At 44.3% G+C, this 70,773-nt stretch overlaps 6 protein-coding genes across 7 annotated transcripts; 2 read left to right on the top strand and 4 right to left on the bottom strand.

Annotated features, from left to right (window-relative positions):
- The first annotated feature begins 26,425 nt into the window (after positions 1-26,425).
- Positions 26,426-30,118, top strand: LOC124649028 (pentatricopeptide repeat-containing protein At4g21705, mitochondrial-like). The gene is made up of 2 exons (XM_047188710.1): positions 26,426-26,758; positions 28,754-30,118. Exons 1-2 carry the CDS (start codon positions 26,426-26,428, stop codon positions 29,945-29,947), a joined length of 1,527 nt encoding a protein of 508 aa, XP_047044666.1. The 3' UTR covers positions 29,948-30,118.
- A 308-nt stretch (positions 30,119-30,426) lies between these two features.
- On the bottom strand, positions 30,427-34,420 carry LOC124705820 (monothiol glutaredoxin-S11). Its single transcript, XM_047237510.1, has 3 exons — positions 34,226-34,420; positions 33,336-33,410; positions 30,427-31,877 (listed from the first exon to the last, which is right to left on the bottom strand). Exons 1-3 carry the CDS (start codon positions 34,403-34,405, stop codon positions 30,657-30,659), a joined length of 1,476 nt encoding a protein of 491 aa, XP_047093466.1. The 5' UTR covers positions 34,406-34,420; the 3' UTR covers positions 30,427-30,656.
- Positions 34,421-35,873: 1,453 nt separating this feature from the next.
- On the bottom strand, positions 35,874-38,698 carry LOC124705819. Its single transcript, XM_047237509.1, has 4 exons — positions 37,032-38,698; positions 36,523-36,747; positions 36,294-36,413; positions 35,874-36,204 (listed from the first exon to the last, which is right to left on the bottom strand). Exons 1-4 carry the CDS (start codon positions 38,160-38,162, stop codon positions 36,154-36,156), a joined length of 1,527 nt encoding a protein of 508 aa, XP_047093465.1. The 5' UTR covers positions 38,163-38,698; the 3' UTR covers positions 35,874-36,153.
- A 2,510-nt stretch (positions 38,699-41,208) lies between these two features.
- On the bottom strand, positions 41,209-44,977 carry LOC124708473. Of its 2 annotated transcripts, none has more exons than XM_047240162.1 (5): positions 44,839-44,977; positions 44,226-44,581; positions 43,776-43,871; positions 42,020-42,079; positions 41,209-41,779 (listed from the first exon to the last, which is right to left on the bottom strand). In XM_047240162.1, the coding sequence occupies exons 1-5, from the start codon at positions 44,960-44,962 to the stop codon at positions 41,552-41,554; spliced, it is 864 nt and encodes a 287-aa protein (XP_047096118.1). In that variant the 5' UTR covers positions 44,963-44,977; the 3' UTR covers positions 41,209-41,551. The 2 variants fall into 2 exon arrangements, with proteins under 2 accessions (XP_047096118.1, XP_047096119.1); XM_047240163.1 differs by having other exon boundaries at positions 44,226-44,578.
- Positions 44,978-45,167: 190 nt separating this feature from the next.
- Positions 45,168-45,789, top strand: LOC124647566 (uncharacterized N-acetyltransferase YvbK-like; the record flags this gene model as incomplete). The annotated part of the gene is made up of 2 exons (XM_047187488.1): positions 45,168-45,441; positions 45,522-45,789. Coding segments are annotated over 2 exons (495 nt in total), but the record flags the coding sequence as incomplete, so codon positions are not given.
- Positions 45,790-46,191: 402 nt separating this feature from the next.
- LOC124708510 (E3 ubiquitin-protein ligase AIRP2-like) lies at positions 46,192-49,628 on the bottom strand. The gene is made up of 5 exons (XM_047240195.1): positions 49,516-49,628; positions 48,879-49,029; positions 48,712-48,778; positions 48,365-48,599; positions 46,192-46,678 (listed from the first exon to the last, which is right to left on the bottom strand). Exons 1-5 carry the CDS (start codon positions 49,578-49,580, stop codon positions 46,468-46,470), a joined length of 729 nt encoding a protein of 242 aa, XP_047096151.1. The 5' UTR covers positions 49,581-49,628; the 3' UTR covers positions 46,192-46,467.
- Between the last annotated feature and the right edge of the window lie 21,145 nt (positions 49,629-70,773).

Raw genomic sequence — 70,773 nt, 5'->3', positions numbered from 1 at the left:
TATGCACTTTGCTTGGAGCGTCGGTTTGTTTTTGTTTTTGTTTTGTTTGAATAATATGGATCCTAGCATTCACTTTGTGGGAGAGAGACACGCTCCGCTGTAGCATATGGACAAGTATGTCCTTAGGCTCTACTCATAGTATTCATGGCGAAGTTTCTTCTTCGTTAAATTGTTATATGGTTGGAATTGGAAAATGCTACATGTAGTAATTCTAAAATGTCTTGGATAATTTGATACTTGGCAATTGTTGTGCTCATGTTTAAGCTCTTGCATCATATACTTTGCACCCATTAATGAAGAAACACTTAGAGCTTGCTAATTTGGTTTGCATATTTGGTTTCTCTAGAGTCTAGATAATATCTAGTATTGAGTTTTGAACAACAAGGAAGACGGTGTAGAGTCTTATAATGTTTACAATATGTCTTTTATGTGAGTTTTGCTGCACCGTTCATCCTTGTGTTTGTTTCAAATAACCTTGCTAGCCTAAACCTTGTATCGAGAGGGAATACTTCTCATGCATCCAAAATCCTTGAGCCAACCACTATGCCATTTGTGTCCACCATACCTACCTACTACATGGTATTTATCCGCCATTCCAAAGTAAATTGCTTGAGTGCTACCTTTAAAATTCCATCATTCACCTTTGCAATATATAGCTCATGGGACAAATAGCTTAAAAACTATTGTGGTATTGAATATGTACTTATGCACTTTATCTCTTATTAAGTTGCTTGTTGTGCAATAACCATGCTTCGGGGACGCCATCAACTATTCTTTGTTGAATATCATGTGAGTTGCTATGCATGTCCGTCTTGTCCGAAGTAAGAGAGATCTACCACCTTAATGGTTGGAGCATGCATATTGTTAGAGAAGAACATTGGGCCGCTAACTAAAGCCATGATTCATGGTGGAAGTTTCAGTTTTGGACACATATCCTCAATCTCATATGAGAATAATAATTGTTGCCACATGCTTATGCATTAAAGAGGAGTCCATTATCTGTTGTCCATGTTGTCCCGGTATGGATGTCTAAGTTGAGAATAATCAAAAGTGAGAAATCCAAAATGCGAGCTTTCTCCTTAGACCTTTGTACAGAGCGGCATGGAGGTACCCCATTGTGACACTTGGTTAAAACATGTGTATTGCGATGATCCGGTAGTCCAAGCTAATTAGGACAAGGTGCGGGCACTATTAGTATACTATGCATGAGACTTGCAACTTGTAAGATATAATTTTCATAACTCATATGCTTTATTACTACCGTTGACAAAATTGTTTCATGTTTTCAAAATAAAAGCTCTAGCACAAATATAGCAATCGATGCTTTCCTCTTTGAAGGACCATTCTTTTTACCTTTATGTTGAGTCGGTTCACCTATCTCTCTCCACCTCAAGAAGCAAACACTTGTGTGAACTATGCATTGATTCCTACATACTTGCATATTGCACTTGTTATATTACTCTATGTTGACAATTATCCATGAGATATACATGTTATAAGTTGAAAGCAACCGCTGAAACTTAATCTTCCTTTGTGTTGCTTCAATACCTTTACTTTGATTTATTGCTTTATGAGTTAACTCTTATGCAAGACTTATTGATGCTTGTCTTGAAGTACTATTCATGAAAAGTCTTTGCTTTATGATTCACTATTTTACTCATGTCATTACCATTGTTTTGATCGCTGCATTCATTACATATGTTTACAAATAGTTTGATCAAGGTTATGATGGCATGTCACTTCAGAAATTATCTTTGTTATCGTTTTACCTGCTCGGGACGAGCGAGAACTAAGCTTGGCGATGCTTGATACGCCTCCGACGTATCGATAATTTCTTATGTTCCATGCCACATTATTGATGATATCTACATGTTTTATGCACACTTTATGTCATATTCGTGCATTTTCTGGAACTAACCTATTAACAAGATGCCGAAGAGCCGATTCTTGTTTTCTGCTGTTTTTGGTTTCAGAAATCCTAGTAACGAAATATTCTCGGAATTGGACGAAATCAACGCCCAGGGTCCTATTTTGCCACGCAGCTTCCAGAAGACCGAAAGGGATACGAAGTGGGGCGACAAGGCGCCGCCACCATAGGGCCGCGCGGCCAGAGGGGGGCCCGCGCCGCCCTATGGTGTGGGCCCCTCGTCAGCCCTCCGACTCTGCCCTTCCGCCTACTTATAGCCTCCGTCGCGAAACCCCTGATGCGAAGAACCACGATACGGAAAACCTTCCAGAGACGCCGCCGCCGCCAATCCCATCTCGGGGATTCTGGAGATCTCCTCCGGCACCCTGCCGGAGAGGGGATTCATCTCCCGGAGGACTCTTCACCGCCATGGTCGCCTCCGGAGTGATGAGTGAGTAGTTCACCCCTGGACTATGGGTCCATAGCAGTAGCTAGATGGTTGTCTTCTCCTCATTGTGCTTCATTGTTGGATCTTGTGAGCTGCCTAACATGATCAAGATCATCTATCCGTAATGCTATATGTTGTGTTTGTCGGGATCCGATGGATAGAGAATACCATGTTATGTTAATTATCAAGTTATTACCTATGTGTTGTTTATGATCTTGCATGCTCTCCGTTATTAGTAGAGGCTCTGGCCAAGTTGATGCTAGTAACTCCAAGAGAGAGTATTTATGCTCGATAGTGGGTTCATGCCTGCATTGATATCTGGGGGAGTGACAGAAACCCCTAAGGTTGTGTTGTGCTCGTTGCCACTAGGGATAAAACATTGATGCTATGTCTAAGGATGTAGTTGTTGATTACATTACGCACCATACTTAATGCAATTGTCTGTTGCTTTGCAACTTAATACTGGAAGGGGTTCGGATGATAACCTCGAAGGTGGACTTTTTAGGCATAGATGCGGTTGGATGGCGGTCTATGTACTTTGTCGTAATGCCCAATTAAATCTCACTGTACTTATCATGACATGTATGTGCATTGTTATGCCCTCTCTATTTGTCAATTGCCCGACTGTAATTTGTTCACCCAACATGCTTTTATCTTATGGGAGAGACACCTAGTGAACTGTGGACCCCGGTCCATTCTTTTATACTGAAATACAAATCTGCTGCAATACTTGTTCTTTACTGTTTTCTTGCAAACAATCATCTTCCACACAATACGGTTAATCCTTTGTTACAGACAAGCCGGTGAGATTGACAACCTCACTGTTTCGTTGGGGCAAAGTACTTTGGTTGTGTTGTGCAGGTTCCACGTTGGCGCCGGAATCTCCGGTGTTGCGCCGCACTACATCCCGCCGCCATCAACCTTCAACGTGCTTCTTGGCTCCTCTTGGTTCGATAAACCTTGGTTTCTTTCTGAGGGAAAACTTGCTGCTGTGCGCATCATACCTTCCTCTTGGGGTTCCCAACGAACGTGTGAGTTACACGCCATCACCGCCCTAGTGTGAGGTGGCCCCGTGGCCCCTCCGACTCCGACTCTTCGCCTATTTAAGCCCTGGAGACCTAAAAACGCGATACCAATTGACGAAACTCCAGAAAGACTCCAGGGGCGCCGCCACCATCGCGAAACTCCGTTTCGGGGGACGAAGTCTCTGTTCCGGCACCTGCCGGACGGGGAAGTGCCCCGGAAGCCATCTCCATCAACGCCATCGCCTCCATCATGCTCCGTGAGTAGTTCCCCCATGGACTACGGGTTCTAGCTGTAGCTAGTTGGTATTCTCTCCCCATGTACTTCAATACAATGATCTCATGAGCTGCCTTACATGATTGAGATTCATCTGATGTAATCGGTGTTGTGTTTGTTGGGATCCGATGGATTGTTACATTATGATTAGTCTATCTATAAAGTTTGTGAAGTTATTGTTGCTGCAATCTTGTTATGCTTAATGCTTGTCACTAGGGCCCGAGTGGCATGATCTTAGATTTAAGCTCTATAATTATTGCTTAGATTGTATCTACAAGTTGTATGCACATGTCTATGTCCGGAACCCGAGGCCCCAAAGTGACAAAAATTGGGAACCGAAGGGGAAGGCTTAGATATGAGGATCACATGTTTTCACGGAGTGTTAATGCTTCGCTCTGGTGCTCTATTAAAAGGAGTACCTTAATTTCCAGTAGATTCCCTAGAGGCCCGGCTGCCACCGGCTGGTAGGACAAAAGATGTTGTACAAGTTTCTCATTGCGAGCACGTATGACTAAATATGGAAAACATGCCTACATGATTAATGATCTTGATGTTCTGTCTTAATGCTATTTCAATCCTATCAATTGCCCAACTGTAATTTGTTCACCCAACACTTGTTATTGGAGAGTTACAACTAGTGTAGATAGCTGGGAACCCAGGTCTATCTCTCATCATCATATACTCGTTCTACATGTCATTGGAAGTAGTATCAACTATTTTCTGGTGCCATTGCTCTCATATTATCGCTACTCGCTGCCGTGTTACTCGTTACTATTGCTCTCATATTATCGGTACTTTCACATCACCCCCGTTACTAGTGCTTTTCCAGGTGCAGTTGAATTGACAACTCAGTTGTTAAGGCTTATAAGTATTCTTTACCTCCCCTTGTGTCGAATCAATAAATTTGGGTTTTACTTCCCTCGAAGACTGTTGCGATCCCCTATACTTGTGGGTTATCACATGTCCACATAGTTCGCGAACCGTAGGGTGACACACTTAAGGTTTGATGTTGTAATAGTAGAACTTGAATATGGAATGGAGTTCGAAGTATTGTTCGAAGTCTCGGATGGGATCCCGAACATCACGAGGAGTTCCGAATGGTCCGAGAATAAGATTCATATATAGGAAGTCATATTCCAAGTTTGGAAATGATCCGGTGCATTTATGGAAGGTTCTAGAAGGTTCTAGAAAAGTCCGGAAGAAATCACTTTGGAAGGCGGAGTCCCGGAGGGACTCCACCACCTATGGCCGGCCAACCCTAGAGGGGGGAGTCCAAGGTGGACTCCACCAAGGGGGCCGGCCACCCCCTCACATGGAAGGGTGGGAATCCCACTTGAGGTGGGAGTCCCACCTTGGGTAGGTTTCCCTACAACATGGAAGGTTTTGGTTGGGGTCTTATTCGAAGACTTGTAGTCCAACACTTGGGGGTTCCACCTATATAATGAGGGGCCAAGGGGAGGGGGCCGGCCACGACAAGCCCATAGCTTGGCCGCACCCCTAAGTGGCCGGCCACCCCCTCTCCCCAAACCCTAGCCGCCCCACTCCTCCACCTCTCCCGCAACGCTTAGCGAAGCTCCGCCGGAGTTCTCCATCGCCACCGCCACCACGCCGTCGTGCTGCCGGATTCAAGGAGGAGCTACTACTTCCGCTGCCCGCTGGAACGGGAGAAGGACGTCGTCTTCATCAACACCGAACGTGTGACCGAGTACGGAGGTGCTGCCCGATTGTGGCACCGTCAAGATCTTCTACGCGCTTTTGAAAGCGGCAAGTGAACGTCTACCGCAGCAACGAGAGCCTCCTCTTGTAGGCTTTGGAAATCTTCAAGGGTTAGTCTCGTTCATCCCCTCGTTGCTACCGTCTTCTAGATTGCATCTTGGCTTGGATTGCGTTCTCGCGGTAGGAAATTTTTGTTTTCTATGCTACGAATCCCTACAGTGGTATCAGAGCCGTGTCTATGCATAGATGGTTGCACGAGTAGAACACAATGGTTTTGTGGGCGTTGATGCTTATGTTGTCTTTAGTTGAGTACTTTGCATCTTTGTGGCATAGTGGGATGAAGCGGCTCGGGCTAACTTTACATGACCGCGTTCATGAGATTTGCTCCACGCTCGACATGCAACTTGTATTGCATAAGTGGCTTTGCGGGTGTCTGTCTCTCCTACTATAGTGAAGATTCAATTTACTCTTCTATTGACAACACTAGTATCACCGTTGTGGTTCATGTTCGTAGGTAGATTAGATCTTACTCGAAAACCCTAAACCACGTAAAATATGCAAACCAAATTAGAGAACGTCTAACTTGTTTTTGCAGGGTTTGGTGATGTGATATGGCCATAATGTGATGATGAATATGTATGAGATGATCATTATTGTATTGTGGCAACCTGGCGGGAGCCTTATGGTTGTCTTTAAATTTCATGTTGAGTAGTATTTCAAAGAAGTTGTAATAGTTGCTACATGGGAGAACAATCATGAAGACGGCGCCATTGACCTTGACGCTTACGCCGACGATGATGGAGATCATGCCCGTTGATGATGGAGATCATGTTCGTGCTTTGGATATGAAGATCAAAGGCGCAAAGACAAAAGGGCCATATCATATCACATATGAACTGCATGTGATGTTAATCCTTTTATGCATCTTATTTTGCTTAGATCGCGACGGTAGCATTATAAGATGATCCCTCTCACTAAAATATCAAGATAATAAAGTGTTCATCCTTAGTAGCACCGTTGCCAAGACTTGTCGTTTCGAAGCATCTCGTGATGATCGGGTGTGATAGAATCAACAAGTGCATACAACGGGTGCAAGCCAGTTTTTGCACATGCGGATACTAAGGTGGCCTTGACGAGCCTAGCATGTACAAGACATGGTCTCGGAACACGTGATACCGAAAGGTAGAGCATGAATCATATGATTGATATGATGAACACTTTGAGTGTTCGCCATTGAAATTACATCTTGTCTCGTGATGATCGGACTTGATATAGTGGATTTGGTTCGTGTGATCACTAAGACAATGCGAGGGATATTGTTTTGAGTGGGAGTTCACCTAGATTTTTTATTTTGTTGAATTAAAATTTGAACTCAATTTGTCATAAACATTAGTCTAAACTATTGCAAATATATGTTGTAGATATGGCATCCCCAATCAATTTTAACCAGCTTCCTAGAGAAAGAAAAGCTTAAGAGCAACGGTAGCAACTTCACCGACCGGTTCCGTCATGTGAGGATCTTCCTCGTCGGCGGAAATCTGCAATATGTGCTTGATGCACCGCTAGGTGACCCTCCCGCGAAACTGAAACCGATGAAGTAAAGAATGTTTACGAGACTCGGAAAACTCGGTACTCTCAAGTTCGAATGTGCCATCCTATGCGATCCGGAAGCCGATCTTCAAAAACGTTTTGAGCACCACGATCCTCATGAGTTGGTCAATGAGCTGAAAGCTATCTTTGAAACTCACGCGGACGTGGAATGCTATGAAGCATCGAAACACTTCTTCAGCTGCATGAGCTCCGTTAGTGAGAACATGCTTGCCATGACCGGGCATGCGAAGAAACTCAGTGATCTGGGAATAGTGATTCCTAACAGACTGGGGATTAATCGTGTCCTTCAATCACTGCCACCTAGTTACAAGAACTTTGTGATGAACTACAATATGCAGAACATGAACAAAGAGTTACTTGAACTCTTCGCCATGCTGAAATCTGCTGAGATTGAGATCAAGAAAGAGCACCAAGTGTTGATGGTCAACAAGACCACCGGTTTCAAGAAACAGGCAAGTCTAAGGGAAAATTCAAGAAGGGTGGCAAGAAAGCTGCCACGCCTCCCGTGAAACCTAAGACCGGCCCTAAGCCTGATGCTGAGTGCTATTCACGCAAGGAGAAGGGACACCGGAAGCATAATTGCTCCAAGTATTTGGCGGATCCGAAGAGCGGCCTTGTCAAGAAGAAGAAAGAAGGTATATCCGATATACATGTTATAGATGTTTATCTTACTCGGTTCTCGTACTAGTACCTGGGTATTTGATACTGGTTCGGTTGCTCATATTTGTAACTCGAAACAGGAACTAAAGAATAAACGAAGACTATTGAAGGATGAAGTGACGATGCGCATTGGAAATGGATCCAAAGTCGATGTGATCGCTGTCGGCACACTTCCTCTACATCTACCTTCGGGATTAGTTTTAAACCTCAATAATTGTTATTTTGTACCCGCGTTGAGCATGAACATTATATCTGGATCTTGTTTAATGCAAGACGGTTATTCATTCAAGTCTGAGAATAATGGTTGTTCTATTTTTATGAATAATATCTTTTATGGTCGAGCACCGAAAAGAATGGTTTATTTACGTTAGATCTCGATAGTAGTGATACACATATTCATAACATTGATGCTAAGCGAATTAAATTGAATGATAATTCTACTTATATGTGGCACTGTCGTCTTGGTCATATTGGAGTGAAACGCATGAAGAAACTCCATACCGATGGATTACTTGAATCACTTGACTTTGAGTCACTTGATAGATGCGAAGCATGTCTAATGGGAAAAATGACTAAGACTCCATTCTCTCGGTATTATGGAGCGAGCTACCGACTTATTGGAAATCATACATACCGATGTGTGCGGACCAATGAGTGTAGCATCGCGCGGTGGTTATCGTTATGTTCTAACCTTCACAGATGATCTGAGTAGATATGGGTATATCTATTTCATGAAACATAAATCCGAAACTTTCGAGAAGTTTTAGGAATTCCAAAGTGAAGTAGAAAATCAACGTAATAAGAAGATTAAATTTCTACGATCTGATCGCGGAGGTGAATATCTGAGTTATGAGTTTGGCATGCATTTAAAGAAAGGGATTTCTATTTTCGTGCCCTCGGTTCCTTAGTTGTGCTCAGTTTTCCCCAGCTCCTTAGTTTTTCCTCAGTTTTCCCCAAGTGCTTGTCTGAAACCATCACAGGTGCTATAACGGCCGGTTGCCCGACGGTTGACCGTTATCTTCCGACTAGTGGGGCCACGTAGAGCTCCGCAAAGACACGTCGGACCATCCATCTTTGTTTGACCGTAAGCATCGCTGTATCCACGACCAAAACACGCACGAGTGGGGCTTCGGTATATCGAATGACAAGTGGGCCATGGCGCTGATACAAGGGGCAATACACGGGTAGGAATAGATTTTTAAACGGAGCTCTACAGCGATGGCACGGAGGAGGTGGCCTGCGGGGTGCCGAGATGAGATCGACGTCCACAAAGAGCTGCATGAGGCGAGACCAGACGCATTAGATAGATATGAACTAGACGCGTTTAACCATGCAAAGAAGAGAAGAAATGGTCGACGACATCGACGACTACCTCAAAACTTTGACTGACCGTGTCCAGACACGAACGCGAGCAATGTAGAGAAAACTAGTGTCTCTCCTTTACGGCGTGTATAGATGGGTGCTAGAAGAGTGTGGTGGCGAAGGGAAAGACCTCGCGGTGGTCCGTGGCGTCCCAGCATAGCGGGGCGGCGTGGCCGTGCCCACGTCGGCGTGGATGCATGTTCGGCATTGGCATCGGCATGTACGTTCGGCATTGACCTCGGCGGTATCTCCGGTGTGTCGGTGATCGAATGAGGGGACGGAATTGAGGGTGCATCCCGACGGTGACCTAGCGATGGCGTCGAGCATAGCCGTTCGACCATGCCGATATCGGCATCGGCAAAGTTTGGAGGCTGTGGTGCTCGAATCAAAGAGGGATTTGTTTCTTGTACGCCAAAAGTGATTTGAAACAAGTTTCGTGTTGAAGGTTAGGTAACGAAAGTTTGTAACTAAGCCCAAAATTATACTAGCGCCATGGTGAGGTTCTTTTTGATAGAGCTATACGGTTGGGCAAACTTTTTTGACACTTTTTAGATAGGGTTCCTTGTTGTTACACGTATGGCATCATGTATGGCAAATTTGGGATCATTTGGAGATGTTCGAAAAAATCACTTTGCTTAAACGCATGCCGTTTCGTCTCACTTGAAACCAGCTTTTCTAACAAGGTGATTTATTCTACCTCCTCTAAATGACCTCAAATTTCATACAGCTGATCTTCTATACATAGATAGATAGATTGTTTCGTTTTTATATTTTTCGAACTTTTTATTTCCCTTTATAATATCCAATTGATTTTCAGGTCAAAACCTCGAAAAACGAGCATCATGTATGGCATCATTTTCGCCATAAATTTCAAATTTTGTGAAACTTTCCCTTTTAGATATTCCTTGTTGTTATAGATATGGCATAATGTATGCCAAATTTGGTTAGGTCTCACTGAAACTAGCTTTTGTAACAAGTTAGGTTTTTTCGACCTTCTCAAAAGGGATTTTTTCTACCTTCTCTAAATGACCTCAAAAATCATACAGACGATCTTCTATACAAAGATAGGTAGATTGTTTCGTTTTTACATTTTTTGAACTTTTATTTCCCTTTATAATACCCATTTGTTTTCGGGTCAAAACCTCAAATACGAGAGATAGATAGATTGGTTCGTTTATCATTTTTACCGTGAATAGTAATGGCTACAAGAAATCGGTAATGGTCTATCAATTTTTGCGTGAAAAGTAATGGATACAACAAATCGGTGATGGTTTATCATTTTTTGCTTGAAAATTAATGGCTACAACAAATCGGTGATGGTTTATCATTTGGGATTTTCGTGAAAATTAATGGCTACAACAAATCGGTGACGGTTTATCATTTTTTGCGTGAAAATTTATGGCTACAACAAATCGGTGATGGTTTATCATTTTTTGCGTGAAAAGTAATGCCTAAAAGAGTTTATAATTTTTAGCGCGTGAAAATAAATACGAGAAAACCGCCCTTTAGCATACTTAGAGAGTGGAAGGTAACCGCAGACAGAGAGAGAGAGGGGTTATCCTGCCGGTTAGATCATACGATCAACGGTCGGCGGGCACGATCCGCGTGACATGGGCTAGACCAATCGGGGCAATGTTGCACGTGTGAGAGAATTTGTGGAGGGAGAGGGCAAAGCCGAGTAGTATCAAGAAACCAAGGGCACCTATGTAAAAAACAGGACTAACGGATTCAAATATGAGATTTAAAAAATGGAAAATGCGTGTTTTGTACAATAAAACCCATCTTGGCCTATCTCAAACTATTTGCAATACAAATATACATGAGTGTGAGAATTGTGGCCTCATTTAGACAAAGTATGTTTTGGGGAAAGCTGTTTTGGGAAGGGTTTATTGTGGAAAACCATGCACCTTCATAGCTAGTAGGTGATTTGAGAAGGCCTTTGAGAAGTGGCAATTTGTGGACAAACTTGATTTATCTATGACTTATCTATGTTTTGAGAACTGGCAATTTGTGGTAAAGACTCCATGAGTATGTGCCACTATTTTTCGGAATTTTTTGCACATTAAATGACTCATTTAACTAGTTAATCCCATTTGTTGACTGTCCGTTGACCAACTACTTGAGGGTAAAACTGAGCATATTGCACTAGCCAGTATTAACACTCAAGGGGAAAACTGAGCACACAAAAAATGCTAGTATAATGCTCGAGGTTATACCTGAGTATATCTAAATTTCCAGGGTTAGACTCGAGGACGCGTGTTGCGGTGCGGAAATGAAAGACGTGCAATTGTTGATGCGTAGACGCCGGTCGCGGTGCAGAAGTCGAAGACGTGCAATCGTGGACGCGTGGCGCATTGCGAAGTCCAAGACGTGCGGCGGTGGACGCGTAGGACGCGGGTCGCATTAACCACCCCTTGCCTTTATAGACGCCTCCTCCCACTATCTCTCGTCACTCTCACTCGCCTACGCAACGCCGCCTCTCTCACGTCCCATCATCTTCTCCAAAGCAAAAAACCCTCTCCCTCTCCCTCTCCTCTGCCGGCGAGATGGACAAGGAGAATGCCAATCCCATCGTCCACGGCGCCGTCGGCTCCAAGCGCGACGCCTCCCTCTTCGACGCCGTCCCCTCAACGGACGTCGCCGCCGTCCCCTCAACGGACGTCGCCGCCGCCTCCGCCGGTGCATCGGAGAGGCTGCTGCCGCCGGTCGCGGCCAGATCCCGCCGGGATGGGACCCCTACGAGCCGGTGCCGTACGTCCCGCCCCCGAACCGCTACGACACCTCCATAGAGGACCCATGGAACGAGGTAACTACGGTTTGCTTCCTTTTTTGTTCCCCATTCCTTTTTGAACCCTATTTGTGCTTGGTGTAGATGGATCTGTGGATGGATGAGTATTGGGCTAACATTTGCGCCGATTTTATTCCATTTTGCTTTGATCCCTCCTTGATTTCGTTTAAGATTTGGGGTTCGGCCGTTCGGTTAATTTATGCAAGTAATAATGGGATCTCAATCGGTTAATTTATGCAAGTAATCATAGGATCTCAATCGGTTATTTTATGCACGAATCAAAAGATATCAACCGTTTAATTTGCAAATAATCCGGAATGTGTTCAAGTTCGGATCTGAAATCTGTTTCTTTGCCTATGATGAATCGGTGGGCACAGATTTTTACGGGGAGGGTTCGGCGAACCATTTACGTGTACAAATCTGTTGTGCATGAGCTTTGGTTCGCTTACACCGTCCCACGTAGACATATAATCGTGTCCACTCTAGCCGAGGCTGCCTCTATTTTTCCTAACTTTGTTATCATGCACGTTTGCAACTCATTCACTAATAAATTCCCGTTTGATATGGATCGGCTGTCTGCGGCGACGACGTCGGCGACGACGACGAGCACCATGACGTCAAGACTCGCCAGGTGCTGCGGAGGCTGCAGGTCGGCCAGTACGTCTCCTACCTCGACGTCGCCAAGGGTGTCTACAGGTGCCCTTTCTGCACTAGGAGGCTCGGCGGCACTGACTTCAACTGCGTCCTCACGCATGTCGAGAACATCGGCCACACCAACCCCAAGGTCGGCGCGTCGGTGAACCCCAACTCCTTCCGCGCCAAGCACTTGGCGCTCGGCATGCACCTCCCGCGAGCATCCGGCGGGTGGAGATCTCCGGCGGGCGCATGCCTCCGCTCAAGCCCAAGGCTCCCAAGGGGAGCAACAAGTGGAGGCGAGAGGCGAGATGGGGTAGGCGGAGTCCTGGACGTGTGCTGCCGCTCGCCTCCTCCATTTTGTTGTTGGGATCCCTTTGTTGTTATCTAGGGATCCCTCGTTGTTATGTTGTTAGTATGATGGTACTGCATCGCTGTGAAGAACCTCGAACCCTACTATGTTTGGCTGCTGAATGCGGCTTATTATCTATATTATCTATCCCTATTCTACTATATGACCTTGTGAATTTATCGTACATTCCCAGTAGATTTGCTTCTAGATTTAACTACATACATATGGACTAGATGGAGTACTAGATTGGGCTCCCTACTAGATTTGTCTGCCATATTGGGCAAACAACGAGGGCCAAAAGGCACAAATAATAATTGAAGAAAGACAGAAATGCAAGCTTCTCTAGATTTGATACTAATTAGGTGAAAAAAGGCAGAGAGAAGGAGGCATAAAAGGTACTCTCAAAAGGGAAATGCCAATGGCCGAGAGAGACAAAACCCAGCTCCCGCTCACGTGCAACCAAACGCTATCTCGTCCTGTCCCACGCGGTCCCTTTCTACCGGCCCCACGCGACGCGGGCCCACACGATGCGGCCCCACACGTCAGCACGGAGCGGTCAACTTAACGGGAATCCTGCCGTCTGAGCTGCCTTCTGCGGGTTTCAAACAATCACTTGGGGAAAACTGAGGAAAAACTAAGGAGCTGGGGAAAACTGAGCACAACTAAGGAACCGAGGGCACGAAAATAGAAATCCCTTAAAGAAATGCGGAATACTTTCACAATTGACACCGCCGGGAACACCTCAACGAAACGGTGTGTCCGAACGTTGTAATCGAACTCTCTTAGATATGGTTCGTTCTATGATGTCTCTTACTGATTTGCCGTTATCATTTTAGAGTTATGCATTAGAGACAGCCGCATTCACTTTAAATAGAGCACCATCAAAATCCGTTGAAACGACACCATATGAATTATGGTTTAATAAGAAACCTAAGCTGTCGTTCCTTAAAGTTTGGGATTGCGAAGCCTATGTAAAAAAGTTACAACCGGACAAGCTAGAACCCAAAGCGGAGAAATGCGTCTTCATAGGATACCCTAAGGAAACTATAGGGTACACTTTCTATCACAGATCCGAAGGCAAAATCTTTGTTGCTAAGAACGGAACCTTTCTTGAGAAAGAATTTCTCACTAAAGAAGTGACTGGAAGAAAAGTAGAACTCGATGAGATTGATGAATCTTCACTCGTTGATCAGAATAGCGCAGTACCGGAAGTTGTTCCTATGCCGCCTACACCGGCAATAGAGGAAGCTAATGATAATGATCATGAAACTTCGAATGAGATAGCTACTGAACCTCGCAGATCGACAAGGGAACGTGCCACTCCCGATTGGTATGATCCTTGTCTAAATGTCATGATTGTGGACAACAATGATGAAGACCCTGCGACGTATGAAGAAGCGATGATGAGCCCGGATTCCAACAAATGGCAAGAAGCCATGAAATCCGAAATGGGATCCATGTATGATAACAAAGTGTGGACTTTGGTAGACTTACTCGATAGCCGCAAGGTCAGTCGAGAATAAATGGCTCTTCAAGAGAAAAACAGATGTCGATGGTAATATTACTCGTCTATAAAGCTCGACTTGTCGCAAAGGGTTTCCGACAAATTCAAGGTGTTGACTACGATGAGACTTTCTCACTCGTAGCGAAGCTAACATCCGTGAGGATTTTGTTAGCAATAGCTGCATTTTTCGATTATGAGATTTGGCGGATGGATGTCAAAACGGCGTTCCTTAATGGAGACATTGAGGAAGAGTTATATATGGTACAACCCAAAGGTTTTGTCGATCCTAAAAATGTCGACAAAGTATGCAAACTTCAGCGTTCAATTTATGGACTGAAGCAAGCATCGAGAAGTTGGAACCGACGCTTTGATAAGGTGATCAAAGACTTCGGGTTTATACGAGTGTCATGGAGAGGCCTGTATTTACAAGAAAGTGAGTGGGATCTCTGTAGCATTCCTGATATTATATGTAGATGACATATTATTGATTGAGAATGATATAGAACTATTAAGCAGTGTAAAAGGTTATTTGAATAATAGTTTTTCAATGAAAGACCTATGTGAAGCATCATATATATTAGGCATCAAGATTTATAGAGATAGATCAAGACGTCTAATAGGGCTATCACAAAGTACATACCTGGACAAGATTCTAAAGAAGTTTAGAATGGACGAAAGTAAGAAAGGATTCTTACCTATGTTACCAGTGCAAGGTCTTGAGTAAGACTCAAGGTCCGGCTACGGCAGAAGAAAGAGAAAGGATGAGTCGGATCCCCTATGCCTCGGCGATAGGCTCTATCATGTATGCCATGCTATGTACTAGACCGGATATAGCACATGTCTGTTAGTTTGACTAGCGAGATATCAAAGTGATCCAGGAATGGAACACTCGGACAGCGGTCAAGAATATCCTGAAGTACTTGAAAAGAACTAAGGATATGTTTCTTTGTTATGGAGGTGACCAAGAGCTCGTTGTAACCAGTTACACCGATGCAAGTTGGAACACCGATCCCGATGACTCTAAGTCTCGGTCCGGGTACGTGTTTATATTGAATGGTGCTGCGATAAGTCTGGGCAAGCTCGAGCGGTGCACGGTGGCGAAGTCTTCAACGGAATCGGAGTACATAGCGGCTTCATAGGCTTCATCGAAGCGGTATGGATGAAGAGGTTCATTGTAGAGCTCGGTGTGGTTCCTAGTGCATTGGACCCACTAGTCATCTACTCGTGACAACATGGGTGCCATCGCCAATGCACAAGAACCAAGGTCACACAAGAGGCTGAAGCATATCAAGCTGTGTTATCATTCGATTCGCGAGTACATCGAAGATGGAGAAGTAAAGATTTGCAAAGTACACACCGATCCGAATGTAGCGAGATCCGTTGACTAAAGCTCTCCCTAGGGCAAAGCATGACCAACACCAGAATGCCATGGGTGTTAGGTACCTTAAAATGTAATCTATATTGTTGACTCTAGTGCAAGTGGGAGACTGTTGGAGATATGCCCAAGAGGCAATAATAAAAGTGGTTATTATATATCTTTATGTTTATGATAAATGTTTATATACCATGCTATAATTGTATTAACCGAAACATTGATACATGTGTGTTATGTAAACAACAATGAGTCCCTAGTGAGCCTCTTAACTAGCTTGTTGATTAATAGATGATTAGTTTCATAATCATGAACATTGGATGTTATTAATAACAAGGTTATATCATTATATGAATGATGTAATGGACACACCCAATTAAGCGTAGCATAAGATCACATCATTAAGTTATTTGCTATAAGCTTTCGATACATAGTTACCTAATCCTTTCGACCATGAGATCATGTAAATCACTTATACTGGAAAGGTACTTTGATTACATCAAACGCCACTGCGTAAATGGGTGGTTATAAAGGTGGGATTAAGTATCCGGAAAGTATGAGTTGAGGCATATGGATCAACAGTGGGATTTGTCCATCCCGATGACGGATAGATATACTCTGGGCCCTCTCGGTGAAATGTCGTCTAAATGTCTTGCAAGCATATGAATGGTTCATAAGAGACCACATAACACAGTACGAGTAAAGAGTACTTGTCAGGAGACGAGGTTGAACAAGGTATAGAGAGATACCGATGATCAAACCTCGGACAAGTAAAATATCGCGTGACAAAGGGAATTGGTATCGTATGTGAATGGTTCATTCGATCACTAAGTCATCGTTGAATATGTGGGAGCCATTATGGATCTCCGGATCCCGCTATTGGTTATTGGTCGGAGAGAGTTCTCAACCATGTCCACATAGTTCGCGAACCGTAGGGTGACACACTTAAGGTTTGATGTTGTAATAGTAGAACTTGAATATGGAATGGAGTTCGAAGTATTGTTCGAAGTCTCGGATGGGATCCCGAACATCACGAGGAGTTCCGGAATGGTCCGGAGAATAAGATTCATATATAGGAAGTCATATTCCAAGTTTGGAAATGATCCGGTGCATTTATGGAAGGTTCTAGAAGGTTCTAGAAAAGTCCGGAAGAAATCACATTGGAAGGCGAAGTCCCGGAGGGACTCCACCACCCATGGCCGGCCAACCCTAGAGGGGGGAGTCCAAGGTGGACTCCACCAAGGGGGCCGGCCACCCCCCCACATGGAAGGGTGGGAATCCCACTTGAGGTGGGAGTCCCACCTTGGGTAGGTTTCCCTACAGCATGGAAGGTTTTGGTTGGGGTCTTATTCGAAGACTTGTAGTCCAACACTTGGGGGTTCCACCTATATAATGAGGGGCCAAGGGGAGGGGGCCGGCCACGACAAGCCCATAACTTGGCCGCACCCCTAAGTGGCCGGCCACCCCCTCTCCCCAAACCCTAGCCGCCCCACTCCTCCACCTCTCCCGCAACGCTTAGCGAAGCTCCGCCGGAGTTCTCCATCGCCACCGCCACCACGCCGTCGTGTCTGCCGGATTCAAGGAGGAGCTACTACTTCGCTGCCCGCCTGGAACGGGGAGAAGGACGTCGTCTTCATCAACACCGAACGTGTGACCGAGTACGGAGGTGCTGCCCGATTGTGGCACCGTCAAGATCTTCTACGCGCTTTTGAAAGCGGCAAGTGAACGTCTACCGCAGCAACGAGAGCCTCCTCTTGTAGGCTTTGGAAATCTTCAAGGGTTAGTCTCGTTCATCCCCTCGTTGCTACCGTCTTCTAGATTGCATCTTGGCTTGGATTGCGTTCTCGCGGTAGGAATTTTTTGTTTTCTATGCTACGAATCCCTACACTCCAGGCGACACTGACGGCCTCCATGTTTATACCCAAACACCCGATACGAAAACCTCAAGAACTTTTGCATCCGAACTTCGATTTCGATGATCTTGGGCTCGTTGAAATCACAACAACGAGCTCCACAACAATATGCATAGAACATAATAGTCCAGCAAGGGATTATAGAAAAAAAATGAATAATGGTTTTACCTATCTATAAAAGACAAACCGATAAAACCTCCAATATGAAAAATGCAACAACTTGACTTAGGAAACTCGGATTTAGGTGAAACCAATTTTGTTGTAAAGAGGATGACAAGAGCTACCCCTCACAAAGAGTGAAAAACTCAATAACAAGTGGGATAGATTTTTCTATGGATTTTAGAGTGAAACCTCTCGATACGAGAAACCGAGAAAACTCCAATATCGAAAATGCAACAAGTGATTCATGTGGAATCCATTTTCGATGATCTAGAGCTTGACATGGAAATAAACACAAGCTCTAAAACACAACATGGATAAGATCCAAATAACAACCAAGAAAGATGATGCAAGAATGCAAAGGTTTGAGCTCTCCGAACGATACGATCGAGTTACTCACTCGAGAGCCCTCTTAATAGTACGGCAACTAAACTATAAACCGGTCTCCAACTACACCATGGGACCGGTAAGGAAGAAACCCTATAAAGAGCAAACCTTGACCTTGCGTGTTCCACTTGAGCTCGATGATGATGATCTTGATCGTAACAAGATGGAACGCCTTTCTTGATTGTGCTTGCTTGACGAAGTCTTGTGGATTGCTCCCCCATAACCCACCATGGGAGAGTTTCTTCTTAGGCGCAACTTCACATATCCATGAACACCATATGGATGGCAAGCTTCGATCAAATGATTTCTTCGAGTTGGTTCATCTTGAACTTGCATTTCATTTCTTCATTCTTTATCATGTTGATGTCTTGAAGTTAAACTTGAAGGCTCACTTAATCTTCATCTTCAAGACATACTTGACACTTAATATTCTTCATTAATTTTTTCTTATTGCAACCATTAAGCTAACATATGGTTCAAGCATTGCCTATGGACAACTCCTACAAATATAAATCAATGCAAACATTAGTCCATAGGGATTGTCATTAATTACCAAAACTACACATGGGGGCTTGATAACGCGTGAAGCACACGTCCGTTGGGAACCCCAAGAGGAAGGTGTGATGCGTACAGTAGCAAGTTTTCCCTCAGTAAGAAACCAAGGTTTATCGAACCAGTAGGAGATGAAGGCCACGTGAAGGTTGTTGGCGGAGGAGTGTAGTGCGGCGCAACACCAGGGATTCCGGCGCCAACGTGGAACCTGCACAACACAATCAAAATACTTTGCCCCAACTTAACAGTGAGGTTGTCAATCTCACCGACTTGCTGTAAACAAATGATTAAATGTATGGTGTGGAGAATGATGTTTGCTTGTGAAGAACAACAGTGAAAAGAGATTGCAGTAGATTGTATTTCAGATGTAAAAGAATGGACCGGGGTCCACAGTTCACTAGTGGTGTCTCTCCAATAAGAAATAGCATGTTGGGTGAACAAATTACAGTTGGGCAATTGACAAATAGAGAGGGCATAACAATGCACATACATATCATGATGACTAATATGAGATTTACTTAGGGCATTACGACAAAGTACATAGACCGCTATCCGACATGCATCTATGCCTAAAAAGTCCACCTTCGGGTTAGCATCCGCACCCCTTCCAGTATTAAGTTGCAAACAATAGACAATTGCATTAAGTATGGTGCGTAATGTAATCAACACAAATATCCTTAGACAAAGCATTGATGTTTTATCCCTAGTGGCAACAACACATCCACAACCTTAGAACTTTACGTCCATCGTCCCAGATTCAATGGAGGCATGAACCCACTATCGAGCATAAATACTCCCTCTTGGAGTCACAAGTATCAACTTGGCCAGAGCCTCTACTAGCAATGGAGAGCATGCAAGATCATAAACAACACATATATGATAGATCAATAATCAACTTGACATAGTATTCCATATTCATCGGATCCCAACAAACACAACATGTAGCATTACAAATAAACGATCTTGATCATGATAGGCAGCTCACAAGATCTAACATGATAGCACATGAGGAGAAGACAACCATCTAGCTACTGCTATGGACCCATAGTACAAGGATGAACTACTCACACATCAGTCCGGAGGCGATCATGGTGATGTAGAGTCCTCCGGGTGATGATTCCCCTCTCCGGCAGGGTGCCGAGGCGATCTCCGAATCCCCGAGATGGGATTGGCGGCGCGCGTCTCCGGAACTTTTTCCGTATCGTGGCTCTCGGTAATAGGGTTTTCGCGACGGAGAGTATAAGTAGGCGGAAGGGCAGAGTCGGAGGAGGCACGGGGTCCCCACACCATAGGCCGGCGCGGGCCCCATGCTGGCCGTGCCGCCCTATGGTTAGGGCGCCTCGTGGCCCCACTTCGTATGCTCTTCGGTCTTCTGGAAGCTCCGTGGAAAAATAAGACCCTGGGCGTTCGTTTCGTCCAATTCCGAGAATATTTCCTGTGTAGGATTTCTGAAACCAAAAACAACGAGAAAACAGAAGCTGGCGCTTCGGCATCTTGTTAATAGGTTAGTGCCTGGAAAATGCATAATAATGATGTAATGTGTGTATAAAACATGTGAGTATTGTCATAAAACTAGCATGGAACATAAGAAATTATAGATACGTTTGAGACGTATCAAGCATCCCCAAGCTTAGTTCCTACTCGCTCGAGTAGGTAAACGATAACAAGGATAATTTCGAAGTGACATGCTATCATAATCTTGATCAATACTATTGTAAAGCATATGAGATGAATGAAGTGATTCGAAGCAATGGTAAAGACAATGATTAAACAACTGAATCATATAGCAAAGACTTTTCATGAATAGTACTTTCAAGACAAGCATCAATAAGACTTGCATAGGAGTTAACTCATAAAGCAATAAATTCTTAGTAGAAAGTTTTGAAGCAACACAAAGGAAGATATAAGTTTCAGCGGTTGCTTTCAACTTCAACATGTATATCTCATGGATGTATATCTCATGGATGATTGTCAACACAAAGTAATATGATGAATGCACATAAGCAAGTATGTAGGAATCAATGCACACAGTTGACACAAGTGTTTGCTTCTAAGATAGAAAGAAATAGGTAAACTGACTCAACATAAAGTAAAAGAATGGCCCTTCGCAGAGGGAAGCATGGATTACTATTTTTGTGCTAGAGCTTTTATTTTGAAAACATAGAAACAATTTTGTCAATGGTAGTAATAATTTGTATGTGTTATGCATAAGACATCCTATAAGTTGCAAGCCTCATGCATAGAATACCAATAGTGCTCGCACCTTGTCCTAATTAGCTTGGATTTCCATGGATTATCATTGCATAACATATGTTTCAACCAAGTGTCACAAAGGGGTACCTCTATGCCGCCTGTACAAAGGTCCAAGGAGATAGATCGCATTTGATTTCTCGTTTTTGATAGATCTCAACTAAGGACATCCATACCGGGACAACATAGAAAACGAGATAATGGACTCCTCTTTAATGCATAAGCATTCAACAACGAGATAATATTCTCATAAGAGATTGAGGATTAATGTCCAAGCTGAAACTTCCACCATGATTCATGGCTTTAGTTAGCGGCCCAATGTTCTTCTCTAACAATATGCATACTCAAACCATTTGATCATGATAAATCACCCTTACTTCGTACAAGACGAACATGCATATCAACTCACATGATATTCAACAAAGGTGTAATAGTTGATGGCGTCCCCAGAAACATGGTTACCGCTCAACAAGCAACTTATAAGAAATAAGATACATAAGCTACATATTCTTTACCACAATAGTTTTTAAGCTATTTTCCCATGAGCTATGTATTGCAAAGACAAGGAATGATATTTTAAAGGTAGCACTCAAGCAATTTACTTTGGAATGGCAGAGAAATACCACATAGTAGGTAGGTATGGTGGACACAAATGGCATAGTTTTTGGCTCAAGGATTTGGATGCACGAGAAGAATTCCCTCTCAGTACAAGGCTTTGGCTAGCAAGGTTGTTTGAAGCAAACACAAGTATGAACCGGTACAACAAAACTTACATAAGAACATATTGCAAGCATTATAGGACTCTACACTGTCTTCCTTGTTGTTCAAACACTTCACCAGAAAATATCTAGACTTTAGAGAGACCAATCATGCAAACCAAATTTCAACAAGCTCTATGGTAGTTCTTCATTAATAGGTGCAAAGTACATGATGCAAGAGCTTAAACATGATCTATTTGAGCACAACAATTGCCAAGTATCAAATTATTCAAGACAATATACCAATTACCACATGAAGCATTTTCTGTTTCCAACCAAATAACAATGAACGAAGCGGTTTCAACCTTCGCCATGAACATTAAAAGTAAAGCTAAGAACACCGAGTGTTCGTATGAACGAGCGGAGCGTGTCTCTCTCCACACAAGGAATGCTAGGATCCAATTTTATTCAAACACAAACAAAAACAAAAACATACGAGACGCTCCAAGTAAAGCACATAAGATGTGACGGAATAAAAATATAGTTTCACTAGAGGTGACCTCGATAAGTTGTCGATGAAGAAGGGGATGCCTTGGGCATCCCCAAGCTTAGATGCTTGAGTCTTATTGAAATATGCGAGGGATGAACCACGGGGGCATCCCCAAGCTTAGACTTTTCACTCTTCTTGATCATATTGTATCATCCTCCTCTCTTGATCCTTGAAAACTTCCTCCACACCAAACTCAAAACAAACTCATTAGAGGGTTAGTGCATAATCAAAAATTCACATATTCGGAGGTGACATAATCATTCTTAACACTTCGGACATTGCACAAAGCTACCGAAAGTTAATGGAACAAAGAAATCCATTCAACATAGCAAAAGAGGCAATGCGAAATAAAAAGGCAGAATCTGTCAAAAACAGAACGGTTCGTAAAGACGAATTTTTAGAGGCACTTAACTTGCTCGGATGAAAAAGCTCAAATTGAATGAAAGTTGCGTACATATCCGAGGATCACACACGAAAATTGGCAGATTTTGATGAGTTACCTACAGAGAGGCCTACTCAAATTCGTGACGAGCAAGAAATCATTTCACGCAGTAATCCAAATCTAGTATCAACCTTGCTATCAAAGACTTTACTTGGCACAACAATGCAATAAAATAAAGATAAGGAGAGGTTTCTACAGTAGTAACAACTTCCAAGACTCAAATATAAAACAAAAGTGCGAAGTAAAATAATGGGTTGTCTCCCATAAGCGCTTTTCTTTAACGCCTTTCGGCCTAGGCGCGAAAGTGTGAATCAAGTATTATCAAGAGATGAAGCATCAACATCATAATTTTCACAATTTGTCACAATAGGTATCTTAGATGCTCCATCATCCATAGTGGTACTAAGGGCTTTGTCAATTTTAGGCCTATAATAGTTTTTTTTGGCTTAGGTACCTTAGAGACATACATGAACTTTTGCTCCTTACCCACATAAGCTTTCTCCTTAAACTTAAGAGAATAAAAAGTTGAACCCAAGGTTCCCATAGCTTCTTCAAGTTCACTAATCCTATGGGTTTGATTATGATGAGTAGCACAAGTTTCTAAAACGGCAATTCTCTCATTAATTCCTCTTAGAGATTTATCAAGTTTATCAGTGTTATCAAGTAATATTCCCAATTTAGTCTCAACACTTGGAAGATTTTTCTCTATGGCCTCCAACTTTTTCATGACATCTTCAAGAGAGATTTCAATTTAGCTTCATTAAAAGGTGGTATTCCAACTAGACTCTCAATAATGCAACTAGCTTCTAAAGCAGGAGTGCCTAGGAAATTACCCCCCGCAAGAGTATCAAGAACATACCTATTCCAGCTAGAGATACCAACATAAAAGTTCCTAAGTAGGATAATAGTGGAGTGTTTCTTAGTGCACCTATGATGAGCATCATTAATTCTATACCAAGCATCTTTAAAACATTCTCCCCCTTGTTGCTTAAACGAACGAACTTCAACTTCAGGATTACTCATTTTTAGCAATAGTAAATAAAGCAAACTAAATAAAGTAGAGTAAATGCAAGTAACTAATTTTTTTTTGTGTTTTTGATATAAAGAAAGCAAACAAGACAGAAAATAAAATAAAGTAAAGCAAGACAAAAACAAAGTAAAGAGATTGGATGTGGGAGACTCCCCTTGCAGCGTGTCTTGATCTCCCCGGCAACGGCGTCAGAAATTTAGCTGCTGGCGTGCAGTTGACGTGGGATTTAGAAATCTCTGTGGTGTAACTTTTCTTCAGGTCCCCGGCAACGCCGCCAGAAATTTAGCTTGATAACGCGTGAAGCACACGTCCGTTGGGAACCCCAAGAGGAAGGTGTGATGCGTACAGCAGCAAGTTTTCCCTCAGTAAGAAATCAAGGTTTATCGAACCAGTAGGAGATGAAGGCCACGTGAAGGTTGTTGGCGGAGGAGTGTAGTGCGGCGCAACACCAGGGATTCCGGCGCCAACGTGGAACCCGCACAACACAATCAAAATACTTTGCCCCAACTTAACAGGTGAGGTTGTCAATCTCACCGGCTTGTTGTAAACAAAGGATTAAACATATGGTGTGGAGAATGATGTCCGCTTGTGAAGAACAACGAGAGAACAGAGATTGCGTAGATTGTATTTCGGATGTAAAAGAATGGACCAGGGTCCACAGTTCACTAGTGGTGTCTCTCCAATAAGAAATAGCATGTTGGGTGAACAAATTACAGTTGGGCAATTGACAAATAGAGAGGGCATAACAATGCACATACATATCATGATGACTAATATGAGATTTACTTAGGGCATTACGACAAAGTACATAGACCGCTATCCAAGCATGCATCTATGCCTAAAAAGTCCACCTTCGGGTTAGCATCCGCACTTCTTCCAAGTATTAAGTTGCAAACAACGAGACAATTGCATTAAGTATGGTGCGTAATGTAATCAACACAAATATCCTTAGACAAAGCATTGATGATTTATCCCTAGTGGCAACAAGACATCCACAACCTTAGAACTTTCATCACATCGTCCCGCATTCAATAGAGGCATGAACCCACTATCGAGCATAAATACTCCCTCTTGGAGTCACAAATATCAACTTGGCCAGAGCCTCTACTAGCAACGGAGAGCATGCAAGATCATAAACAACACATATATGATAGATCAATAATCAACTTGACATAGTATTCCATATTCATCGGATCCCAACAAATACAACATGTAGCATTACAAATAGACGATCTTGATCATGATAGGCAGCTCACAAGATCTAACATGATAGCACATGAGGAGAAGACAACCATCTAGCTATCGCTATGGACCCATAGTCCAAGGATGAACTACTCACACATCAGTCCGGAGGCGATCATGGTGATGTAGAGTCCTCCGGGTGATGATTCCCCTCTCCGGCAGGGTGCCGCAGGCGATCTCCCGAATCCCCCGAGATGGGATTGGCGGCGGCGGCGTCTCTGGAACTTTTCTCGTATCGTGGCTCTCGGTAATAGGGTTTTCGCGACGGAGAGTTTAAGTAGGCGAAAGGGCAGAGTCGGAGGGCTGACAGGGGCCCCACACCATAGGCCGGCGCGGGCCCCATGCTGGCCGCGCCGCCCTATGGTTAGGGTGCCTCGTGGCCCCACTTCGTATGCTCTTCGGTCTTCTGGAAGCTCCGTGGAAAAATAAGACCCTGGGCGTTGATTTCGTCCAATTCCGAGAATATTTCCCGTGTAGGATTTCCGAAACCAAAAACAGCGAAAACGAGAACCGGCGCTTCGGCATCTTGTTAATAAGTTAGTGCCGGAAAATGCATAATAATGATGTAATGTGTGTATAAAACATGTGAGTATTGTCATAAAACTAGCATGGAACATAAGAAATTATAGATACGTTTGAGACGTATCAGGGCTCCATGCACTTTCAGCGCCAGCAACCCCGTGCCGGCCCCTTCGTAGAGGGCACGGATCGGGCTTGTCGGTGCCTCACTGCACGTCATAAAACCCGCGTGGGCTCTGCCTGGCAGTCAGACGCACCGCTTTCCCCACCTCCTACCCATGCCCGAGCCGACTCCCACCGCTCTAGATTGTCACCGTCGCCATCGCGCACCCCCTGCTTGCAATAGACACTGCAGCCTATCCAGGAACCGCTGTCCATCGACACGGTCGCCACCCCCTCGATCGGCGGCCGTTGTTTCGCCCGGAACAGAGCTCGCCGCCACCGCCGCACAACCGCCCTGCCCGCAAGGTGTTCGTTGGATTACCGCGATGGACAGCGACGACGAGATGATGGTGCAGCTGTTCACGGAGGAGCAGAACGCTGAGGCTGTCCGACGGCAACAACATCAGTTGATTCTGACGAGCTTGCTCTGCGTTCGCAAGCCTTTGTTCGCCGTACGTGGTGCGGCGGCTGAAAGCCAAGCAAGGAGAAACATCAAGCCGGCGCAATGTTGCTTGATGCCGACTACTTCTTCAACGACGCGACTCATTCGCCAAAGGAATTTCTATTTGTGTGGTTGTATGAGTAACTAAATATAGTATTATGAATAAAATGTGATTGATATGTTCTTTTAAAATATTGTAAAAAGAAAAAAAACAATGTTTTGGGGCTGTCGTATGAGGGTCGCCGGTATGGGAACAACATCCTAAATAGCGGATGCAGTGTTGGCGTCTCCCATACAGTAGTGTCGGTGTTCGTGCCGGGTCTATTTGGGAAGCGGCGGTGGAGATGCTCTAACCTAAATCTCAGTTTACTGAGAATTATCAAAACCGTTTTCTTAAACCCAAACCCGCAAAGAAACCCCTCCACAGCATGGCTTCCTCCTCCCTCTTCGCCGCCGGGCGCCGCCTTCTCCGCCTCGGCCGCGGGAGGCTCTTCCACTGCAGATCCCGCTCCCACAACCCCACTACTCTTCTCCTCCCCGCATCCTCTCCACGCGGTCGCACCTACAGCTCTGAGAGGCCGGCGGCGCGGCGGCCGCCGAGCCTGCAGTCCACGCTGTGGCCGCTGGGCCACCCGGGCACGCTCCTGGTGCCGGAGATCGAGCGCTGGGCGGAGAAGCCCGGGAACCGCCTCCGCCCGGTGGAGCTGGAGCGCATCGTCAAAGAGCTCCGCAAGCGCCGCCGCCACCGCCAGGCCCTCGAGGTAATACTAATACCCTCCCCGTGCTGCCGTGCGGTGCCCTCCTAGCTATTCGATGAAATGCGGCAGTAACTTCCCCTGCCTCTGCGTGCCCATTTATTTATCTCCTGCAGCGAGCGAAATACTACTTGCAATTTCTTGCAGTGTATAGGCATTTCTGAAATGATGATCTGTGTCGCATTCTTGACATGCCGTATGTAATCACGCGAGTACTTGTGAATCACATTTAGGGCCTCTTGCAATTGGAAACACAGGAATCGGAAGTGCTTGCGAATTCCTACAAAATCTTAAAGAATAAGAATGTAGTAAGTGATTCCTTTGGAAGGTGCAGCCGTGCAGGGAGAATAAGCAGGTGATTTTGGAGGAATTAAGAGGGGGACTAGAGAGATAGAAACAACGTGAACTGGATTTTTCAAAAGGAAAAAAAACAGAAATAAGGTTTGAGCTCATGCATACATTCCTATGAAATTGGGTTCACGGGAATATTCCATACCACTTTGGCAATCCTATGATCCAAAGAACACTTATAGGAAAGCCGCCTATGGTTTAAAACCCTTCATTCATAATCCTTCAATTCAAACAAGCCTTGGACACAAATAAGATGGCATTTTGAGTCATGCATGTTATGACTGAGACTTTCTACGGTACCCTATTTTCCATCTTATGAGGTGGAGTACTAGTAAAATCCGCCATTCATTACAAGGGTTAGTTTAGTATTATGCTATTATAGTCGCTGATGATGTTTATTCCTAATAATTATAATTAGCCCGCCAAATGACGCTGCCGTCTCCATGTGCACGCTGGTTCCTTCTCCCCGAAATGCGCCATGCTGTTGCTGCCTTACTCGACCCCCGTCACCCCGTCGTGCGAGCATGTTGCTGCTTTCTCTGCCACCCAAACAGCCCACACTGTCTCATTCCACCAGTGCGCTAGGTTACTTGGTCACCCAATCTCAAACAAGTCTAAAATTGACATAAAGCGTGAACCACTTCTTCTCCACAAACTACAGCCACGGAGCATGAGCCCAATTCTATGAACCCTTATACCGGCGCCACTTCTCCACAAAACCAGCTCTTTCATCTTCTGAAAAGGAGACACCGTATGCAACCTATTCTGCACATGACATTCTGGGTTTTCTTCACACAGAATTGGAAGTTTGGCACCAGCATACAAACAATATTCACAAAAACTGAAACAGCCTGAAGTCACACACGGACATGGGGGTTGGGCCTGCAACAAAGCACGAGGATCAGTTGTGGGTAGGGATTGGGGAGGCCAAGCGCGGACTGGCAGCGGGCAGCCAAAGTACGTGGATCAGTTGTTGTTCACCATGTGGGCAGGGACGAGTTGAGCAGTGAAGGACGGCACCACATGTGGCGGCGAGATCAGCTGACCATGTCAACTAGGAGAACCGAGGTGCTGTGCCAATAGCATCAGGGAGATGATGCGGCGGCACAATGTCAAACCAACTGAGGAAGCCACCTGAATCCATCGTTTTCTAGATAGGAGGAAGGGAAATTAACCAGATTAAATGGTATCGTACGAATGAAACGATTATTGTTTTTTACGATTACGATATTACCGCTCAAATAAGGGTATTCCCTAACATTTGTCTTGGTACTCTCACTCTGAAACATAGTGTAGGCTGTTAGAGATGTAAGTGTACTTTGAAAGAGCTCTATGACTGTATGCGACTAGCTGACCCGAGTACTAAGCACAGCACATAAATAATGGAACTGACTTGTTCAATTTCTTTCATTTGACTTGTGCGCATAATTGTAAAATGAGGATTTTAATCTACTCTAGTTTTTTTAAAACTATCTGATCTTTAGTTAAAAATACTTCTGTGCAGATCAACCTGCATCTGCTTTAGCCTTTAAATCCTTCAGCATGTACACCTTAACACTTAAAGTATTTTAGAAAATTAATTCCTATGTTTTCTTGCCAGTAATTTTATGGAGGTTTATGTGTTCTTGAATGAACCTTTACTTTGCACAGGTCTCCGAGTGGATGAGTGCTAAGGGTCATGTCAAATTTTTGCCAAAGGATCATGCTGTTCACCTGGATTTGGTCGGTCAAGTTCATGGAGTGGGAGCAGCAGAAGCCTACTTCAGTAATCTGCCTGATAAAGATAAGACGGAGAAACCTTACGGTGCACTCCTGAACTGCTACACACGAGAACACCTAGTTGACGAATCCTTGGCTCATTTTCAGAAGATGAAAGAGCTGGGTTTTGTGTTCAGTAGTCTCCCCTATAACAACCTCATGGGCCTGTATACTAACATAGGACAGCATGAGAAGGTCCCTTCAGTGATAGCAGAGATGAAAAGCAATGGTATCATGCCTGACAACTTCAGCTACAGAATATGCATAAACTCTTATGGCACACGGGCAGACTTTTTTGGGATGGAGAAAACCCTGGAAGATATGGAGTGTGAGCCTCAAATTGTTGTTGACTGGAACACCTATGCCGTTGTGGCGAGCAACTACATCAAGGGGAATCTTAGGGACAAGGCAATCTCTGCCTTAAAAAAAGCAGAAGCAAAAATTGACATAAAAGATTCAGATAACTATAACCACCTGATATCTCTGTACGGCCAGCTGGAGGACAAGTCAGAGGTGAAGAGGCTCTGGGCACTCCAGATGTCAAACTGCAAGAGGCATATTAACAAGGACTACACTACAATGCTTGCAATGCTTGTGAAGCTTGATGAAATCGAAGAAGCAGAGGCCTTGTTGAAAGAGTGGGAGTCGAGTGAAAACGCGTTCGACTTCCATGTCCCAGATGTTTTGCTCACCGGATACCGGCAGAAGGGCATGCTGGACAAGGCCGAGGCGCTGCTTGATGACTTCTTGAAGAAGAGGAAGACGCCTCCTTCAACCAGTTGGGCCATCGTGGCAATCGGGTATGCGGAGAAAGGTGATGCTGTGAAAGCCTATGAGCTAATAAAGAATGCCCTTTGTGTTTATTCTCCTAACAGTGGCTGGGTCCCGAGGGCTGCAATGATTCAGATGATCCTGAAGTATCTTGGAGACGAAGGTGAACTCAAGGATGTTGAAAATTTCATTCATCTGCTGCAAGCTGCTATGCCTTTGAACTCGGATATGACGGAGGCTTTGTCAAGGGCTCGTATGAGAGAGGCTGGAGGCACAGAGGAAGAAGCTCCAAGCTCAACAAAAGCATCAGGATAATGTTGCTTGAACTTGTGATTATTAATGGAACGGGGCTTTTAGGACGATTTGGGGTTGATGTACTGTGCCGCACCATGTAGTCTATCTAGTCACAAGAACTTCATTGATAGTTTTACCTGGGCCTGTAATTTGCCACAAACAAATTGTTTCCTAGTTCTTGATGGTTTTGTAGCATGGTGCCAATTCTGTCAAATCTTTGCGAGACAGTCTACTGAAGCAATGTGCAAGAACACATGTTGACAAGATTATCAAATTGCATAGCTACAACACCGTTCCATTTTGCATCTCCAACTTGAGGTAGGCCTAAAAAAATTGTGACATATTTCCAACTATGCGATTAGAAGAGACACGGGCACTCCTAAACGTTATGAAGTATACATCTATTAACTGCAAACACTACTCCCCCAGATCAGTTATTGCAGCGACAAGTAATATGGGACTAGTTAACATGTTTGCAACATCCATTCAGAGCAAAGGCAGCAAAAAATAAAGCAGGGTAATATAAGAAGACCAAAACAGGCACTTAAAAGGTTTTCAAGTTATTCTTCTGGAATTGTCACAGTTCAACTAACGTAGCACTAGGAAATCCAAGTTTAAAACATGGATCTATGAATACATCGGCACAGAAATGCCACCAATAGAGCAACTTGATATAGGACGTTTGCTGAAAACACGATAAGCCATCGATATTATATCACCAAAATATCTGCTACTCCGAAAGAGTGGACTTCAACTCTCCACTCTTTTCCATCTCAAGAACAATGTCACAACCCCCCATCAGTTCTGATTTGTAGTAGAGCTGGGGAAATGTGGGCCAGTTTGAGTAAGTCTTCAGACCTTGCCTGACTTCCTCATCAGATAAAATGTCAAAGGACCCAAAGCTGACCCCTGCTCCTCTCAATGCATTCACAACTTTCGAACTAAAGCCGCAAAGTGGAGCATCTGGGTTGCCCTTCATGAACAGCATCACTGGGGATGAGGAAATCAAGGCCTTCAGTCGGTCCTCTAGGCTGTCTTTCGGAATAATCCCTTTCTCGGACAGAACCTTCTTTAGCTCCCCACTCTTATGCATCTCCATCACTATGTCAGAACCACCAACCAGTTCACCCTTTATGTACACTTGAGGGTAGCTAGGCCAGTTCGATAGAACCTTTAGGCCCTGCCTAACCTCATCATCTGAAAGAATGTCAAAACTTGAGAAAGGAATCTTCTCTTGCTTAAGAATATGAATGACCTTCCCACTAAATCCACACTTGGGCTCCTCGGGTGAACCTTTGATAAATATCATCACTGGGTTAGAATTAGTGAGGCTCTCCAAACGAGCTTTCTGAGCTTCAGTAAGCCCAATTGGTTCAGGACTCTTTTCACCTGTAGACTCAGATATCACTGGCTCCTCAATTTTGCTTCCTTGTGGGCGGAGAGGAATGTTGTGCTCCTTCAACACATCCTTCAGCTCACCACTTTCATGCATAGCAATAACAATATCACATCCACCAAGCAGCTCACCTTTGCAGTACAACTGAGGAAAAGTTGGCCAGTTAGAGAACTTCTTCATTCCTTCACGTACTTCATTATCTCCAAGGATATCAAAGCTCCCAAACTCAACACCTTCCTGCTTCAAAATGTCAACCACTCTTCGACTGAAACCACACCTTGGTTCGTCTGGATTTCCCTTCATAAATAAGATGACAGGATGGGAATTGACAAGCTGCTCCAATCGCTTATTCAGAGCAGTTGCACTTTCAGCAGCAGAAGATCCATTTTGCTGTGCCAATTGTTGGACCTTTTCAAGCACAGCAGGCCCAGCAGCAACCCCCAGGCTAGCAGGTGCAGCAGACTCAGCAACATTGGCAGGCCCAGCTAACTTTGCAACCTTATTGGCCAGGCTGGCTGGATTTGCACCCTCCAGAGTATCAACAGCCTTGCCTTCCTGAAAACAGATAAACCATGCATAGATGACAACCTCTTACAAATAAAACAACACATGAAATTTCCAACCCATTCAATAGAACATATTCGGCACTGCATTGAAGAAATCCAAAAGCTAAGCAAACATGACCTCTTTCACATGCTAACCTCACATATTGGCAGAGAAAATCATATGAAAATCTAAAGGTTGTGTGCCAACGCACGATTTACATTACAAAGGAAATTGACAGTAACACCAAAATTCCAAGTGAAATCAAGCCAAACTAGCCTAGCTAAGAAGACATTGTGCATGCCCAACCTCAGGAAGTCCCGTAACAATATCACAGGCATTACTTTGGTTATAGTCGTACCAAATACGGCATACTCCATACAGCAATTCAGTGACATGAACTGTAACAACCTACATGCCACATCATCCCACAACGAAAGTCACCAAAGAAGCAAGAATCATTGCACATTCATACTATAAGGTGAACTAAATTAACTTACACATCCATACAGAACCTTTAAGGTAGGCAGGCTAGAGTAAATTCAGTGAAGTGTATACCTAACTTCATTATTCCACAGTATACAGGGGACAGGCACACAAAACTGATGTCATTGCTTATTGAATATGCTTATAAGTTTGAAAATGGGCCCTAACAATAATAGCAACACATGCCTCATCATGAGGGCAAAGCACATGATGGATGTTCTTTTTGCCTTAAAACCTGGACAAGGGATGCACAACTCAAATTTAATAAGGAAGCAACATATGAAACTTCCATGAGATTCAATAAAACATGTTTGGCACTGCATTGAAGAAAATCCAGAAGCTAAGCAAACATGACCTCTTTCAGAATCTGACCTCACATATTTGTAGAGCAAACATTATACAGAAATCTAAAGGTCATGTGCCACTTGCAATTGGCATTACAAAGTAATTTCACAGTAACACCGAAATTCCAAGTGAAGCCATGATTAAGTTTCAAGTGATGCCATGAATAACTAGTAACTAGCCTATCTAAGAAGACACTATGCATGTTGACCTCAGGAGGTCCCTTGACAATATCACAGGTAGTCCACACAGTACTCCAGTGACATGAACTGGAAACAGCCTACATGCTACATAATTCTACTAAAAAAGTTCACCAAAATAAGCAAAAAACGTTGTACGTCCCTGCTAAGTGAACCAAAGTAACTTACACATCCATAGCAGTACCTTTAGGGTAGGCAGGCTAGACTAAAATCAGAGAAGTGTGTGCAGTTTGAAACTGGGCCCTAACAAACACACGTGCCTCATCATGAGGGCAGAGCACGTAGCTGATTTTGTTTGCCTTAAAAACTGAACTAATGCAATTCAAATTTAATAAGGAAGAATGGTGCAACCATAAACCTACCAGCATTAACTATGAAAAATATAAGCTATTTGAAAAAGGTTCACTAGCACAAACGAATTGCAATAGCAAATAGTAAATACCTTGCAGAAAACAAAGTATGGTACTGCTGAAACTCCATACGCCTCTGAAATTTCCGGTTGTTCTTCAGCTTCAACCTGATAAGAGTTACCAATGTAACAAGGATAAACAAGAAAAGGATTCAGATATCCGAATAACGAAATTGCATGTTATTGGCAGCCCACCATAAAGAAAGGTTCATAATACTTTTAGTAAAGAACACTAAGTGCAAGATAGCCTTAAAGGTGAAATATTTTATTGGATGAGTCTTTACTCCAATTTCCAACTGATGACATCACTAAGTGAAACTAGTAGATAGCAGACCAGTAGCAAATACTATTATTTACAGAGAGTTGGACATTTGACCTTGTATTTGATACTGAAAATTCACTTGATGAAAGAGCAAAGGGTTTCAAGCACAAGTTGGTTGCCCCGGCTGTTAGCTCACACTCTCAGCTGAGTCAATAACCTAACACAGGAAGAACGAAGGGTTTCAAGCATGAAGGGGTTGCATTCAGCTGTTATCTCATGCTCTTATACTGAGTCCATACCCTAACGTGGAGTGCCAAATGTTGCAACTACAAGTTAGGTTCGACTCCATTTCCAGTTAGTCAACAGCATACACATCACATGAAAACTCAAACACTCACCAGACAGCGCATGTCGCATCCCAACTTAGCAGTCAGCATTAGTACGAACTAAACATCATAATCATAATAATATAATCAAACACACACAAAAAAAAGTAACCTACATAGCGGCAGATATCACACCCCAGAACCCTAAACGGCAACCGCGAATCTGACCACTAGACCAGCACCGACGCACCACGATCCACCATAAACCGAGCCGATCCCAAATCTACCGCGATACAGAAGAGGGCAGGAAGGCGGGGCGGCTAGGGAGCGCGTACCCGGAGGAAGAGCGCGTGCGGGAAGTCGACTGCGAGGTGGGCGAAGACCTCGTCCATCTGCTTGGAGGCCTCGCACCAGGAGGCCCAGAAGTGCACCGCGGCGGGCCGCGCGCCGCCCACCGCCGCGTCCAGCTCCGCCCTCGACCCCACCTCCCTCACCGCCCCGCCGCCGCTCGCCATCGCCGCGTACAGTGCGTCCGAAGCAACCTCAGCAGAACAATCGGCGGCGAGAAACGGGGGTTGCTGGGCTGTAGCAGCGGAGGCAAATTTGGGGAAGGAGGAGAGAGATGACGCGAGTCGTGGCGAGGGGTTGCGGCTTGGGGTTTTCCTCTCCTGTCCCGTGACGTGCGACGGCGACGGAAGATTCCAGAAGGGCCCGGGGCCGGTTTGGGCCGACTTGGGCCTGGGTCAGAATGGGCTGAAGAGCCCAGGAGGAAAAGAACGTGGCTGACGTGTAACCACGTGGCCGGCCCGGCAAAAAGCTAGAAGCCGCGGCGGCGGTGGGGTCCAGCCGCCGTCCGGGTGCCCCCGCTCCCCTTCCCGGCCCACGAGCCTATAAATCTGGGGCATTTCAGCGGCCCTCCGACGGCAAGAAACCCTAGTCGCCACCAAACTCTTCGCGTGAATCCCGCACGGCGCACGTTGGCTCGGCCAGTTCATCAGATCTGTGGAATCAAGAGTGTGATAGTCTCCCCCTCCCCTCATTTTTTTCTGATTGATTTCTTGATGTGTGCGCGTTTGCTGGATGGTTTGGATCGATGATGCTTTTGAAGAATACTGCGTTATCTTCCTGATCAATGTGGGGCCGCTGCTGTAAGCGGCGGCTTCCTGATGACACCATTTTCTCGCTGAGATCCATGTCGTACCAGCAATCTCGCCTACTTTTCTTTTGTGTCTGCCCTTTCTCCTTTATCTCGTTTGCTTATTCTTCCTCTGAAAATATATGGTGGATATTACAAGGGAGAGTTTACACAGTGATGTCTCTCAACATATGCTTGCGAATAGTACACGGGGAAACATCTCTTTGCTGAAGAGATAACTGGTAAGAACTTACACGGCGACCTATGCTTACGAATGCTACATGGGGAAACATCTCTTCTCTGAAAGAGATAAACTGGTTAGAGTGTAAGACTGATATGTGTCTTTAATATACTCCCTCCAATCCATATTATTTGATGCTAAAATGGAATTAATAGATATATCTATTTTAGTATCAAGTAATATGAATTGGAGGAAGTACAAAGAAGTGAAGAACAATAAGCCTTGATGTAAACAACAACTGTATACACAACAAGCTTAGATTAGCATCACGCTGACCGGTTTCAGTTCATCATTGCTTAAGCGAACCAATCCGCCACGAACAAAATCATTCCTGAATCACTCCTTCTTTTCTCCTGAAACGCAACAGACTTTGTCCTCTGCGCTACGCTCTCAACATAACAAAGTATAAACAAACAAAGCAAACACGGAGATAAGATGAGAAACAGAATTGCTGCTCTCAACATAACAAGTAGAATCAAACAAAGCAAACACGGAGATAAGATGAGAAACCGAATTGCTGCCCCGCCACTGCAAGGAATCACCAGTCACCCAGCAGTGACAATAACAAACTTAAAGAGTGGAACAAAACAAAGAGATGCAGCAGAAATTGCAAAATAAACAGCGTGCGCGTGTATATATATGGTTACTACAAAACAGTCTATCACAGTTTTGCTGGGTTGCAACTGTGGACAGACAGGTAAACTTAACGGAAATACGTACAGTACGATTACAGAACAGGCAAATAAATGTCAGCATCTGTTTCCAGTTTAGTCAGGCATGCTTATTTACAGCTGTTCTACAGTAGTAGATTTACAACTCTGGCATAAGATATAGCTTTGAACTTGTTTCTGGCGTAGGCGTGGCCCGGTCCATGAGATTATGGACCTCTATAAGTCAGCTCCAAAGAAAGGAAGTGAGTTCAGCGGCATCACCTGCTCCTGTAACAAAGGATGATATGCGGCCACAGTCAGTTTGGACAGGAACAAGTCTCATTAAGAAATATAGGAATCTGTGTAACTGAAGATACCTGGGAGTCCTCCAGATGTTCGGAAGGGAAATGAAGACCAGTGGAACAGTTCTTGAGCACCTCAGGGCTCTTCATCCACGCCTTATGTGCTTCAATGGATTTCAGCTTGTACCGGAACATCTGCCAAAACGAATCCAGTTTTCAAGAGTGTTTCATTCACACAAAATGTAGAGACAAAACAAGTTAGATGGAAGAAAGTGTAGGCAGGGGATCATGTGCTCCTCCACACCTCAGATAAAGAAATAGTTGGCTTTTCAAGCTCTTCTCCCTCGACATGAATTCCTGTACCCTGACATTCTGGGCAAAGGATGGATTCTATTTTGCTCTTTGGCGCTGTTTTGGCCTTTCTGCCTCGCTTGCTCTTCCCCTTCTTTGCAATTTGATCAGCCAGAACCTCATATTGGCACAGAATAGTCCAGTGCAATAGGCATGAAGTGTGAAATAGATGAAAAGCCTACAAAACTCATGTTTAGCCTAGTAGTCACAGCAGAAGACTTGGAATATAAAGACAGAATTCTCTTGTTTTATTTCTTTAAGAAAAAATAAAGATATGTTTGTAAGATCTTTGTCTTATTGGACAAAGGAATCTCTATTCTCTAGTTCTCTACTCACAATAAACTTTAGAAGATCTAACTTTCTAATTGTATTCTGTTTCTGTTTTTCTGTGTAAAGGAAAGCAAGTATGGCTCAGGTTGCCTTCAAGAAAATAATTGATAAACAGTGTTTGGAATTACTAACCCCGCTCGAGTTTCTACTGCTGCAAGCTAGGTTTCCTGTACTGCAGTTCAGCAAGGTAGCGACATCCTTTCCAGGAAGCATTGCCCGCCCACAGATATCACAGACTTTCTCGGCAGCAAGCCGCTTCTGCTTCCTCAGCTCTCTCCTCATAGACTTGCTGGATAAGGGGCTGACTTCCAGATTGCATGAGGTACCTTTTGAGGAACCAGCCACGATAGCTTGACTTGTGCCGTTTGTCTGGCCATTCGACTCTTCTGAAGACGCTTCTTGATCAGAAAAGGACTTCTTCCTTCGCTTTCCACGATGCCCCGCATCATCAATCACAAAGAAAGATCCAGCGGAGATAGAAAGGTCCTGATCATCAGAAGGCCACTTCCTTCCCAGCTCATACGCATAAGAGAAGTTGACTACGGCAAAACCAGATTGCTCGTAGATGTTAGACCCGTTAGAGCCATCATGTGGGGCTTCTGGTCCTCCCCAAGCACACCAGATCTTGCTAATCTTCTTGCGGCCATCGCTAGCTTCGGCGATCTTGTATGCAATGTTTCCATGTCCAAGGAGACGCGCGGGCAAGTTCAGAACAACATCCTTTACCAATACACTAGGAATAACAAGCTGAGCATCATCTTCAGCTACCGCAGCAGTTCGACCATTCGGACACCCATTCGCTCCACTGTGTGCACCACCTGCACCATTACGGGAGCTTGAACCGTCTCTCAGCCTGGACGTCACCTCAGCGTCAGTCCCGGAGAACTCGGGATGGAGAACCAGAGCAAGGTCCCCGTCGTTCCGCGAGCTCGAGTCCAGCACGAGCGGGCCGTCCTCGCGCGCGTTGCTGAAGAAGAGCACGCCGTCGTTGAACGGCCACGGCATGGGCCCGAACAGCGTGAGCTTGGCCTCGGCGTAGCGCCGCGCGTGCAGGTTCCCCCTGAGGTGGTCGAAGAGCACGTTGTCGCTGAAGCACTCGGTGAGGCAGATGGTGCAGAAGAAGATGACGCGCTTGCCCGCGCGCCGCAGCTCCACGTAGGCGTGCCCGCTCTGCCGCACCTCCCGCAGCGTGGCCTCGGCGGCGATCTCGCGGATGTCCCTTGAGTTGCCGTTCCGCTGCAGCACCAGATCCTTCCCCACCATGGCGGAAATTCCCTTGAAATACCAGCAACAGCAAGGAGGTCCTTCTTTTCTGCTTCTCTTTGGCTTACAGATCCCCAAAACCAATCTTCCAGACTACTACTTTTCCCTCTCCCAAATCACCAAGGAAAATTCTACCCACACTTGAGATCTTAGTTTCCTTCCTTCCGAGCCCTAAGATTGCAAGCTTAACAAACAGCGACTGCAACTAGTAGCACTACTACACAAATAAAACCTAGTACAGAGGACGGTCGTATTCGTATCTTTCCGGCCATGGGAATGGAAGAAAGCGTGAGGAACCTTCCCAGCAGCGCGAACTCCTCGACGGTCGCGCCAACCCTAGACATCAAATCCGACACGGGAAGGCAGCAGCAGCAAACCCTAGACTCCTCCTCCTCGGCGTCCGCCGAATCGGCGCGGGGGGAGGCGGCAGTGGAGAGAGATAGAGAGAGGGGTTACTAGCAGAGGACGACGACGGGTCGAGGCTGCTGCGGCGGGGGAGGAGGCTGGTGGAGGCTGCGCAAGGTGGTCGGGGAGGAGGAGCGGAGGAGGCAGGCGCGCGAGAGCGAGGATGACGCCGAGGGCGGCGAGGCCATGTGATGGAAACGCGGCGGCGGAGGAGCGGAGGGGAGGGTCGTCGCCGGCGGCGGGGGATTCCGGCCGCGGCTTTGCTTTGGATTTTGGTTTGCTTCGGAGGGTGGACAGAAAGAGGAGGAAGGTGCGAGCGAGAGGTTGAGGGGAAGCGCGTGTGTGTCTGGATGGACGGGAAGAAGGCGAGGTTGAAATCGACTAGGACTTTTATCGCCGGTTCAACCGAACCATGTTTTTCTTCTCAGGGAATCGGTCGGGAACAGTTCAAAAACAAGTATATTCCGAAAATACCTTTTGGCACACGAGCACACCAATGGTCCTGTTTTTTTTTAAAATTGAATTGAAATGTTTTGTAGGTCTCTGAAAATACTGAAGAAAACCATACAAGTACATATGCCTAGCATTTGCGGCCAATTTTGCATTGAAATATATTTTTTACATGTGATCTGCAAAGAAAGAAAAGATGCTAGAATAAATATCCTCTTCGTTTACTTATATAAGACGTTTTAGCAAACTGATTTAGTTTGCCAAAACATCGAAGTAGTTCTTTTTCTTGCCTTTTCCATGATTTTGTTATTATTGAGCCTACACAACGTACTATCTAGCAAAACATTGTACTCCGATTCATATTAATTGACTTCAATATGGATGTATCTAGAACTAAAATGTGTCTAGATACATCCATATTAGAGTCAATTAATATGAACCGGAGGGAGTATAACATATGTATTATCCACCCAGTTATTTTTGGATTTTTCTAAAATTTAAAATACCATTTTGGAACTTCTTTGAAATACCAAGATCACGAGAACTGGGGATTCAAAACACTTCACTCGTTATATTCGCGAAACTCAAACAACAGAGGGGCCAAATTGGTGTTAAAGGAAGAACTGCGAGGAACCAAACTTAGTAGGAGAGAACTGGGGTTGGGTCAAACTATGGTGTATCGATTGTTATCCCCATAGCAGCTACGGTGGTGCCGAAATCACTTGGGGTGGGGTGGGAGGGGGGGGGGGAGGGGACAAACATGTTAATCCTCACTTGGGGGTGCAATCGCCGTAAGATCGTCTAATATAATTTTATGCGTTGCAAAATATGCACAAAAGAGGGAGGTGAAACGGAGAATTAGAGACCCTCACCTTGCATATAGGGCGTTGGGCATCTCTTAGGTTGACCAGCAAGTGATCACTCTGCAGATTGAAGGGGACAATATTCTTCCCATGCAAATATTCCATACCAAATGCAACTTCCATCACAATAAGTAGACGTCTGCGCCTAAGTTTCACTACAAAATCACACTTATAGCTATACAAAAAAAATCTTGTTGTGCCAATGGCATAGGGAGGGGGGGGGGGCATAGCCCCCGCTAGCCCCCTAGCCATTGATAGTTGCACCGGGCAGCTAATTTGGTATGAAAATGTTAATCCTCACTTGGGGGTGCAATCGCCGTAAGGATCGTCTAATATAATTTTCTGCGTTGCAAAATATGCACAAAAGAGGGAGGTGAAACGGAGAATTAGAGACCCTCACCTTGCATATAGGGCGTTGGGCATCTCTTAGGTTGACCAGCAAGTGATCACTCTGCAGATTGAAGGGGACAATATTCTTCCCATGCAAATATTCCATACCAAATGCAACTTCCATCACAATAAGTAGACGTCTGCGCCTAAGTTTCACTACAAAATCACACTTATAGCTATACAAAAAAAATCTTGTTGTGCCAATGGCATAGGGAGGGGGGGGGGGCATAGCCCCCGCTAGCCCCCTAGCCATTGATAGTTGCACCGGGCAGCTAATTTGGTATGAAAGAATTGTTGGGCCACGGAAAATTCTTCTCTAAACAAGTTCTCGTACGAGGGTATCTAACGAAAGTTCGATATGCGAGAGGTTTAAGCACCGCAAAGCTCTACTCCGGTAGGGTTAGGGTTAGATCTAAGGGTTAATTTCCGCACCTAACTCGTTGTTAATTTCAGAGAAAATAAACAAATATTGTTAATAGAGTATGTCAAACAAAATGGGTGGATTTTCTAATCCTCTTCAATACTACCACAATTCTTACAGTTATGCAATGTTACTGCTTGGAGTGTAACACCGACGATAATTTTTCAGGCTTCACCCTTAAAACCGGTCGGAGAAGTGGTCGAAGGAGTTAAAACAGTGAACTTTTGAAGGTCGGGATCTCTTCGCATTTAAATGTACACGTTTGTCCCTTCAATTATAAACCATACGTTGTGGCCTACATCGAATATGCCACAAGGCTCTACTCCGGTACCAATTTACTTGATAGCGACACTTCAGAGTTGAGACGTGCAACCAACAACAGCACACCGACACGGCACCTAACCTCAACAAAATGGAAATAAATAAGGGCGGTGCTGGGTAGCTATGACCAACCGCCGTGCTGGCGCAGGTCAACATCACAATTCACAAGGCAAATTGAGCAGGGGGGCATATCTCCTTTGGAAACCATAAGCAAAAGCATATACTCATTATGTGGTACTGGTAGTAAAAAGAATCGAATCTTCAAAGTACTTCAAGGAATCGAGGTGGGAAAATCATCAAAGAGAGAACTGAACCTACCAGCGCAGAGACAAATGCAAGATCTCATACATATAAGTCACATGCACTCCAGCCTGGACTCTCGTCTGCTCTCCAAGCTACTACAGTTTATTGGATGCTACTACAGTTGAAGTGCAGCTGGTCTATTCTCCAAGCAAGCAAAAGGCAGCGTCAGGTACGCGCCAAGTGAGAGGAAGCACAAGAAAGGGAGGTGTTGCAGAAAACAAAAGGCCCTAGAGCGTCTAAGCAGCCTCCACATCGGGCACGGCATCAACAGCTTCATCTTCAGGCCCAGCGTCCTTCTGCTCGACGAAGTCATACCCATATTCCTCCTCTGAAGGGTCCTCCTCCACGCTTCTGCCAAAGATGAATGGCCTCTTGCCCATCGTCGTGAAAGGCATTAGCCCCAGTGCACGCGCTGTTTTGATCTCCCTCGCAACCTTGCGCTGAGCTTTCGCGCTGATCTTGGTCTGCAGAGCCAATCAATATGTTAGCCACCTCAACAAAAGCATCATCGGCAAAGGGCTGTTGCTATTTGAAATCAGACACTCCTTTGTTAGAGATATGTCATTCAGCTCTAAATACTACAATATGCATTATTGTCAACAATCTAAGAAAGCATGGTCTGAATTTTTAATACATACATCAGGAACACATGTCTTCACCCAAAAATTTACTATTCTATATAAAGGCAGGGAAAATATCATTACCTGATTCCTCTTGATGATAATGCCAGCTTCTGTAAGAAAGTTGGCGAGGAATCTAACATTCTGCAAGGAATAATTCCATGTGGTCAGAAACTGCATCTTTGAGATAATTGCAATAGCCCAAGATATCCTGATATCGGGATGCATCATGCAGGTCAAACTATGTACACATGCAAGAAGCTGTCTAGCAGTAGGTAATTAATTGGAAAAAATGGTTACATAGCACCAAGAGATAAGCAATTCATATACCAGTTGAGCAAACTGGTACACTTTTCCAATGAAAAGATTCCCCCTATCAAATCTTACTCTCTTATGTTGATTCAATGCCAATACTCATGTCCCCCTCTGATGAAGGTGGTACTTTGATTGGTTAGACAAGGCTGTGACAAACAATCAATCTACTATTACTATTCAATTTATATGAGACATAAAGTTGATGTCACTTGACATTGTTAGACTTTTGAAAAATCTTATATGCACTACATTTTGGCAAGGAGGGAGTATCACATAAACCACATAACAGTGGAGTATTTGCTGGTCAAAACTTTGTCTTAATCTAATATATGTCCTGCGTTTTGCAACGAAGGGAGTGCAATTTTGCATGTGTCTTCCTCTGAGATCCCCTCACCCTGAGTTCAGTCACCCCTCACCCAGCTCGCTGCCTCACAGGAGCGCAAGTTCTATTTTATCCTGATCCCAACTGTATGCCTAGGTTCACGTTCCTTTTATAGTTCTGCCTGTAGATGTTTGATGTATGTGCAGTTTTTGTACGAGAAGGTTTGGATGATGCCTGTTCACAAGCACATGATGTATGCAGGACAGAACCATTGTCACTATACTTGAAGAAAGTTTTAGCAACAGGTATTTTGGGATAAGAAAATCAATGTGAACAAGCTTGATGAGAAAGGCTCTAGGCAACATGAACAAAAGATTCAACAAGTTCATTATTTTGCTCGGCGAGGAACAACTTCACTGTTGTGCTTGAGAAGATTCGTGTTAAGGTTGCTGCAGTTCTTTTTGTGCTGATTAGTTTAAGGTTGTTGCCTTGTGCTGATTGGGTTGTTACCTCACAGAACTTTCCAATGGATATGTTCTTCGTCTTGAAAAGTTTCTACCTTCTTTGTGTTGATTCGTATTATGGTTATATCAGTTTTCATCTTGTTATGCAATGCAGGAGGTTGCAATACTAGTCTGTAGCAGGCAGAGGTTTCTGTTGTAACACAGGAGCGACTTCTGAAAATAAGAAAGAAAAATAGGACAATAATATGTTTCATGCGCACATAACATCCCAACAATTTCTGGTTTCCACACTGTGTTTCAATATCGGCATCATCTAAGAAAGTTAGAAGAAATAACTCAAATCAACAGGGTAACAAGCAGCATGTCAGTTCACCATAGTACCATACTGATGTTAATAATTGCTAAACTCAAATAGAAGGATAGGAAGCATCAAGAGAAAATGTATGAACCTCACAGCTCTAGGTAGTGTAACAAGATGTTTGGGTAAATTAGCACTGGCGTGACGCTATATTCATTGCTATCACTTACTCCTCAATTCACGATAAAAATGCCGTTTCAGGCTTACCATATTCATTGTATACCTAAATTTATAATAGTTAACAGTTCTGAAATTTACATGCTTGCAAGATCCATAATTTGCAAGTTGGCAAAGTAGCAAAGTACTAAAATCTATCTACCACTAAATTTAAAACAAAAATTGTGCAAGTTCACATAGGTTGCCAAAAGTAGATGTACTTACCCTAAAATCGGCTTTCCTTAGAACATCCTTCGTGGTTGTTTCAAACTGAGGTCTAGGGGTGCTCCTTGCGGCTGCAGGTCTTGTAAGGTCAAGATCCTGAATGCAGTAGAGTTGAATAAAACCTGGTGTTAGAAGAGTGTCACTCTAGTACATAGCATCCTTGCACAAGTAAAAAGAAAAAATGTAATTCAGAGAGATAGAACACTATCTTCTTGTGGTATACGGTTGTTTAGGCGACAGTTGATTTTCTGTTTTCACAAACATCTATCTATAAAAGAGTACTACACTGTGTCGATATATACGAAGCTACCAACACCACAACCTAGCTCACCATCTAGCCATGTTTGCTGAAATACTTTTATGGGATAAAATGAACTTCAAGATTGCAAAAGGAGTTGTGATCTCTCGAGTACTTGAACAATTGAAGTAATGAACAGATTTCCCTCTTACCTTGACATTGTAGGTCGAGCCTCGCCTGTAATTCACATCTGGCCTGAAATCATAGTCATCTTCCTCGACCTCGTCCGTCATATGAAAGGTGCGGGCCGCGTCATCCAACTTCTCGTTCATGCCATCGTTCAAGGAATCGTCCATGCTCCCACCAAACAGAGAGCCCTCCCTGTCACCAAACTCAGAGTAACCCCTGCCACCGGGCCGACCCCAGTCACCCGTCCCAGATCCGGCGCCTTGTCTTCTGAAGGAGTTCCCAGTCCCATCGAGCTTCCCAAAGAACGAATTGTCACCTTGCTCCGTCTGCTCAAACAACCGGTTTTCAAACGCATCCGCGCTCTCGCCCACGCCCTCTGCTGCGAAGCAAACAAGCACGTCAAAAAAAAAAATCGCAGAAACATTGTAATCATCAATTCCCCGAATAACACGCATGCGGCATCACAAAATGATGGATTTGAGCACGAAAAACCTAGATCTCTAGCTGCTCCGGCCGCCACCCGGTCCGATCTTTCATTGTATCGGTGGTAGAGAAAGGGTGATGTGACTCCGTATGCGGCAAGAGGTGTTGAAAGTACTGCACGGAAAAGGAGAGGTTAGGGGCGCGGGTGCTCACCGGACTGGAAGGAGCGACGGAACGAGGAGGAGGCGGCGGCGGCGGAGGACGGTGGGTCGGAAGGGAGGAGACGGCGGATCAAGCCGCGCGCCGGAAGAGACCGTCTCAGCGCTGAGCTCGCCATCTCGCTGAGTTACTCGTCGGCGGCGCCGCAAACCGTCACCAGAGGAAGAAGCAGAGGGGGGGGGTTTTGGGCTTCCTTTTGCCTTTTGGGCCCCTCCACGGACATTTTCCCGTTTTGCTGCTGTGTCTACTCTACTGATAATCGGGAAGAGGCGGGGGGCAAACTGCAAAACGGAGCTCGCGCACTTGCTCGCCCCCTTTCGTCACGAGCTATGGCGGCGGCCGCGCCCGCCGCGACGATCCTCGAGCTGGACCCTTCGCAGGAGCGCGCCGGCCGCGTCATCGATGACATCGTGCGGATGGAGAAGAGGATCTTCCCGAAGCACGAGTCGCTGGCGCGCTCCTTCCACGACGAGCTCAAGCGCCGGAACACCGGCCTGATCTACTCGACGGCCGGCGCCGGCGACGAGGAGGAGGTCACGGGGTACGCCATGTACACCTGCACCACCTCCCTCTGTGCCTCCATCACGAAGCTCGCCGGTGAGACGCCCCGTCGAAAAAACCATTGGTGAGCGCCGCCGCGAACTTTTGGTCTGAACTCTCTTGATGTGTGTATGCAGTGAAGGAGAGCTGCCGGAGGCAGGGCCTCGGCGAGGCGCTGCTGCAGGCCGCCGTCGAGAGGTGCCGGAGGAAGCGGGTCCAGCGGGTGTCCCTCCACGTCGACCCGGCGAGGACGGCCGCGGTGGCGCTGTACCGGAAGGCCGGGTTCCAGGTCGACGCCACCGTCGAGGGCTACTACTCGCCGCAGAGGAATGCCTACCGGATGTACATGGATCTCTAGGAATAATCATGGCCAGGATCATCAGAGCATCAAACAGCTTGTCCACTTTGGCAATTTTGCTGTTGTTGTGCTCAAAATGATACTTTCTGAATCTAAATCAGTATGGAATTATAGCATCTCAGTACAATATGGTGTATTTATTGATTACTGTTGTTTAACTTGCTGCCAATCCAAATGGAAACATTATTAGCTGAAGAGCAAATTCAGTTATAGGTCGACACAACGAAAAGAAGCTTTCTCAGCGAGATCACAAGATTTGATGCAACTTCTGTAATATAACTTACTGTTGTTATGTCAATTTCGCTACTAGAAATAACCAGCAACATAATTATCCAGCATAAAACTCTTGATACAAGAATGATAAGGACTCTGAAAGATTCCAGGGAGCATATAAGGCTTCAATGATCAGACCTGAAAGCAGCTTATACAACCAGAAGAAACATGGGAGAAAAGCAAACAGCACCGCCTCCATTCGGGGCAAGCTCAAGTTCTCTATTAACAGAACCAATGTCAGATATATACAAACTGGCTGGATGTGCTTAACTTAAGCATGAAAGCATGCACTAAATAAGATCTAAAAAAGCAAACAGAAGGCTTGCGACTATAAACGCGACAGTCCAGGCATTTCGAAGAGCTTCAGTATAAGCATGGAATCAGAGGGCTTCGGGCATAGATTAATGAACAGGGCACTTGGCTGAGGACCTTGATAAGCAGACAAGTGCCATTCATTTTATGTGGGAATCATAAACACTGAAGATGACATCAGGCACAATCAGAGGCAGCTTGTTTATGTACATGAACAGCCTTCTGAGGTTCTCTCTGGACACCGTCTCCATGTCGACCACGTCTTGCTCCTCGACGTAGATCCACAAGTCACCAGGGTCAGTCTTCTTCAGGTTGTCCCGGCAGAATGGACAGGACTGTGATCTTGAGTTCCTGCAGCACACAATATTTTCTGTTAAGGCATTGTTTCAGAACAGCGAACAGACGCTGTAATGATCATAACCACGTCGCAGCTACAGAGTATAAAAGAACAATCCAAGTTATGCTACTTGAAGAGGTGTGCATGGGCTGCAAGGAAGCAGACAAATCATAGATGTTGTCAGAACACCGCATGGAATTGGTTAGAAAGTTGATACACCTGAACAAGCAAATTGTCATTATCCAACATGACATTATCAGTATTGGCCAACACATGAAACTTGGTTGATCTACAGAACCCATACCACCTCTAACTAGTGAATAGCTAGCAAAAGTAAACGTAAGCATGGACTAAGCCTACAATACCATATCCTGCAGTTAATTGAACTACATATATGCATACTGTCTGGATTAGACAGGGTATGCACTGAAGATTAACAATCAGTGCTCGATAAAGAAGCATGGCTGGTTGTTCAGAACAAAGAACAACATAATTCATCAGAATATTTTTAAGTTTTCAGTGGCTGAATTTTAAGTTTTCAGCTTGCAAATTGGACATCCAATTCGTAACTTTACTCATATCAGGAATGATGAAACCTATAGTAATCCAGGTGAAATATAACTATGATAACCTAATCCTGCACTATCATACCCTGCAATCAATTGAACTACATATGAGCAGACCGTCTGGATTAGACAGGGTGCATACTAAAATGAACCAAAAACTAGGTGAACAATCAGTGCTCGACAAAAAGTAGAGTAGGGTTGTTCAGAACAAAGAACAATATAATACAATTCAGAATATATTTTGAAGTTGTCAGTTACTGCACTTTTAGACTACTAAGAGAAAAATCCAAGTTATGCTACCAGAAAAGGTGTGCATGGGCTGACAGATCATAGATATTGTAGGAACACTGCATGGAAATGGTTAAAAAGTTGATACACCTGAACAAGCGAATTGCTATTATCCACTATGGCCCTATTAATGTTTGCTAGAACCACACCACGTCTAATTAGTGAATAGCTAGCTAAAGTAACTGTAAGGATAACCTAAGACTACACTATCATATTCTGCAATTAACTGATATCTACATATAGGCAGGCTGTCTGGATTAGGCAGGAAATACTATGTTAACAATCAGTGGTCGATGAAAGCAGGAGTCGGGTTGTTCAGAACAACAGAATACAGTTGAGAATATTTTTAAGTTTACAGCGACTGCATTTTTAGAGCATCTACAATTGCAAATTGGACATCCGATTCGTAATGTCATATCAGTTATGATGAAACCAGTGGTAGTGAACATAAATAGAAAATCAATGCATCAATAAAGCACTATCCCTGTTCTGTTTAGCTACTGTGCATTCATAATCATGCCCTGTTTACAAGGGCTATACTGTGTATCAGTCTATAAAAGCATAGAAATTGGGTGCATTAACCTGAAAATGAGGCATAAGCTTTCCATAAGTCAGTTAAAAGCTCAGCTTCCATTTATTACTCTCAAGAGACATACCGCTTCTACAGAAGAAGAATAGGAAGTATAGCAATAGCATACGTAAAACAAGGCCCAAATAGAGGCGTATCCTTATCTATAAAGCCAACATTATCAACGTTTGTGGGGGGGGAGTGGGAAGGGCTACACGCCACTAAATGCGGTCACACGAAATGCATGGTGGGGGCAGAAACTGGAAATCTGCGCGTACCAGTCCTGATAGCATCTGAGGCACATAGCGTGCGTGCAGTTGGGCAGCACGACTTTGCTGTTCATCTCCATGCAGATCCCGCATTCGTCTTCCCTCTCGGCATCGGCCTCGGATACGCTGCTGGTTTCGTCTCCGTCTCTCCTTGTGTACCTCTCCATGCACACGGCCTTCTGCTTCTTGTCCTCCATGTCGGTGATCCCTCTCTGCAGTTGCAGCAGGGACGGGAATATGACAGCTGCGCAGCAGCTCCGGTCAGTAAAATGCCACATACAGCAGATATGTTTTGAGCAATGGATAAGCACCACGGTTTGACCCTCAGGTAAATTAACAAGGAACTCGTGATGTACCGTAGAATTCTTTGATGCTGGCTTTCCTCTCATGGGTCGACATGGTGGTTGTGCCATCGACATAGACCTGCGCAAGTAGGAGCTACAATCTCATCAGCAAAACTTAGCGGGGGAAACGAGACAAAAAAGAAAAGGCACGATGCAGGTGAAGATGTTAGCGGAACAACCTTGTAAATGAGTATCCTGAGCAGACCGAGAGCCCCCGCGAGGCTGCAGTCAGTCCACTGCACGAGGAAGAGGAATATGTGAGCGGCGGGGCTAAAAGAGAGCCGCATCTGCAGGCAGGCGCCATCGTACTCCCGGGGAAATTCAGTCGCCCTGCAGCACGTGAAGTTAAGCAGGCATGAGCAAATGAACGTCTGGCATCATCATTCGTTGGACAGATCAGCTGCAGCAGTCGTCAAGAGATCCCAGCCCCCTCAGTGAGATCGCGCTAGCTAGTTAGTACCTTCTCGATCATCCCCTTTTTCGTTCAACGGATTATTAGTGTGATTTAGAAGGCTGGAACACATGGGCAGGGCGGGGCAGGGCGGGGCGGGGTGTTTTAATATGCCATGGCGGCGAGCACATGCGTTCTCGTCCTCTGGGAGATCTACCAGCACTCGGCTGCCCGTGCGCTCACGGATAATGATGATAATTGAACAACCGGGGCCAACACCTACGCCGAATCCCACCTCACGAGCCGGAGGCGCCGACGCGTGGTTCACCCACCCAGCAGCCGCGCCATCCCACCGACAGAGAGGAGAGGAAGCGAATTTGGGTGGCGGAATCGGGAGAGGATGCGTGGGAATCGGGGGTGCTTACAGGGTGTTGGCGTGCTGGATGTCAGCTTCGAGCACCTTGAGGGAGTCCCTGTACGCCTTCCGCATCCTCCTCCGCCGCCGCGCTTCTCATCCAACCCCGGAGGTCGGGAAATCACACCACCGACACCAGCTCCAACGGCACAGGGCGCCGAATCTCCGGCTGGATCGCGGTGTCCGGGAGGCTACGCGGATAAGGTCTGCGGTCGCATTGGGGATTCGGGGTCGGGGTCGGGGTCGCGGGGTGGGTGCGGTGGAGGAGGAGTGGTCTTTTGAAGGAGAGGGAGGGAGGAAGAGGAATGGGGAGGCAGGGGCGAGTGTGCGCGCGTGCCGGATGCGCGGACTGGGGGGAGGGAAGAGGGCGCGCCCGGCCGGCGCCACGTGTGTCGCGGCGGGCGTGGAAGCGTCGGGAGGCGTGAGAGCGCGCCACGGCGCGGTGGACGCTGGACAGGTCGCGCTCTCTCTCCCACCGGACCCGGGCCCGCGGTGCAGACTAGAGAGAGAGAACCGACGACGGAGTAGGTTGATGTGTTATCGTTATCGCTTAACCTCCTCTACTGTCGCTACATGTACCTCGTCCAAAATCTTCCCTGCTCCGCGCTATCACTCGGACGAGTCTCGTCTCCACTCGCAGCCTCGGCCCCCAAATAAATTCAAATATAAATTTAAATAGGTCGCCGATCACTTAGTGAGCAAATAATCTAAACGATCACCTTCGTCGCAAATCACTGCAAATCAATGTTTAGCAAACTAAAAAAAAGTGCAGGCTGGCCAGCTTTACATAGCCGCTGAAATCAAATGGCGAGATCATCCACGAGTGTAGAAGGCACCTCCTCCGGTGAAGCCTCTGTCGCCGGTGGGTTCTCTTTTGTCGCCGATGGAGTGGATGTCGCTGGTGGTGCAACGTTGCTGGCCTGGGGCGGCGGTGGAGCTCTCCTCTCGGCCAGGATCCGCGCACCACGCCGTGACGTTGTCGTCCATGCCGCTTGTCTCGACCAAAAGCATCGCTAGGTCCTCCTTCCTCGTCTTAGCCGCCACACTAGCCTTGATCAGGTCGAGCTTGACGTCCTGCCTCTCGATGACCGACGTCCACCTAGCCGTCGCGACCACCTCCATCTGCGCGGCCTGCTATACCCGTTTAGCGGCGTGCATCGCAGCGTCAACCATGCACGCCATGATGGACGAGTGCAACTTCTCGATGGCCGGCGCCGCGTCCCTCAATTCCTCGGCCTTCTTATCAAGCATAAAACAAACGCCCCAAATGTGACGGACAACGCACAATGAAGCCTGTCGGCGTAATGGGATCGAGGGTCCCCACAATTACGTCGCGGCGCGCGGACTCCAAACCATGACGCCCCATTCACGATCACAGTGAGCAAGCCAGGTATGTGCCATGGTAAAACAGGTGTAACTACGCTAAGAATTATCCTTTCACGTAGGCACCCAGTGGTGGACAAGCACTATAGGATGAAGGCGGACAAAGACAAATGGACAAATTAAGGAGAACAAGACAAGCTGGGCAAGGAGCTGTATGGCCTCCTTCTGGGGTTGCCCCCGGAAGAGGGGCTGAGGACGAAGAAGCGAGGCAGCCAGGCCAAGGTGTGGTCCGGTCCGGGAAGGACTTGGGAACCGCCTCTCCTTGGCCAGGTGCGGTCAGGGAGCGGGGGCCAACTGAGCCTGACTAGATGTGTCAGGACTTGCATGGGAAACAGGCGAGGCGTTGATACGTCTCCAACGTATCTATAATTTCTTATGTTCCATGCTAGTTTTATGACAATACCTACATGTTTTGTTCACACTTTATGATGTTTTGATGCATTTTCTGGAACTAACCTATTAACGAGATGCTGAAGTGCCAGTTCCTGTTTTGTGCTGTTTTTGGTTTCAGAAATCCTACAAAGAAAATATTCTCGGAATTGGACGAAATCAACGCCCAGTATCTTATTTTTCCCGGAAGCTTCCAGAGCACCGAAGAGGGACCAGAGGGGAGCCAGGGGGCCCCACCCCACAAGGCGGCGCGACCAAGGGGGGCGCGCCCCCCTATGGTGTGGCCCCACCAGGTCTCCTCCGAGGCTACCCTTCCGCCTACTTAAAGCCTCCGTCGCGAAAACCCTAAGAGAATAAGCCACGGGACGAGAAAAGTTACGCAGCCGCCGCCATCGCGAAGCCAAGATTCGGGGGACAGAAGTCTCTGTTCCGGCACGCCGCCGGGACGGGGAAGTGCCCCCGGAAGGCATCTCCATCGACATCACCGCCATCTTCATCGCCGTTGTTGTCTCCTATGATGAGGAGGGAGTAGTTCTCCATCGAGGCTAAGGGTTGTACCGGTAGCTATGTGGTTCATCTCTCTCTCTCCCATGCGATCTTTATGTGAATATGATCTTTGTGATCTAGTTGAATATCATCTATGTGTTACTCTAGTGATGTTATTAAAGTAGTCTATTCCTCCTTCATGATGTAAAATGGACAGTGTGTGCATCATGTAGTACTTGGCATAGGTTATGATTGTGATCTCTTGTAGATTGTGAAGTTAACTATCACTATGATAAATATATTATCTTGGATTTATGATTTGACGTGGATATCCCTATGAGTGGTGTTTGTCAAGTACTTGATGAACTGCGAGCGGAGCTTTTGTAGCCACTACACGATTAGTGATTCCATTAGGAGAGTTATCCGAGTAGCACTATTATACACTCTAGAGGTTACTTTAATATGAACTCCGGATTCACTCTCCACGGTGTGACGGTGACGGTGTGCGCATCGTGTGTGTTTCCTTTATGAAGTTGTGGAGCTTGTTAACTCCGGCTTGAGGTGTGCTTTTGTAGCCCTACACAATGAATGGTGTTTGTTATCCAACAAGAGAGTGTACCATTTATTTATTCAGTTATGTGATCAATATTGAGAGTGTCCACTAGTGAAAGTATGATCCCTAGGCCTTGTTTCCAATACTGCAAACACCGCTTACTTACTGTTCTACTACATGTTTACTTGCTGCCATATTTATTTCAGATTGTTATTACCACTCATATTCATCTATACCACCTGCGTTTTAATATCTCTTCGCCGAACTAGTGCACCTATACATCTGACAAGTGTATTAGGTGTGTTGGGGACACAAGAGACTTCTTGTATCTTGATTGCAGGGTTGCTTGAGAGGAATATCTTTGACCTCTACCTCCCCGAGTTCGATAAACCTTGGGTGATTCACTTAAGGGAAACTTGTTCTTGTTCTACAAACCTCTCGCTCTTGGAGGCCCAACACCGTCTACGGGAATAGAAGCGTGCGTAGACATCAAGCTATTTTACGGCGCCGTTGCGGGAGGTAAGGTAAAGGTATTCACATCCTCCGACTACTAAGCTATTTCCTAGCATCGTTGCCGGTGTGTGAGTGCTCGAAGGTATCTCCTTTAGACTACTGCAATTATATCTTTTTGTTTCTTGTTTTCACTAGTTAGGCTTAATGGAAAACAACAACAAAATGAGAGATCTTTATGAACTTTATCTTGAATTAGGACATGATGTGTTTGAAGAGAGAATTAAAAAACCCATGGAACTTTATATGCATGCTAATGGGAATGTTATTAGTATGAATGCTTTGAACACCATTGTTGCTAATGCTATGGAAAATTCTAAGCTTGGGGAAGCTGGTTTTGATGAGCATGATATTTTTAGTCCCCCAAGTTTTGAGGAGAAAATTTTCTTTGATGATACTTTACCTCCCATTTATGATGATTATAATGATAGTGGTATTTTGGTGCCACCTACTATGGAGGATAAAGGTTATTATGATTACAATATGCCTCCTATATATGATGATTATGGTGATGAGAATAATAATGATAGCTATTTTATTGAATTTGCTCCCACTACAATTAATAGTAATGACTATGCTTATGTGGAGAGTAATAATTTTATGCATGTAGCTCATGATAAGAATGTTTCATGTGATAGTTATATTGTTGAGTTTGTTCATGATGCTACTTGAAAGTTATTATGAGAGAGGGAAACATGGTTATATGCATCTTAATAATATTAAGTTTCCCCTCTTTGTGTTGAGAATCTTGAAGTTACTCTTGTTTTATCTTCCTATGCTTGTCACTTTGCTCTTCATGAATTTATTTGCGTACAAGATTCCTTTTTATAGGAAGTGGGTTAGGCTTAAATGCGTTTTGAATTTGCTTCTTGATGCTCTCTTTGCTTCAACTCTCATCCTTATGTGAGCATCATTAAAATCACTGAGCCCATCTTAATGGCTATAAAGAAAGAACTTCTTGGGAGATAACCCATGTGTTTATTTTGCTACTGTTTTGTTGTGTCTTGGAAGTTGTTACTACTGTAGCAACCTCTCCTTATCTTTATTTTATTGCATTGTTGTGCCAAGTAAAGTCTTTGATAGCAATGTTGATACTAGATTTGGATTACTGCGCAGAAACAGATTTCTTACTGTTACGAAATTGGGCAGCCCCGTCTGTAGGTAACTCAGAAAAATCTGCCAATTTACGTGCGTGATCCTCAGATACGTACGCAACTTTCATTCAATTTGAGCTTTTTCATCTGAGCAAGTTAAGTGCCCCAGAAAAATTCGTATTTACGGACTGTTCTGTTTTGACAGATTCTGCCTTTTATTTCGCATTGCCTCTTTTGCTATGTTGAATGGATTTCTTTGTTCCATTAACTTCCAGTAGCTTTGGGCAATGTCCAGAAGTGTTAAGAATGATTGTGTTACCTCTGAACATGTGAATTTTTGATTATGCACTAACCCTCTAATGAGTTTGTTTTGAGTTTGGTGTGGAGGAAGTTTTCAAGGGTCAAGAGAGGAGGATGATATACTATGATCAAGAAGAGTGAAAAGTCTAAGCTTGGGGATGCCCCCGTGGTTCATCCCTGCATATTTCAAGAAGACTCAAGCATCTAAGCTTGGGGATGCCCAAGGCATCCCCTTCTTCATCGACAACTTATCAGGTCACCTCTAGTGAAACTATATTTTTATTCCGTCACATCTTATGTGCTTTACTTGGAGCGTCTGTTTGCTTTTGTTTTTGTTTTTGTTTGAATAAAATCGGATCCTAGCATTCTTTGTGTGGGAGAGAGACACACTCTGCTGTTGCATATGAACACATGTGTTCTTGGTGCTACTTTTAATGTTCATGGCGAAGGTTGAAACTGCTTCGTTCATTGTTATATGGTTGGAAACAGAAAATGCTTCATGTGGTAATTGGTATAATGTCTTGAATAATTTGATACTTGGCAATTGTTGTGCTTATATAGATCATGTTTAAGCTCTTGCATCATGTACTTTGCACCTATTAATGAAGAACTACATAGAGCTTGTTAAAATTTGGTTTGCATGATTGGTCTCTCTAAGTCTAGATATTTTCGGTTAAGGTGTTTGAACAACAAGGAAGACAGTGTAGAGTCTTATAATGCTTGCAATATGTTCTTATGTAAGTTTTGCTGTACCGGTTCATACTTGTGTTTGCTTCAAACAACCTTGCTAGCCTAAGCCTTGTATTGAGAGTGATTACTTCTCGTGCATCCAAATCCTTGAGCCAAAAACTATGCCATTTGTGTCCACCATACCTACCTACTACATGGTATTTCTCTGCCATTCCAAAGTACATTACTTGAGTGCTACCTTTAAAATTCTATTCTTTGTCTTTGCAATATATAGCTCATGGGAAAATAGCCTTAAAAACTATTGTGGTATTGAATATGTTGCTATGTATCTTATCTCTTATAAGTTGCTTATTGAGCGGTAACCATGTTTTTGGAGACGCCATCAACTATTACACCTTTGTTGAATACCATGTGAGTTGCTATGCATGTTCGTCTTGTCTGAAGCAAGGGCGATTTTCATGATCAAATGGTTTGAGTATGCATATTGTTAGAGAAGAACATTGGGCCGCTAACTAAAGCCATGAATCATGGTGGAAGTTTCGGTTTGGACACAAATCCTCAATCTCTTATGAGAATATTATACTGTTGTTAAATGCTTAAGCATTAAAAGAGGAGTCCACTATCTCATTGTCTATGTTATCCCGGTATGGGTGTCTAAGTTGAGAATGATCAAAAGCGAGAAATCCAATGCGAACTTTCTCCTTAGACCCTTGTACGAGGCGGCATAGAGGTACCCCTTTGTGACACTTGGTTGAAACATATGTTATGCAATGATAATCCGTGTTAATCCAAGCTAATTAGGACAAGGTGCGGGCACTATTAGTATTCTATGCATGAGGCTTGCAACTTATAGGAATTTTTATACATAACGCATATGAATTATTACTACCGTTGACAAAATTGTTTCTATGTTTTCAAAATAAAAGCTCTAGCACAAAAATAGTAATCCATGCTTCCCTCTGCGAAGGGCCATTCTTCTACTTTATGTTGAGTCAGTTTACCTACTTCTTTCTATCTTAGAAGCAAACACTTGTGTCAGCTGTGTGCATTCATTCTTACATGTTTACCTATTGCACTTGTTATATTGCTTTATGTTGACAATTATCCATGAGATATACATGTTGAAGTTGAAAGCAATCGCTGAAACTTATATCTTCCTTTGTGTTGCTTCAAAACTTTCTACTAAGAATTTGTTGCTTTGTGAGTTAACTCCTATGCAAGTCTTATTGATGCTTGTCTTGAAAGTACTATTCATGAAAAGTCTTTGTTATATGATTCAGTTGTTTAATCATTGTCTTTACCATTGCTTCGAATCACTTCATTCACTTCATATGATTTACAATAGTATTGATCAAGATTATGATAGCATGTCACTTCAGAAATTATCCTTGTTATCGTTTACCTACTCGAGGGCGAGTAGGAACTAAGCTTGGGGATGCTTGATACGTCTCCAACGTATCTATATTTTCTTATGTTCCATGCTAGTTTTATGACAATACCTACATGTTTTGTTCACACTTTATGATGTTTTGATGCATTTTCCGGAACTAACCTATTAACGAGATGCCGAAGTGCCAGTTCCTGTTTTGTGCTGTTTTTGGTTTCAGAAATCCTACAAAGGAAATATTCTCGGAATTGGACGAAATCAACACCCAGTATCTTATTTTTCCCGGAAGCTTCCAGAGCACCGAAGAGGGACCAGAGGGGAGCCAGGGGAGCCCCACCCCACAAGGCGGCGCGGCCAAGGGGGGGGGCGCCCCCCTATGTTGTGGCCCCACCAGGTCTCCTCTGAGGCTGCCCTTCCGCCTACTTAAAGCCTCCGTCGCGAAAACCCTAAGAGAATAAGCCACGGGACGAGAAAAGTTACGCAGCCGCCGCCATCGCGAAGCCAAGATTCGGGGGACAGAAGTCTCTGTTCCGGCATGCCGCCGGGACGGGGAAGTGCCCCCGGAAGGCATCTCCATCGACATCACCGCCATCTTCATCGCCGCTGCTGTCTCCTATGATGAGGAGGGAGTAGTTCTCCATCGAGGCTAAGGGCTGTACCGGTAGCTATGTGGTTCATCTCTCTCTCCCATGCGATCTTTATGTGAACATGAGCTTTGTGATCTAGTTGAATATCATCTATGTGTTACTCTAGTGATGTTATTAAAGTAGTCTATTCCTCCTTCATGATGTAAAGTGGACAGTGTGTGCATCATGTAGTACTTGGCGTAGGTTATGATTGTGATGTCTTGTAGATTGTGAAGTTAACTATCACTATGATAAATATATTATCTTGGATTTATGATTTGACGTGGATATCCCTATGAGTGGTGTTTGTCAAGTACTTGATGAACTACGAGCGGAGCTTTTGTAGCCACTACACGATTAGTGATTCCATTAGGAGAGTTATCCGGAGTAGCACTATTATACACTCTAGAGGTTACTTTAATATGAACTCCGGATTCACTCTCCACGGTGTGACTGATGACAGTGTGCGCATCGTGTGTGTTTCCTTTATGAAGTTGTGGAGCTTGTTAACTCCGGCTTGAGGTGTGCTTTTGTAGCCCTACACAATGAATGGTGTTTGTTATCCAACAAGAGAGTGTAGCATTTATTTATTCGGTTATGTGATCAATGTTGAGAGTGTCCACTAGTGAAAGTATGATCCCTAGGCCTTGTTTCCAATACTGCAAATACCGCTTACTTACTTGTTCTCTTGCATGTTTACTTGCTGCCATATTTATTTCAGATTGTTATTACCACTCATATTCATCTATACCACTTGCGTTTTAATATCTCTTCGCCGAACTAGTGCACCTACACATCTGACAAGTGTATTAGGTGTGTTGGGGACAAAGAGACTTCTTGTATCTTGATTTTAGGGTTGCTTGAGAGGAATATCTTTGACCTCTACCTCCCTGAGTTCGATAAACCTTGGGTGATTCACTTAAGGGAAACTTGCTGCTGTTCTACAAACCTCTGCTCTTGGAGGCCCAACACTGTCTACAGGAATAGAAGCGTGCATAGACATCAGGCGTCTGCACCCCTGCGTGTCATCATGGCGCGGACCGGCAGAGGCCTACGCCGCGGACAGTAGTGACAACTCGCTGCTCGAGTTGTCACGCCACCATCAAGTACGTCGGCACACTGCCTGTGGCCATCCATTGGCCACTTGCACCACCCACCTGCCCTTCGTCTGCGTGGCTCCATCCGATTGAGCCCGGGAACGCTCTTGGGCGGTGCTCGGACTAGGCATCGTGGCCATCCTAGGAGGTATAAAAGCAAGGAACCAACCAAGGGATAAAGGGAGAACAAAGGAGAAAAACAGGGAGAAGCCAAACTAGACCGACCCAATCCAACGGAGCCGAATCCAGATCAATCCAGGGTAGACCAGATTAGAGCAGACCGAGCCAAACCAACCCACCACACCTTCCAACCGATCGACCAAGACCGGTGGTGCAGCGTTGCTAGCCTGGGGCGCTGATGGAGCTCTCCTCTCGGCCAAGATCCGCTCACCACGCCCTGACGTTGTCATCCATGTCGCTTGTGTCGACCAAAAGCATCGCTAGGTCCTCCTTCCTCATCTTCGCCGCCACGCTAGCCTTGATTAGGTCGAGCTTGACATCCTGCCTCTCGATGACCGACGTCAACCAAGCCACCGCGACCACCTCCATCTGCACAGCCTGCTCTGCCCATTTGGCGGCATGCACACCATGATGGACGAGTGCATCTTCTCGATGGCCGGCGTCGCGTCACTCAATTCCTTGGAATTCTTATCAAGCGTAATACAACCCCCCCCCCCCCCAAACGTGATGGACAACACGCAATGTAGTCGAATTTTCATACTTGGTCACCGAAGTGTGTGCCGCTAACTGATACGTCCAATTTGCATCACTATTTTATATCATAATTTGCTGTTATTCATTGATATATTTCATATTTGGAAATGATATTTATGTTATTTCATCTATTTTGCATGTTTCATGATTATTTGGGGATCGCGCACCGGAGCCAGGATTCTGCTAGAAAAAGCACCGTCAGAATGCAATATTTCGGAAGATCAACAGTTGACGGAAATTATACGAAAAATCCTATTTTTCCAGATGACGAAGGGAGCCAGAAGGGTGAACCGAGGGGACCCGAGGTGGGCCCACCTCATAGGCCAGCCCGGCCCAAGGCCTGGTCGTGCCGCCCTGTGAGGAGGGGGCCCATAGCCCTCTCTCACCTCCTTTTCTTCGCGTACGTCTTTGTCCCGAAAACCTAAGCCCCAGAGGATAGTCGCGAAGAGTCACAGCCGCCTCTGCGGGGCGGAGAACACCAGGGAGAAAAGAGCTCTCCGGCGGGCAGGAATCCGCCGGGGAAATTCCCTCCCGGAGGGGGAAATCGACGCCATCGTCACCGTCATCGAGCTGGACATCATATCCATCACCATCGTCATCATCTCCATCATCATCACCGCCATCTCCACCGCTGCACCTCATCACCGCTGTAACAATTCGGGTTGGATCTTGATTGTTTGATAGGGGAAACTCTCCCGGTGTTGATTTCTACTTGTTATTGATGCTATTGAGTGAAACCATTGAACCAAGGTTTATGTTCAGATTGTTATTCATCATCATATCACCTCTGATCATGTTCCATATGATGTCTCGTGAGTAGTTCGTTTAGTTCTTGAGGACATGGGTGAAGTCTAAATGTTAGTAGTGAATTATGGTTGAGTAATATTCAATGTTATGATATTTAAGTTGTGGTGTTATTCTTCTAGTGGTGTCGTGTGAACGTCGACTACACGACACTTCACCATTTATGGGCCTAGGGGAATGCATCTTGTACTCGTTTGCCAATTGCGGGGTTGCCGGAGTGACGAAACACTGACCCCCGTTGTTATATCGATGCAGGAGGGATAGTAGGATCTCAGAGTTTAAGGTTGTGGTTAGATTTATCTTAATTACTTTCTTGTAGTTGCGGATGCTTGCAAGGGGTATAATCACAAGTATGTATTAGTCCTAGGAAGGGCGGTACATTAGCATAGGTTCACCCACACAACACTTATCAAAACAATGAAGATTAATCAGCTGTATGTAGCGAAAGCACTAGACTAAATTCCCGTGTGTCCTCAAGAACGTTTGGTCATTATAAGTAAACAAACTCGCTTGTCCTTTGTGCTAAAAAGGATTGGGCCACTCGCTGCAATTATTACTCTCGCACTTTACTTACTCGTACTTTATTCATCTGTTACATCAAAACCCCCTGAATACTTGTCTATGAGCATTTACAGTGAATCCTTCATCGAAACTGCTTGTCAACACCTTCGCTCCTCGTTGGGATCGACATTCTTACTTATCGAAGATACTACGATACACCCCCTATACTTGTGGGTCATCAAGACTATTTTTCGGCACCGTTGCCGGGGAGTGAAGCGCTATTGGTAAGTGGAATTGGTAAGGAAAACCTTTACTGTTTGTGCTGATTTTATTTCTGCATGCTGCTATAAGTCATTATGGAGAGATCTTCTCTTAAATTTCTATTTGGGAAATCTACTACTAGTGCAACGGTAGTGGATGAGGCGCCAGGTGAGGAAGTAATACCATATAAAATACCTATGAAACTTATTGAACGTGTTATGGATAACCGCTATGAAGGGGATGGAGCTGTCCATCCTGGTGATCATTTACTGTTTTTACATGAATTATGCGGGTTATTCAAATGTGCAGGTATTGCTATGGATGAAGTTAGAAAGAAACTATTCTCTATATCGCTGTCTGGTAAAGCGGCGCACTGGTATAAATTGCTGAAGAATGGTGATTCTCTTGATTGGGAGGACATTGTGCCTTTATTTTATTCCAAATTCTATCCTCCAAGTGAAATTCACAAAGATCGGAACCGCATATATAATTTCTGGCCTCATGATGGAGAAAGTATTGCCCAAGCTTGGGGGAGATTGAAGTCTTTAATGCTCAAATGCCCCATTCATGAGCTTCCTGGTAATGTTATTATTGATAATTTCTATGCAAGACTTTCTTTTCAAGACAAGACCTTGCTGGATACTTCTTGTTCTGGATCATTTACACGCAACAAAGAAGAGTTTAAAAGGGACCTTCTTGATCGGATCCAGGAGAATACTGAAGGATGGGAGAACGACAAAGATAGAGAGTTAGGTATAAACTTTGATTATAAATGCATTGAAGTTTTTATGGATACTGATAAATTTCGTAATATTAGTGCTACTTATGGTCTTGATTCTCAAGTCGTTGCAAATCTTTATAAAGCTTTTGCCTCTCATTATGAATTGCCTAAGAAGAATTTTGATAAGTATCATGAACCGTATAAAGATAAAATTGATTCATCTATAAACAAATGTGTTGTAATTGAAACTGTTGATCATGTTATTCCTGAAGCTTATATTGAAAAAACTCCTTTTCCTGCTAAAATGAAGGAGTACTCTGTTATATCTAGTGCGGTTAATAAAAGTGCAAAGAAACCTATAGAATCTGAAGAACAAATTAAGGTTGAACCTGCTGTTGCAATTATTAAAGATCTTGTGACTGAAAATGTGGAGGATGGTCATATTATTTTCTGTGAAGATGCCTCTAATATTGTTTCGCATCCTAATAAGTCTAGGAAAACTAGTGTTCCTATGCTATCTGTTAGAATTGGTGATCATTATTATTATGGTTTATGTGACATTGGTGCAAGCATTAGCGCCATTCCTTATGAGCTTTATACGGAGATCATGCATGAAATTGGTTCTTGTGAGCTTGAAGATATTGATGTGGTTATTCGGCTAGCTAATAGAGAAACGATCTCTCCAATTGGTATTGTTCGAGATGTGGAAGTTCTATGTGGTAAGATTAAATATCCTGCCGACTTTCTGGTACTTGGTTCTGCTGCTAGTAAGTATTGTCCTATTATTTTTGGTAGACCATTCCTAAATACTTGTGGAGGCTATAGATTAGCAAGAAGGAAAAGATTGTTACTAAATTTTTTGGTGAATCTTATGAGTTTAATTTCTCTAAATTTGCCAAAACTCCTTATAAAGCTGATTTGCCTAATAATGATTTTAGAGTTGAACGAGTGTGCGTCTATTGCTCTTGCTCCTAATAATCCTTTGCAGCAACATTTGGAGAATAGTGAGAGCGAAGTCTTTAGGGAAGAAAGGAATGAGCTTGATGAAATTTTCCTTCGTCAACCTATTCTTAAACATGACTTGCCGGTTGAAGATCTAGGTACAACACCACCACCAAAGGAAGATCCTGTTTTTGATTTGAAACCATTGCCTGATAATCTTAAGTATGCTCATATTGATGATAAGAAAATATATCCTGTTATTATTAGTTCTAAGCTTTCAAGATATTGAGGAAGAAAGGTTATTGGAAATATTGAAGAAACACCGAGGAGCTATTGGCTATACTCTTGATGATTTGAAGGGGATTTCTCCCTCTATTTGCCAACATGCTATCAATATGGAAGATGATGCAAAGCTCGTTGTTGAACATCAACGTCGTCTAATTCCGAAGATGAAGGATGTGGTAAGGAATGAGGTATTAAAACTTCTTGAAGCTGGTATTATATATCCTATTGCCGATAGTAGATGGGTTAGTCCTGTGCATTGTGTTCCTAAGAAAGGAGGAATGATTGTTGTGCCTAATGATAATGATGAGCTCATCCCTCAAAGAGTAGTTGTAGGGTATAGAATGTGCATTGATTATCGAAAAGTTAATAAGGTTACTAAGAAAGATCATTACCCTTTACCATTTATTGATCAAATGTTAGAAAGGTTGTCTAAAAATACTCATTTTTGCTTTCTTGATGGTTATTATGGGTTTTCACAAATTGTTGTTAAAACTAAAGATCAAGAGAAAACCACTTTCACTTGTCGCTATGGAACTTATGCTTATAGGCGTATGCCTTTTGGTTTATGTAATGCTCCTGCTACTTTTCAAAGATGCATGTCTGCTATTTTTCATGGCTTTTGCGAGAGTATTGTAGAGGTATTCATGGATGATTTTTACTGTCTATGGGAATTCTTTTGATAATTGCTTGCGAAACCTCGATAAAGTTTTGCGGAGATGTGAAGAAACTAACCTTGTTCTTAATTGGGAGAAATGCCACTTTATGGTTAATGAAGGAATTGTATTGGGACATAAAATTTCGAGAGAGGTATTGAAGTTGATAGAGCTAAAGTTGAAGCAATTGAGAGGATGCCCTATCCGAGGGATGTTAAAGGTATTCGTAGTGTTCTTGGTCATGCTTGGGTTTTATAGGAGATTTATTAAAGACTTCTCCAAGATTTCAAAGCCTCTTACTAATCTTCTTCAAAAAGATGTACCTTTTGTTTTTGATGATGATTGTAAGGAAGCTTTTGAAACTCTAAAGAAAGCCTTAACAACTGCTCCTGTAGTTGAACCTCCTGATTGGAACTTACCTTTTGAAATTATGTGTGATGCTAGTGATTTTGTTGTAGGCGCTGTTCTTGGACAGGGAGTAGATAAAAAATTAAATGTTATTCATTATGCTAGCAGACTCTTGATGCTGCTCAAAGAAATTATGCTACAACTGAAAAAGAATTGTTAGCTGTAGTCTTTGCTTGTGACAAGTTTAGATCCTATATTGTTGATTCAAAAGTTACAATTCATACTGATCATGCTTGCAATTAGATACCTTATGACAAAGAAAGATGCTAAGCCAAGGCTTATTAGATGGGTACTTCTTTTGCAAGAATTTGATTTACATATTATAGATAGGAAAGGTGTTGATAATCCTGTTGCTGATAATTTGTCTAGATTGGAAAATATTACTTATGATCCTGTTCCTGTTAATGATAGTTTTCCAAATGAACAATTGGCTGTAATAAAGGTGAATTCGCGAGATAGTCCTTGGTATGCTGATTATGCTAACTTTATTGTATCCAAGTACTTGCCTCCAACCTTTTCAGCTCAGCAAAGGAGGAAATTATTTTATGACTTGAGGCATTATTTTTGGGATGACCCACACTTATATAAAGAAGGAGTGGATGGTATTCTGCGAAGATGTGTTCTTGAATATGAACAACAAGAGATATTGAGTAAATGTCATGGTAGTGCTTATGGAGGACATCACGCCGGAGATAGAAGCTGCACAAAAGGTTCTACAATCAGGTTTTTATTGGCCAACTCTCTTCAAAGATGCAAGGAAGTTTATTTTATCTTGTGATGAATGTCAAAGGGTTGGTAATATCTCCGGACGCAATGAAATGCCTATGAATTATACTCTTGTTATTGAACCATTCGATTGTTGGGGATTTGACTTCATGGGTCCTTTCCCTTCTTCGAAGGTAACACTCATATACTCGTCACTGTTGATTATGTTACTAAATGGGTAGAAGCTATACCCACAAAAAGTGCTGATGGTGAGACTTCTTTAAAAATGCTTTTAGATATTATTTTTCCTAGATTTGGAGTACCTAGATATATTATGACTGATGGAGGTTCTCATTTTATTCATGGAGGGTTTAGAAAAACTCTTGCTAAGTATGGTATTAATCATAGAATTGCTTCCGCTTATCATCCTCAAACTAGCGGGCAAGTAGAATTATCAAATAGAGAGATTAAATCTATTTTGGGAAAGACTGTTAATAAATCTAGAAAGAATTGGGCTATTAAATTGAAGGACGCATTATGGGCTTATAGAACTGCTTATAAAAATCCCATGGGTATGTCACCTTATAAAATGGTTTATGGAAAAGCTTGTCATTTACCTTTAGAATTAGAGCACAAAGCTTATTGGGTACGTAAGGGAACTAAATAAAGATTTCAAACTTGCCGGTAAGAAGAGATTGCTACAATTGAGTTCTTTAGATGAATGGAGAAGTGAAGCATATGAAAATGCTAAACTCTTTAAGGAGAAAGTTGAGAAATGGCATGATAGAAGAATTATCAAAAGAGAATTTAATGTTGGGGATAAAGTCCTATTGTATCGGTCTCGTCTCAGATTCTTTGCAGGGAAGTTGCTCTCAAAATGGGAAGGACCATATGTCATTGATGAGGTATATCGATCAGGGGCAATTAAAATTAGTTCTCTGCAAGGTGATGCCACACAAGTAGTGAATGGACAAAGACTCAAGCATTATATCTCTGGAGATTCTTATAATGAAGATGTTGATATTATCCAAGTGGTAACTCCGGAAGCTTTCATCAAAAGTCAAGTTGACGGTTCTGCAGGGTTCGACTTTGAATAGGTAACAGTACTAGTAATAAAAAGTCCGCGATTTACTTTCCGAACAATGTTTTTGCTGTTTTTGGAAAATATGAAAAATTACGAGATCGAAACGGAGGGGAGGAGATGCACGAGGGCGTGCCCCCATAGGCCGGCGCGGGCCCCAGCCTGGCCGCGCCGCCCTATGAGGACACCGCCTCGTTGTCCCCCTCCGAATCTTGTTCGACCTGGTACTTTCCTTCTGTCATAAAAATTACTGCTATATAATCCTCCGGACCCCTGGAGGTCCGTATATCATTTTCTCGACGTGTTTTGTTTCGAGCTGTTTCTGTCAGGATCTGCTTCGGATCTAGATCCACCATGTCTTCGTCAGGAACTCCGAAGGACAGCTTCTTTGAGGACGTCGTCAACCCGTACATGAACGAGCTGAAGATGCACCCCAAGGAATTGTTGCTCGTAGATGGACAGTTGCAGATCAAAGATGTCCAGGGTCCTAAAGGAGAAGGAAGCTTGGAAGACAGGATGGAGAAACTAGAACAAGAGGTCTTCAACTACAAGAAGATGGCTGAGCGTGAGGTGGACATCTTTCACAAGATTGTGTCTGAACTTATTGATGGACACAAGAAGGAGACTGCACAGTTGTGGGACGATATCTTCTCGCTTCACGACACCACCAACAAACTCCAAGCTCAACTCTATGATGTTCAGAATCAAAACTGTGAGTATGAAAACAGGTTTAAACGCATAAGTTATGCTGCTAGTTTCAGGATTCCGGAGACCAAGATGTCTTTTGTTGATGGAGAGCCTCTTCCTTGGAAGTCTGATGATGGCAAGGATTCACCATCACCACCAAAGGAGTAACTCACCATCGGTATTGGCATCCCCTCGGTTTGTTCCAAGCTTGGGGGAGTGCCGTGGTATCACATCATCACTATCTTTTACTTTTTATTATCAAGTAGTGTCATATCATGAGTAGGGAAGTTATCATATAAGATGTGTTGCGGTATGGAAGTATCTCTCTTTAGTTGGTTATCTATGTATCCCTTGGTGTGAGTTATCGTTATGGAATATTAATGAGAAGTTTTATCATTTACATATTGCATATCTTATTTTAGTTTGCAATCTCTATTATGTGATTGATCTTGTTGTTAGTATTGGCATCACTTTGGGAGCATTGAGTAAATCTATTTGGTTTTGGCAAACTTAGCATTGGTCAATAGCAACAACACTTTGAGTTTTAAGTAGAGAAGAGAAAATACATGTAGATATGTTATTATCTTTCTTGTTAGTTCGTAGCTTAGTATTCTGAAGTTAAAATTGTTTGTGCTTACAAGTAAGATGCATGATTGTTTCTATCACATGTATATTTGTTTGTTTACCTCAACTCTTATGCTTGCTAATCAACCTTGCTAGCCAAAGACCTGTACTGAGAGGGAATGCTTCTCGTGCATCCAAACCTTTAAACCAAAACCCATGCCATATGTGTCCACTATAACTACCTATTATGTGGTATTTCCTGCCACTCCAAGTAAATACTTCATGTGCTACCTTTAAACAATTCAAAACTTTATTACTCCTTATTTGTGTCAATGTTCTATAGCTCATGAGGAAGTATGTGGTGTCTTATCTTTCAATCTTGTTGGGCAACTTTCACCAATGGACTAGTGGCTTCATCCACTTATCCAATAACTTTGCAAAAAGAGCTGGCAATGGGGTTCCCAGCCCCAAATTAATTAACTTTCGTAATTTTACAAATAGACACTCCTCCATGGTATGTGATTGTTGGACGGCACCCGAGGATTCGGTTAGCCATGGCTTGAGAAAGCAAAGGAGGGGAGGAGTGTCATCTAAATAAAACTAAAATAAAAAGACACTCCTTCATGGTATGAGATTGTTGGCAGGCACCCGAGGATTCGGTTAGCCATGGTTTGTGAAAGCAAAGGTTGGAAGGAGTGTCAACCAAAAAGAAAACTTTATGGGAGCCACTCTTTGAGAGTTTGTCTGGCAAGGGGGTTAGAGTACCCGCTACCAGTCGTTGACAACAACAAACACTCCTCAAAACTTTACTTTATTGCTCTCTATATGATTTCAAAACTTGAAAAGCTCTAGCACATGATTTAATCCCTGTTTCCCTCTGTGAAGGGCCTATCTTTTACTTTATGTTGAGTCAGTAAACCTATTCCCCTCCATCTTAAGCAAGCATTTGAGTTGTTGTGATCAAACCATTATATTGTGATTTACTTCATCATGTCTTTTACTCTTCCTTGTTTAGTACAAGTTTTATCTGAATGAATATAGCTTTGAAGATTTATCAATGATTACTATGATTGAGTATGCAAGTTTACCATAAGCTTTAATATGAAAGCTGCTGCTCCATAGATAAGTATAATCCGTTAGCTTGTTCTTCGACCAAGAACAAAGTTTGCCATCACCAACTATGATTTCTTATGCACCTTTATTTGTGATTACCTTATACTTGTTTCAAGTTGAGTTATATGAGGAAGTTCTTCACTAGAATGTCTTGTGTGAATGAATATGATGCTTCTTGTCCGTATTTGATTTATCGACTCTTCACTCCATAAACATGTGGTCTTGTTTACCGAGTTCAGTTTCGCTTGGGGACAAGCGAAGTCTAAGCTTGGGGGAGTTGATACGTCCAATTTGCATCACTATTTTATATCATAATTTGCTTGTTATTCATTGATATATTTCATATTTGGAAATGATATTTATGTTATTTCATCTATTTTGCATGTTTCATGATTATTTGGGGATCGCGCACCGGAGCCGGGATTACCGCTAGAAAAAGCACCGTCGAGAATGCAATATTTCGGAAGATCAACGGTTGACGGAAATTATACGAAAAATCCTATTTTTCCGGATGACGAAGGGAGCCGGAAGGGGAGCCGAGGGGACCGAGGTGGGCCCACCTCATAGGCCGGCGCGGCCCAAGGCCTGGCCGCGCCACCCTGTGAGGAGGGGGCCCACAGCCCTCTCTCGCCTCCTTTTCTTCGCGTACGTCTTCGTCCCGAAAATCTAAGCCCCAGAGGATAGTCGCGAAGAGTCACGGCCGCCTCGCGGGGCGGAGAACACCGAGAGAGAAAGAGCTCTCCGGCGGGCAGGAATCCGCCGGGAAATTCCCTCCCGGAGGGGAAATCGACGCCATCGTCACCGTCATCGAGCTGGACATCATCTCCATCACCATCGTCATCATCTCCATCATCATCACCGCCATCTCCACCGCTGCACCTCGTCACCGCTGTAACAATTCGGGTTGGATCTTGATTGTTTGATAGGGGAAACTCTCCGGTGTTGATTTCTACTTGTTATTGATGCTATTGAGTGAAACCATTGAACCAAGGTTTATGTTCAGATTGTTATTCATCATCATATCACCTCTGATCATGTTCCATATGATGTCTCGTGAGTAGTTCATTTAGTTCTTGAGGACATGGGTGAAGTCTAAATGTTAGTAGTGAATTATGGTTGAGTAATATTCAATGTTATGATATTTAAGTTGTGGTGTTATTCTTCTAGTGGTGTCGTGTGAACGTCGACTACACGACACTTCACCATTTATGGGCCTAGGGGAATGCATCTTGTACTCGTTTGCCAATTGCGGGGTTGCCGGAGTGACGAAACCTGAGCCCCCGTTGGTATATCGATGCGAGGAGGGATAGCGGGATCTCGAGTTTAAGGCTGTGGTTAGATTTATCTTAATTACTTTCTTGTAGTTGCGGATGCTTGCAAGGGGTATAATCACAAGTATGTATTAGTCCTAGGAAGGGCGGTACATTAGCATAGGTTCACCCACACAACACTTATCAAAACAATGAAGATTAATCAGCTGTATGTAGCGAAAGCACTAGACTAAATTCCCGTGTGTCCTCAAGAACGTTTGGTCATTATAAGTAAACAAACCGGCTTGTCCTTTGTGCTAGAAAGGATTGGGCCACTCACTGCAATTATTACTCTCGCACTTTACTTACTCGTACTTTATTCATCTGTTACATCAAAACCCCATGAATACTTGTCTGTGAGCATTTACAGTGAATCCTTCATCGAAACTGCTTGTCAACACCTTCTGCTCCTCGTTGGGATCGACATTCTTACTTATCGAAGATACTACGATACACCCCCTATACTTGTGGGTCATCACTAACATGGACACGACGAACCTGCTCCACAATGTCGTGCCATTTGTTGCAGGCGTGTTGGATCACGTGCCAATGGTGTGACATGGCTAAGTCGTTGCGACCATGGTGCAAGATCTTGAACTATGGATCCAAAAGGCGTCGCTCGTCGAACGCTGCCTTCACCCTCTTCCAATAGCACTCTGAGTTCTAGTTAGTGCCGGTGAAAGGACCGTGCTCACCGTTTTCCATGCTTCGGTGAGGCACTCGTTGACTAGGGTTAACCTCAGCAATTTCCATGAATATGGACTTAGGGTTTCGGGGGAAAGGTGCGTTCGTGATTTCGTCGGCCTATCAGACAAACAAGGTGGTCCGATGATGTTTTGAGTATAAGGCAAAGTCTCCATATGGCTAGAACAAAGCTAGGGTTACATCGATTGTTTCGTGTATCTCCCGTTGGCTCCTCCCTGCCTTTATATAGAAGGCTAGGTCTCAGAGTCTAGTTTTGGTCAATTTACAAAAACCTATCTTTATGTCGGTTTCTAAGTGGATATTTCCTTATCCGGCGTGTCTGGTTCCTGGGCTTCAAATGCTTCCAGGCTTTAATACTTCATGGGCTTCTTCCCAAAAAAGTACTAGAGGTACCAATGCCGTGGGCCCAATAAGGTATACCCATGTCACTCGTCCTCCCTCGAGATTCACTTGAGTCCGCGACCACCGGCTTTCTTTTGTGGCTCCACATAATTCATTGTCCCTTTCTTCTTCCTTTTCGGGTCGTCCACGACCGCAGACACTTCCTCCTCCTCCACCTCCTTCCCGGCAGCAATATTGTCATAGATGTAAGCATTGTTTTCCCAAGGCTCCTCGCCGTACGCATCGACTTCTTGATGCACGAAGGGGGGTTGCGCCATATCTCCATTGGTGATGTAGTCCATGATGGAGTCGGTTGCCATTCCGTTGAACATCCCATGCGCGCCCTGGCTGCTGCTACCCGCATACTGCTGGAAGCCAGGCTGAGTAGGACGGACACCGCCGTTGAAGTGAGCTCGGTGGAGCTCGAACGATCCACCGAAGATGGTGTTGAGGTTGTCGGCAGTGAGGATGCTCGGGTCGAAACCATTGAGGGGGTCAAAATCCTAGCCCAGCAAGAACCGAGGGAGGCACGATGCGCTGTTACCTAGGATTTCTTGGAGCAGCGGCCCTCGTGCCGGCGATGCGCTTGACGGTGAGGGAGAGAAGACGCTTCCTTGACTCCCCCATGCGACGGGGATGTACTGGGACGGCGGCGCCACCATCCCGGCCATGGAGGCATCCCTCTGCATTAAATTTGCATGCTTCGCCTCTGCCGCCAGAGACTTCCTCTCCCTCGCCTCCTGCCCCCTCTGCCGGCGACTGGCATTCTCCACCTTCCATCGTTGCAGCTCGAAGGCCCACTCCGTGTTGGCATCCCCCTCCAACTGCTCCTTCTCCGCCTTCCCCTTCTTCTTCGGTGATGCGTCCACCACCGTTCGGCGAGATACGTACTTTCTCAACGACATGGTGTATCTAAG

Source organism: Lolium rigidum, chromosome 4 (genome assembly GCF_022539505.1).
Source record: "Lolium rigidum isolate FL_2022 chromosome 4, APGP_CSIRO_Lrig_0.1, whole genome shotgun sequence".
In the NCBI taxonomy this organism is placed as follows: Eukaryota; Viridiplantae; Streptophyta; class Magnoliopsida; order Poales; family Poaceae; genus Lolium; species Lolium rigidum.
This window is presented reverse-complemented; position numbering and strand designations above follow the sequence as displayed.

Excerpts from the sequence above, each read along its gene's own strand:
- LOC124708473 (XM_047240162.1), bottom strand. The coding sequence starts at position 44,962 with ATGGCGAGCTCAGCGCTGAGACGGTCTCTTCCGGCGCGCGGCTTGATC. Across the intron at positions 43,872-44,225 it reads GCTCGACCTACAATGTCAAG|GATCTTGACCTTACAAGACC; the intron begins GTAAGAGGGAAA and ends TACTGCATTCAG. Across the intron at positions 41,780-42,019 it reads TTATCATCAAGAGGAATCAG|ACCAAGATCAGCGCGAAAGC; the intron begins GTAATGATATTT and ends TTGGCTCTGCAG.
- LOC124705819 (XM_047237509.1), bottom strand. The coding sequence starts at position 38,162 with ATGGTGGGGAAGGATCTGGTGCTGCAGCGGAACGGCAACTCAAGGGAC. Across the intron at positions 36,414-36,522 it reads CAACTATTTCTTTATCTGAG|ATGTTCCGGTACAAGCTGAA; the intron begins GTGTGGAGGAGC and ends TCGTTTTGGCAG. Across the intron at positions 36,205-36,293 it reads AACATCTGGAGGACTCCCAG|GAGCAGGTGATGCCGCTGAA; the intron begins GTATCTTCAGTT and ends CCTTTGTTACAG.
- LOC124705820 (XM_047237510.1), bottom strand. The coding sequence starts at position 34,405 with ATGGCGAGCGGCGGCGGGGCGGTGAGGGAGGTGGGGTCGAGGGCGGAG. Across the intron at positions 33,411-34,225 it reads CGCACGCGCTCTTCCTCCGG|GTTGAAGCTGAAGAACAACC; the intron begins GTACGCGCTCCC and ends AACTCTTATCAG. Across the intron at positions 31,878-33,335 it reads CATACTTTGTTTTCTGCAAG|GAAGGCAAGGCTGTTGATAC; the intron begins GTATTTACTATT and ends ATCTGTTTTCAG.
- LOC124708510 (XM_047240195.1), bottom strand. The coding sequence starts at position 49,580 with ATGCGGAAGGCGTACAGGGACTCCCTCAAGGTGCTCGAAGCTGACATC. Across the intron at positions 49,030-49,515 it reads ATCCAGCACGCCAACACCCT|GGCGACTGAATTTCCCCGGG; the intron begins GTAAGCACCCCC and ends CACGTGCTGCAG. Across the intron at positions 48,779-48,878 it reads TCAGGATACTCATTTACAAG|GTCTATGTCGATGGCACAAC; the intron begins GTTGTTCCGCTA and ends CTACTTGCGCAG.
- LOC124649028 (XM_047188710.1), top strand. The coding sequence starts at position 26,426 with ATGGCTTCCTCCTCCCTCTTCGCCGCCGGGCGCCGCCTTCTCCGCCTC. Across the intron at positions 26,759-28,753 it reads GCCACCGCCAGGCCCTCGAG|GTCTCCGAGTGGATGAGTGC; the intron begins GTAATACTAATA and ends TACTTTGCACAG.